We start from the raw sequence: 63,876 nt of genomic DNA on the forward strand, positions 1-63,876 counted from the left end.
TTTCGTGAGGTTTTAGAGAGAACTCACAGGCAGAGCACTGAGCTCTGGGTCTGGGACACGATCGGATCCTTTTATCTGAACTGAAAGAGTCGAAGGTGGGGCCAGGGACTGGTCCAGCAGCTGGGCCAGCAGACCAGGCTGGGACGTAGGACGTGCACATGAAACTCAGGTGGCCTCCGCCCTTATCTGGTGGCTGCCAGGGGCCCGCCAAGGTGACAGCCGGCATGGTTTTGACTCTGTTAATTAACCACCAGGTGGTTGGGTGTGTGGGAGTGGCTCCTGTAGTTACTCACCTTGTCAGGGCGTTGGTGCGAGCTCCGTGTCCCTCCTGGGTGCGTGCGTGCACACATGCAAACACACACACACACACACACACACACACACACACACAGAGACTGCTGGGGGCGGTGCAGGAGAGCACTGTGCACTTTCAGGGGCACACAGAGCCCTAAAGCTTCCAGTGGAGCTGGTGAGACCCTGTCTGGAGTGGGGAGGCCTATGGCACCACCGTTGGACCCGCAGGGGATGGTTGGACCCGCAGGGGATGGTCTGATTCTCTTCTCCCCGCTGCGCAGCTGAGAGAGCCGCGCTGCACCCAGGCCTCCGGAGCCCAAATCGGTCCGGTCTGGCCTCTCCTTCTGCAGACACCGTTGGTGTGTAGAGCAGCCGGCTTGGTAATTCCACCTCCCGCCCCACCTTTCGGCTGGATAAACACCAACAGAGCAAGCATACATTATTCAGGGAATGTGAGCCCGTGGGTCCCACGCCCACAGCCAGCCGCAGGCACTCTCCAACGAGGCATGTGGCACACGGGGGTGCTGTATCTTGCTTCCAACAATATGAATCGCCCCTCCCCACTCACCCCCTGCCAGAGGGGGTTGCCCAAGTGACACAGCTGTGGGTTCCCCTCCAGGGACAACAGCAAAGGATTTGGGTGGCCGGAGTTCATTCCAGCCGAAAACTTACCTCCCCAACCTACCCTTCTAGTCCTTTCAAGCTGGTTTCACAAGGTTTTAAATAAGTCACCCAGGGGTGGGTGGGGCAGGATCTTCTGGGAATGACTCCCAGGGACAGGAGATGCCATTCGAGAACCAGCAAGGTGTGCTTCCAAGGTTCTTCGGGGCTACAATTACGCCTTGCGGTGCGCCCATCTCACGTGGGGTTTGGGTTTGACTGCTACCCTCTGACAGGTGGTTGGCTAGTGATTCTAAAACATGTGGAATCCTGAGATATGCCCTATTTCTCCTTCCTTCCTTGGTTATGACATTATGGCCCTGGAGCTAAGGCGGCAGGTATCCGAGATGGTTTACACACTGTCGGTATCTTGTACTGTGGACTTACCCTGCGATTCTGCTTTGGCACAGACGCCAAACACACAGATGCCAATTAGGAAACTAAAATCCAGTCATTACTCCGAGATTAAATATTTCAACACAGTGTCTCAAACTATAATTAAAGACAGCAAGCTTCATCACTGGGAGAAAAAAAAGCCTGAGAGGCGACAACTATTTTTGGAATTATTCTTATGCTTGATAAGATCTACACCACTTGACATCTTACCGACTTGCCTGCAGTCTACGCAAACTTATGAACCAGTCTAAATGAAAATGGCAGGAGACGACACGTTTGAGAAGTAGGGAGGACACGGGCAGAAGAGGGGAGGAGAGCAGGGCAGACAGATGGAGCACTCCTTCCCCAAAAAGGGTGAAGAAAGAAAGTGAGGGTAATTAAAATCTGGAGGGTGTGTTGAGTTGTAAGGGGTGGTTTACTTCAATTGTGACGCAGACTTACCTCTGTGTTCTGTTGTGTTCCCTAGCCTATCCCACAGTTGAAAGAGTATGAAGTCTGTATGCACATGGGACATTTGTGTCTCAGGCATACACTCATGAAATTCCTTGTTTGAGAAATATCAGGGTTTCTGGGTGCCTGGGTGGCTCAGTGGGTTGAGCCTCTGCCTTAGGCTCAGGGCATGATCTCAGGGTCCTGGGATAGAGCCCCGCATCAGGCTTTCTGCTCAGCAGGGAGCCTGCTTCCCTCTCTCTCTGCCTGCCTCTCTGTCTACTTGTGATCTCTGTCTGTCAAACAAACAAATAAAATCTTTTTAAAAAATTGAAAATCTTAAAAAAAAAAGAAATATGAAGGTTTCTGTCATTTTGTAAATGACAGGCCATATACAACAGAAGATATAGGTAATCCGGACAAAAAATAACTTGTCAAGGAAATTCAGCATAAAAATCCCACTTCGCATTACCTGAACATTTGGTCAATTAGCTTCTCATGGTTTCATCTTTCTCTCTCTGTCCTGCTGTTTTGGCATCAGTGAGCCCTTTCCTAATGGCATTTTAAAAAAACAAAATGAGTCAATACAGGTAAAGTGCTTAAAAGGACCCGTGCAAGTGTGTGCAATTATTATTATTGCTTCTGACTCCAGAAATGAACTTAGCTAAGAATATTTGGAAGGTACTCGAATATTTTACTGTATTTTTAATACTCCCATGGCAAGGTATTTCCAAAGCAGCGTCGTCGGAAGACACCACTCATTTCAGCAAATGCTTGATGGTGAGGGTAGGAAGCTGCACTCACACCCGGGAAGATGCCCCCCATGCCCCACGCTGAGTTCCGTTTTCTTTTTTAAAAATTATTTATTTGTTTGTTTGTTTGTTTATTATTAACATATAATGTATTATTAGCCCCAGGGGTACAGGTCTGTGAATCACCAGGTTTACACCTCACAGCACTCACCATAGCACATACCTTCTCCAGAGTTCCGTTTTCTGATCTGTGTCACAGCGTCCGAAACGGAAACGCATTTCATAGGTAATATTCTCTAACCCGCAGGTAATCAAGAACATCCCTCAAATACTTACAAACTTACCTATATCTAAAAGGAGTCAAAAAATATTTATTTACTTGTCAGAGACAGAGAGAGAAAGAGCAGGAGCAGGGGGAGCGGCAGGCAGAGGGAGAAGCAAGCTCCCTGCAGAGTAGGAAGACGGACTCCGGACTCCATCCCAGGACCCTGGGATGACCTGAGCTGAAGGTAGAGGCTTAACTGCCTGAGCCACCCAGCCGTCCCAGGAATCTTCTTTTTCATGGTGATTTTACAAAGAAAAATGTCTAAAGTTTCCTCCCTCTGAGTCAGCAGCCCTCTCAATTTTATTATGGTAGGAGGGCATCATAATATAGACAATAGCCAGCTACAGGAGAATTACACAGACTCTATTTCAACGATTGGAGAAATGTGGTTATCATCTGGGTATTAGGAGAAACCAAGGACTGCTGTAAACACGACACTGACATTATGGTCATGTAAGTATACAGGTACTTTTTAAAAGATTTATTTATTTATTTTAGAGAGAGAGAGAGAGAGTAGGGACGAGTAGAGGGAGAGAGAGAGAATCCCAAGCAGTCTCCATGCCTGGCATGGAATCCAACGCGGGGCTGGCTCCATCTCACACCCCTGAGACCATGACCTGAGCTGAAACCAAGAGTCAGATGTTTAACCAACTGAGTCACCCTGAGGCCCCAAGAACACATGTATGTGTTTTTTTTAAAGATTATTTATTTATTTATTTATTTATTTGACAGACAGAGATCACAAGCAGGCAGAGAGGCAGGCAGAGAGAGAGGGGGAAGTAGGCTCCCCGCTGAGCAGAGAGCCAGATGATGTGGGACCCTGGGATCATGACCTGAGCCAAAGGCAGAGGCTTTAACCCACTGAGCCACCCAGGTGCCCCCACATGTATGTTTTTAAGAGATGTATATTGAAATCTGTAGAAGTGAGTTGAGATCATTTCTAGGATTAAAAAGGTATTTCAGAGAAAAGGAGAGAAAGGGAGAGTACAGCAAATCTTGCTAGTTATTAAATCCGGGTTTTGGGTTTATCATTCTACTCTATTTTTATGTAAGTCTAAATTTTTACAAAATAAAAAGGGTTTTAAAAAGTCTAATTCAAGGAGAAAATGAAACAAGATGGGATCAGGAGGGAGACAAACTATAAGACACTCTTAATTTCACGGAACAAACTGAGGATTGCTGGGGGGTGGGGGTGTAGAGAAAGGGTGGTTGGGTTATGGACATTGGGGAGGGTATGGGCTATGGTGAGTGCTGTGAAATGTGTAAGCCTGATGATTCACAGACCTGCACCCCTGGGGCAAATAATACATTATATGTTAATAAAAATAATTTTTAAAAAGGTCTAATTCAGGGGCGCCTGGGTGGCTCTGTGGGTTGAAGCCTCTGCCTTCAGCTCAGGTCATGGTCCTGGGGTCCTGGGATCGAGCCCTGCATTGGGCTCTGTGCTCACGGGGAGCCTGCTTCCTCCTCTCTCTCTGCCTGCTTCTCTGCCTGCTTGTGATCTCTGTCAAATAAATAAATACAATATTAAAAAAAAAGTCTAATTCAAACACCTGTTTTCAACAGTTTCTCTCTCAGTTAGGCAGGGTGTGGATGAGATGGAGAGATTCTGCTCAGTTTGAGCCAACCTGTCTGACAAATTTTCTCTGAGGACTTCTCGAACTTGGGCTCACATCGGTCACTGGGGGCAGGGGTGGGTGTCCCAGTTTGGAGCATCTGATTGGACAGGTCTGTGGACGGGCCCAAGAAACGGCATTTGTAATAAGTTCCCAGGGGATGCTGACGCTCCGGTCTGGGGGCCACAATTTCTTGCTAAGGTGCTTCTTCTAACCCACTTGGGGCATGTTTTTTTGCAATCGATTTCATTTCCTTTCTTCCCTTGCTTGGTTTATCTTGCCACAGAACAGGCTCTTAGTGTCATCGATCTTTTCTATTGTCTTTTTAACCTCTATTTCATTAATTTCCACTTGGATCTTTATTATTTCCTTCCTCTACTAAGTATGCATTTCATGCATTTTCTTCATTATTTCGTGTCTAGCATGAGCTTTAACTGTTTACATGGGCCAGTTGCTAATCCTGCTTACTTTATTCCAGAATGGATGATATCACTTATCATATTAAAATTACTTATAAAAATACATTTTAGGGATGCCTGGTGGCTCAGTGGGTTAAGTGTCTGCCTTTGGCTCAGGTCATGATCTCAGGGTCCTGGCTTGCTTCCCCTTCTCTGCCTGCCTCTCTGCCTACTTGTGATCTCTCTCTCTCTCTCTCTCTGTCAAATAAATAAATAAAATCTTTAAAAAAGTTTTTAAATAAAAATAAATTATAATCATTTATAAAAATAAGTGACACAATTTATTCTGGAATAGCTGAGTCAAATCTTGAGTTTGTTACTAAGGCTCTGCACTGTTTGGTCGTGGCCTACCTTGCTTTCCAATCTTATCCTTCAACGTTCTCCCAGCTGCGGTGATATCAAGCTATCTCACCTCTCAACAAATCAGGCATGTTTCAACCTCAGGACCTTTGTTCATACTCTCATCCCCTGCTGGAATACATGTGTGCGCTTACATACACACATACTCACACACTGAGTATCTGAGGTCTGGTCCAAATCCTCCTCCTCCAGGAAGCTCTCCTGGACTACAAGACTCCATGGTGAAAACCTCTCATTCTGCACAAATCATATCCTGTCTTGAAATAATTTTATATTATTATTCACTATATACATGTATGCATCTTATCTCTTCAAGAGCGTGAACCCCCTGAGGGCAGGAGCTGTGTTTTTTTTTTTTTTAAAGATTTTATTTATTTATTTGACAGAGAGAGATCACAAGTAGGCAGAGAAGCAGGCAGAGAGAGAGAGAGAGAAGCAGGCTCTCTGCCGAGTAGAGAGCCCGATGCGGGACTCGATCCCAGGACCCTGAGATCATGACCTGAGCCGAAGGCAGCGGCTTAACCCACTGAGCCACCCAGGCGCCCCAGGAGCTGTGTTTTATACAGAATTTCTTTGTATGGCCTGCAGATTTTGGCCCAGAACGAGGTACTTAATAGGCAAGTCCATTTTCCCTCCCAACTGGGGGGAATTAATCACCTTTTTTCTGAAGTAAGTAGGGATGGAAACTGCAGTCTGCAGACATAGGTGAAGCATCAGTTGGAGGCTAACAGAATCATAATATCTGTTTACTTCTGAGCAGCACTGTGCGAATAATTAATGTTTATGCAGGCCTTTGAGATCTTCAGATCAAAGAGGATTTAGAAGAGTCCAGAATGACGATGAGGGCTCCTGTGACTCTTTCAAAGCCTCAGACCAAGTCTCTGGACACCCCTCAGGTTTTTTTTTGGACGGGGAGAGGGTCAAGGGCTCCCCTGCCTGCCCTGTGGCTGGTTGAAGGGGTCAGCTCCCAACAGCCCTGGGGACCTTCAGGGGAAAATGAACTTTAAAATAAGGCTGGAGGTCATTGCAAATCACGATCATGGACATTGGGCTTCCTGCGCAAAACTGAAACCGAGATGCTCCTTTTCATGCTCTAGCCGGGAGATGTTGGACCCTGGAACCAGCTGTCTCCTCATGACTCCTCAGGAGTCCCAGGCCCCAGGCTCTCAGGCGTCAGGGCGATGCCTGCCTTAATTTCTCCAGGGTCAAAGTCGCTGTGGTCTGAAAGTACAGGTTTTGGCCTGTGTTCTGCTCTTCAGGAAGCATCTCTCCCTCGGTCTCTCTATCCATCTCTCCCCGCTCCCCCCCCCCCCCCCCATCCTAGGATGGCCCGAGGGGTCTCTGGATAGTGGATGGAAAACCCATCCGTGGCCCAAGCTGGAGAAGGTGCCATCCCCTCCAAGTTCAGGCCTTCCCCAGCCTCTGTTCTCCATGCCACGATGTTTCCTTCTTTTTTTCCTCTCTATTTTGTTACTGCATCCTTGTTTGGGTTGGCTGGCTCTGTACCACTTTAGAAATAATTCATTAGCCATAAAGAATTGTCTTCTCAAACTCTGCAGTTATGGGGCAACTGGGTGGCTCAGGTAGTTCAACATCTGCCTTCGGCTCAGGTCATGATCCCGGGGTTCTAGATCGAGTCCCACCTGGGGCTCCTTGCTCAGCGGGGCGTCTCCTTCATCCTCCCCCCTGCCCTACCCCCACTCATGCTCACGCACGCGCATTCTCTCTCTTGCAAATAAATAAATAAAATCTTAAAAAAAAATCTGCAGTTATGACTCCCTATGTGGGATGACAAGGAGAGAACTCTGGTGTTTTTACAGGGCGCAGGCAAACGTGGGGACGGTTATAATTAAGCAGTAAATCACAACAAGATGCTGTTGGAGCATGCCTCAGATGTGTTGGGAAAATGTTGGACGTCCTCACCTGCCGGCAGGAAAGAGAGGGGAAAAAGCTCGACCAGACAGGGCTTCTACGTGCTAGGATCATAAAGCCTCTCTGGGCTTGTTTTTCCAGGAATGAAAAATCCAATGTACAAAAGGCCAGGGTTCTATTCTACACCAGATGCTAATTCCCTCTGTCTCAGCGAGATCAGGTCAAACTGTTTCCTGGTTGGCAAGGAGCGACTTCGGTTAGCCTGATGTATGAGATTAGAAGTCCTCGCAGAGGCCCGTGCGCCCCAAAGTCTGCAGCGACAGTGCTGGAAGTAAAAAGACTCCATTTCAGACCCTCCGCGAGAAGGTGTGGGTTCGGAACCCAAGGCTGGCGTCGCCTAACTGGGATCACAGGGCACACTGGCTCCTTGCTCTGGCCTGAAAGGCTCATTGTTGGTGTTCGTCCCTGCACGGGACACCGGCATGGGTGGCTCCTGATGCCTGACTCAGACTTTAGGAGAACAAACAGACATGTGCTGGAGGAGGGCCCCCGACTCCTGGTCTCTAAGTGCCCTTTGAGCCCAATTCAGGATATGTTTCTGGGTAAGCAGGTGTCTTCTGGGCAAGTGTGAGCCAGAGATGAATTAGTGATGCCTCCCACCCACATTACACTAGCAGGAGAATGCTTCCCGAGGACTCACAACTGGCTTCTCACCCCTGGGGTACAAGCCTTCCATGGATTGCAGACTGCGTGTCCTTGTTGCAGGACCCAATTCTGGGAGAGACCCGAACTCCAAAATTTTTTAAAAAGATTATTTATTTATTTATTTATTTATCTATCTGAGAGAAAGAGAGAGAGCATGAGCAGGGTCAGGGAAAGGGAGAAGCAGGAGCCCGACAGGGGACTTGAACCCAGGACCCAGAGATCATGACCTGAATGGAAGGCAGACACTTAACTGACTGAGCGACCAGGTGCCCCCAGACTCCAAATTTTTCTACTGCTGTCCTTTAGAAGGCTCTTAGGGAAGGGGATCAGATGGTTTGTCACAACCAGAGTGCCATGGCCTGGACCCCAGGGTCTGGACCGTGTGGGCCCCACCATCCTGGGAACGTGTCTGAAATGCAAATTCCCAGACCTCTCACCAGGTGGACAGAAAAAGAAACCCTGGGGATGGGAGCCCGGAAATCTGTTTTAACAACCCCTCCCGCTAAAGTCTAAACCACGGGTCTGTAGGAAAACACATCTTCAGAGAGGGAGGCAGGTGGGGAAGGGTGCTCTCTTGTCTGCCCAGAGTGGGCTTCATGTTCCTGTAAACACTCATTTTGTCCCTCCTTCCCAACTCAGTTTATTCACTTGGAAATTAGAAATTCTTTTCCCCTCCTTCTCTCCCCACCTGCCTCCCATCTCGTGCCAGAGCCCAGCTTCTACTCAGAGAAAGGTGCTCCCTTCAGGACCAGGCCTCTTTGTCCTGCAGGCTCCCTGGTCCGTTTGGAAGCAGTCTGGGTGCTTTAAGGTCATAGAAATGAAAGCTCGGCTGCTCCCGGGTGGGCTCAGGAGGCCTGCCGGGTAGTGCTGGGGATCTAGCTCAGGAAACTCAGAAGACAGTGGTAGGGCAGCCCACACACGGGCAGAGGGTTGAAGGCTGGGGCCTCGAAAAGCAAGGACAGTGGCGCCTTGTTGGTGAAGTGTCTGCCTTCAGCTGGGGTCATGATCTCAGGGTCCTGGGATCGAGCCCTGGTTCGGGCTCCCTGCTTAGCGGGGAGCCTGCTTCTCCCTCTCCCTCTGCCCCTGCTTGTGATCTCTCTCTCTCAAATAAATAAATAAAATCTTAAAAAAAATTTAAAAAAGCAAAGCAAAGACAAACATCCTCAGTCACCTTCCATGGGCTGTTTTCGGAAGAAATGGTAAGGCAGGGTGTGCCCGCAGGGCTCCAAGCTCTTTCCGAAAAAGGCATGGTATGAAGACTCTTCAGAGCAACTCATTACTACACGCGGGTATCGTTTTCATATACGTGGGTATCGTTTTCATATGTAACTTTTTGCCATATACAAAGTCAGCTGGGGATGCTGACAACAGTCTATGCAGATTAAATGAAAGAATGCGTCAAGAAACAGAAGTATGGTTTTTTTTTTTTATCACACGGGTCTGCTAGTGTTTACAATATCTTTGTCAGTTTCTGAGTAGCTTTTTATTTATTGTTATTATTTTTTTTTAAGTAAGCTGTATGCCCCACACGGGAGGCTTGAACTCTCAACCCTGAGATGAAGAGTCGCACATGTTCTACCAACCGAGCCGGCCATTTAGAACCCAACACACCTCCTCAAAGCCCATTTCTATAGTTTTTATTTTATTTTATTTTATCTTTCTAACCTCAGAATTGGACCACACATGTCCTCATGATTCACGCATGCCTTTTACTTAGTTATCTGTAATCACGTTACCCACAAACCCAGCCCCAGGAGACGCCCGCCTTCACCCACCCAAAGGGACCTTTCATCCTGAATCCTGGGTTCTCACTCACTTGCTTTTCCTTTCATAGTATTTTATTTCATCCTTATGTATTCCAAAAAAGTACATTTTTACTCTGGTCCTTTTTAACTTGATGAGAAGGGTCTGGTATGTAATCTTTGGGAATTCAATTTTTTACTTAATATATTGCCAAGAACGTGGCTGTAGTTCCGCTTGATGTAACTGCTGAATCATAGTCCATTGTGGGGATAAAACACAGCTTATCCATCTACTCTTCTCTTGAAGGGCATTTGGGCTGTTTGGGGGAGTTTTGCTACTGCGAACAGGAGACAGGATGCTGGTGAAAGAAGCTTCCGTGCAGATATACGCAGTGACAGTGATCAGCTGGGCAACACTGGCCGTGGGGCAGACCCACTGACGGAGGGACTAGAATGGAGTGTAAGCAGTGGCTGGACGTCTGAGTTGACATTTAAGACAGTGGGAAAGGAGAGACTATTTAATAAATGGAATGGGATGAAATAAATGGAGTTACTATCCCCCATGAAAAAGGACGAAATGGAATCCCTAGCTCCATCTATCATAAAACTCAACACCAAACAGATTAAGATCTTAGATATCAAAACAAAACATAAAAACTCTGACCGGAAGACAGCGGTAACTCCTGCAGACCTCGGAGTTGGAAAAATTTCTTAAGACTGTGAAAAGCATCCAACTAAAAAGAAAAACTGATACATTTGATTCTATTAAAAGTGAGAACATTTGTTTGCTCTTGATTTTCTGTAAGCGATCTCCTGGACGAAAGATGATCTGCTGCTTTTCACTCTACCCCCCCCTACGTTAAACATTTTATGATTTGAGATTCGATTTGAGTCTAAAGGAAGTTTCAGCTGACACTGCCCAATGAGATCGGGCCAAGAGGTAGGCAAGGCCAGCTTGGTTCTCCTAGAGGCAGCCAGGTGCCAGTGGAGGATTGGGGGAGGGAGGTGACATCACTAACTTGGTTTCAGGAAGGTCACTCTGGCTGCTGTGAAGTATGGGTTGGGGAGGGGAGGTTCAAGGAGTAGGGAGATCACCTGTAGGCCAGCAAAGGGATGGCTGACACAAGGTATTAGTCTTGGGTGTGGAACGGCTGGGAGACAGGTGTGAAGGATTTGGACATCCATCAGGTTTGGGGGATGACACAGCATGGGGAAGTGTCACATCTGTGAGGACACTCGGTTTTACAAATTGAGGTATGGGGAGATCAAGGTCGTCACTGGGCTGGGGAGCCCAGCAGGTGAAGCAAGGTTAGGGGGGAAGAGGGTGGACTCTGAGATGCACAGGGGACACCCCCCCCTGCCCCGGGGCAGAGCTGAGACAGAGGTGCCTGGTGAGGGAGGGGCAGACATGCACAGAGAAGACCTCTGAAGAACAGGGCCTGCAGGGAGGGGGTTGAGGGTGGCAGTGTCAGAGGGGCACAGGGTCAAGGACGATTTGAGGTTTAAGATATGTGAAACATGATTATGTAGCTAGGCTGCAAGAAGGAAGCCTATAGGATTGGACTATTGGAATAGCTGATGGAGGAATCCCATTTGTTTGTTTGTTTGTTTTGGTCTCACATCTTGTGAGTGTTGAAATTTCATAGAAAACATAATGGTATTTCCAGGAAGCCACTCTTACCCTAAAATAAGCTCCTAGACAGTGTCAAAATTCTAACACAGACCCTCCTGCGTCAGGGACAGCAACAATCTTTCAATGCGCACAGAAGGTAGGTATCCTATATTTCGACAGGCGCACAGAGGAATATGGCTGGGGACGATAATGTTTTTATCTACATCTGCATTCCACGAATGTCACAGGAGCATCCAGACCTTTCCACGGGGCTTTTCTATTTACACAGATCGGTGACGCAAACACACATTTTCCAGATTCATGCAGATAATAAGAGAATGTCACTATGGACTCCTGACACAGACCTTGACAGGCTGCACGTGGAACCCAGATATATCCCTGGAAAGGTGAAGAATCTGGGAAGAAGTACACTGATGATGGAGACATCAATTGTAAAGAGCTTCTGACCTGCCCAGCTCAGTGCTGGGCGGTGACCCTGAGGGTTTCTGGCAGGAAGAAGGCGCTGCCCTTACAAATGTTTCTCTTCCAGACTGATTTCCCTGGGAGGCCGCAAGGAGCGATCAGCAGCCTCCTATCCAACCTGCCTCCCCCGCTTCTCCCCCCTGTTCTTTTCCCTTTCCTGCCGGTGCCCTCATCCCATCTGAGCAGCAGCCTAATTGTAGGTAGGACCCGGTGGTAGGTCTCCCTGCTGTGGAATCAGACCCGAGTTGAAATCCTGGCGCTGACACCTCATTGCTGTTTGACTTAGGTCAAGCCGCTCGACCTCTCTGAGCCTGTTTCCATACTATTAAAATAGGCGGAAGAACTCAGACACAGGGTGGCTGTTGTTACGCCCCTGGTCTGTCCCCAGGGTTATCTCTCTAAGGGTTGGGTCTGATCGTGATAGTGTCTCTTCTCTGTTTGAGACCAGCTGTGGTCACAGGGATGGAGCGTAGTCAGTGGTACTGTCTCAGCGCTGCATGGTGACAGGTGGCGGCCACACTTGTGGTGAGTTCCCGCACACAGGTACAGAAACGTAGACGCGTCCACTCACGATTCAGACCCAGGAAACATGCAACGCTGTGTGTCCGCTGGTATTTCAGTAGAAACAAACAAAAGCAGAAAGAACCTGCTGTGGTCTTTCCTTCCTTAGAGCTCGAGGTCTGGATGCTCAGCCTGGTATCACAAGCCTCATCTACTTCTTCCGCAGCTTGCACCTGTCCCCGCGCTGTGCCTGCTCTGACAGTAACTCAGTAACTGCGGACTTCCTCCCAGTTCCAGAACCCGAGCTCAGCTCCGCGGGGCGGGGCTCGACGGCAGGGCGTGTGCGCATGCGCGTGTGCTCCCCCCGAGGCCCGCCCCCCGCCCCTGCCTCCCATCCCCAAGCGGGTTTCCCTGTGTCCGCTGCTCCTCTCCTACTAGAGGATGCCGTGCGTGTGTGCGCGCTTGCCATCGCAGCGTGCGTTGGGCTGGGATGCCTTCGAATGACTCTGATTTGCCGGGGTTTTAGAGCGTCTGGAGAGTCGGCCCTTCCTGTTCATCTCAGTTATCCCTCCGGCTCGTCCCTTGTCTCTCCTCTGTCTTCCCCTCTGTCTTCTCCTGCGCTTATCCTGCAAAAGGCAGGAAGAAGAAAGATTTAGCTCACCAGCCCTGATCCTAAACACTAGAAAAAACATACGTGGTCAAAAAATTTTGCTGGTACGGGGAGAACAAGGTGTGTTTTTATGTATTAAAATGAACTGAGCTCCAGAAATCCCCAGAGGAATCACCTTTATGATCAGTGTCTCTGTTTTTGTTTTTTCATCCCACTGGTAAATAGCCAACATATAAAGAACTCACACAACTCAATACAAAACCACAAATAATCCAGTTAAAAATGGGCAAAGGACCCGAACAGGTATTTTTCCCAAAGAACATTTCCCAAAATGCATGAAAAGGTACTCAACATCATTAGTCATCAGGGAAATGCAAATCCAAACCACAAGGAGATGTCACCTTGCACCTGTCAGAATGGCTAGGATCAAAAAGACAAGAAACAACAGGGGTTGGCGAGGCTCCGGAGAAAGGGGGAACCCTCGCGCATGGCTGGTGGGAATGCAAGCTGGTGCAGCCATTCCGGAAAACAGTATGGAGGGTCCTCAATAAATTAAACCTAGAACTACTTTATGATCCAGCAATCCCACTTCTGGGAAAATATCTGAAGGAAACAAAAACACTATGCTGAAAAGATGACTCCCCCCACCGTCCACATTCATAGATAGCTGCATTATTTGCACTATTCAAGGCATGAAGCAACCTGTGTTCACTGTGAGATGAACAGATAAAGACATTGTGGCATATGTGTATATATAATGAAATATTACTCAGCCTTAAAAAAGAAGGAAATCCTGTCATTTGTGCTTACAAGGATGGACCTTGAGGGTACTCCGCTAAGAGACAGGAGTCAGACTCCCTCAAGGGGGTTGGCCTCATCCAACGTTGCTCGATCTCACCCATATGTGGGATACAAAGAACAAAAAACAAGGAGTGCCTGGGTGGCTCAGGTGTTAAGCCTCTGCCTTCAGCTTGGGTCATGATCTCAGGGTCCTGGAATCGAGCCCTGCTTCAGGCTCCCTGCTCGGCAGGGAGCCTGCTTCTCCCTCTCCCTCTGCCCCTCCATCCAGCTCGTGCTTTCTCTCTCTCTCTCTCAAATAAATAAAATCTTCAAAACAAACAAACAAACAAAAAATCCCACAAAAACCAAGAGTCATAGAAAAAGGTATCAGACTTGTGGTTGCCAGAGAAAGGGCGTGGGGAGGTGGGGGATTTGGAGGAAGGGGATCCAACATTCAAACTCCCAGTTATAAGATGGTTAAGCACACAAGATGTGAGGTACACACGGTGACTGTAGCCAATGCTGCCGTAAGGCATGCAGGGAAGTTAGGAGCTAGGTCCCAAGAGTTCTCATCACAAGGGAAAAGGACGTTTCTTTCTTTCTTTCTTTTTATTGATACGGGATGATGGATGTTATGTAAACTTACTGGGGCAACCATCTCACAGTAGATGTAAGTCATCTCATGCTGTACACCTTAAACTTCTATAGTTCTGTATGTCAATTATAACATCAAAACTGGAGAAAAAAGGGAGAAATCCCATAGTTAACCATGTGTCCATCTGAGCCTTTTCTGAATACCAATCCCAGGGTGTGCTGACGGCTGTAACTTGAAAAAAATTCCATAGTCAGATAAGTTTGTGAAATATTGAATTAAACAAAGATAACAGCAAAGATTAGATTAAGCAAAGATAAATTTCTCTGGGCTTTGATGGTGTGAATGAACTTTGTGAAAAAAAAATTTTTTTTAAAGATTTATTTATTTATTTATTTATTTGACAGAGATCACAAGTAGGCAGAGATGCAGGCAGAGAGAGCGAGGAGGAAGCAGGCCCCCTGCCGAGCAGAGAGCCCAATGTGGGACTCCATCCCAGGACCCTGAGATCATGACCCGAGCTGAAGGCAGAGGCTTTAACCCACTGAGCCACCCAGGTGCCCCACGAAATTTTTTTTTTTTTTAAGATTTATCTATTTATTTGAGAAAGAGAGAGATAGAGAGAGCACACACATGCAGTAGGGAGGGGCAGAGAGAGAGAAACTCAAAGCAGACTGAGCTGAGGGCAGACCTGGGGCTGATCTGACGTCCCTGAGATCACACCCTGAGCTGAAACTAAGAGTCGGACAGTTAACCAACTGAGCCATGCAGGCACTCCTGAATGTTGTGAATCCTCATGGAGAGGCATGTGGTATGGGAGCGAATTCATTTGAAAAAGAAAGTCTTTTCAAATAGTGGTGACCTAGGATTGTGGCAACCTAGCGTTTCCTGAAACACGCTTTGGGAAACACTGGTCTAATTTAATATTAATACCATCTGGAGAGTGTATGTGATTTTCTTGCATCTTCAAATCGTAGCAGCTAATGTGCATTGCTCCCCTCCTGCCAACGTCCATGGTGATTACAGGATATTGTGCATGTCATGCCCTTTATGGTAGCCCAGACACAAGTCTTGTAGATTTCTAGGAAATATTCAAAGGAGAGCCCTCTGCTAATTTACAGAAAATGAAAGACTCCTTTTATCTCCTTATCTAGAGTGGTACAGATTGTCTTCCAAGGCTCTGGGTAATTGAATGAGAAGTTGTGCGTTGAAGTCACTGTCATATGATAGGAATAAGAGGAAATTGTTTATTCGTACACGAAAGTTTGTCTTACTCTCTATTTGGAATACAGTAAATCATAAAAGGTATTTGATGGGGGGCCTAAACAGCTAAGACTCTCAGGATCCGGTGCTTTGGGGAAACATCCTATTCTGGATAGCTGAGTTTTCACAATCCTTAGGGTTTAACCTGCGTATTCATGAGCATTCAAAATTCTACCCTTGTTGGTGACTTCTAGAATGTGTGTCATGTGGCCTTGGCATCTTAACTAGGACACGCTGAACAAAGCTGAGGCTTTCCTTCAGGATTCGAGACCCTTGGCATTTTCTCCCATGTTTTTCACTCTGCCGTGATCTAGGAATGTCTGTAAGGTCTACTGGGATATGCCACGTTTTTTGACCCAATATGCAGTATCTGCCCCAGCAGCAGTTCAGCTTTGTTTTTGTTCTTTTATTTTTTAGTTTTTTAATTTTTAATTTTTTTCTTTGTCTTTTCATATCACTCTGGCCACTCTTTCTTCTCATCATTGCCTCTGTCCAGCATCCTGCAGTGCGCCCCTCCCTTTTTGCAATCTGTTCTTATCTCCCGCTTCATGTAATGGACTCCATTTGCTTAAACTTAATTTTTGCTAACTTTCAGTAGGCTGTTAAGCAGACCATCATCACACTTCTAACAATCCTTTTAAAAAAAAAGTATATTTTTTATTTTAAAAAAAAAAAATATATATATATATAAATTTTTTTTAGGATGCCTGGGTGGCTCAGTGTGTTAAGCATCTGCCTTTGGCCCAGGTCATGATCTCAGGGTCCTGGGATCGAGCCCTGCTTCGGTGTCTCTACTCAGTGGGAAGCCTGCTTCCCCCTCTTTCTCTGCCTGCCTCTGTCTACTTGTGATCTCTCTCTCTCTCTGTCAAATTAATAAATAAAATTAAAAAAAAGAAAACCAAGTATGCTATCTTTAAAAAAAATAAATTTAGTTAACTTATTTAAACTAGAATCCTAATTCAGTTGCCTAATGATCACTGGCTTCATGAGTGATAAGGCTCCAACACCTCTGTTCCAAAACTTCTTCAAGAGTTTCACAAGCACAAACTTTGACCACACCTTACTATACAAAGGTGAATTCTAAAGACAATCATAGTGTAGCTCTTTAACCATTCACAAGATCTCACCTGAAGCAGTCCAATGAGTTTCCTGAGTTCACACAGTGAAACCTCCAGGGAGAAAGAAACATGACTTTTTTTTTTTTTTTTTTTTTGGACAGAGAGAGATAGATCACAAATAGACAGAGAGGCAGGCAAAGAGAGAGGGGGAAGCAGGCTCCCTGCTGAGCAGAAAACCTGATGCGGGGCTCGATCCCAGGACCCTGAGATCATGACCCGAGCTGAAGGCAGAGGCTTAACTCACTGAGCCATCCAGGTGCCCCAGAAACATGACTTTTAATCAGTACCTATTTGTTAAATATTTTCTCTTTAGTTGCCAAAGTAAAATTAGATAAAATAGTGAAGGTTAGTTCCTTATTAAACAGAACCCATTAGTGGATGTGATGGTTAATTTCACATGTCAACTTGACTGGGTCATGAAGTGCCTGGATATTTGGTCAAACATTATTTTGGGTGTTCCTGTGAGAGTATTTCTGAATGAGATTAACATTTGAGTCAGTAGATTAAGTAAAGCAGATTGCCCTCCCTCATGTGGGTGGGCCTCATCCAATCAGTTGAAGGTCTGATTAGAGCAGAAAACCTGACTTCCCAGGAAAGGAGGATTCCTTCTGCCTGACTGCGTTTGAATTGGGACATCAACTTTTTCCTGCCTTCAGACTGGAACTGCACTATTGGCTTTCCTTGGGCTCTAGCTTACTGACTCACTCTGTAGATCTTGGGACTCAGGCAGCCTCCATAATTGTTGGGGCAGAGGGTGAGCCGATGCATTATAACAAATCTGCTGCCAGGGTGGAGATCTCGGGGACCTGTGATCAGCCCTACATTGGGCTCTGCGCTCAGTGGAGAGTCTGCTTGTCCCTTTCCCTCCCGCTTTGTCCATCCCCCTGCTTGCTCCTTTGAGCACTCTATGTCTCTATCCAAAATAAATAAATAAAATCTTTAAAAAAGAAACAACCCTGCCTGCTTCTCTCTCTTGCTTTGCTCTATTGTGCTTGGCAGATAATGCATCTTTTACAAATGGAAGGTTTATAGCAACCCTGCATTAAGCAAGACTTTTGGTATCTTTCCAACATCATTTGCTCACTTCATGTCTCGTTGTCATATTTTAGTAATCCTCACAATATTTCAGACTTTGTCATTACTATCATTACTATTATTATTATTAAGTAGGTTTCACAGTTACATGGAGCCCAATGAGGAGCTTGAACTCATGACCCTGAAATCAAGACCTGAGCTGAGATTGAGAGTTGGATGCTTAATTGAGTGAACCACCCAGGCACCCCACTTTGTCATTATTATTTTTATTCTGATCTATGATCTTTGATGTGCCCCAAAACAATGCCCATAAAGGATAGCAACCTTAATTGGCAAATATTGTGTGTGTTCTGACTGCAGATGGGGAGGAAAGAGCAGGAGAGTTGGAATCAGGAGTGGAGCCTGAAGATGGGACCAGTGGTCTGCAATCCATGGTGAAACCTGAATGGAGGCACAAGAGTGGTTTCTTGAGATGGGACATACTCCTGGTGAAGATGCCATGAAGATTGCTGACATGACAGGGAAGGATGTAGAACATTCCAGAAACTGAGTTGATAAGGCAGCCACAGGGTTTGAGATGACTGACCCCAATTCTAGAAGAAGTTCTCCCATGGGTCCAATTCTATCAAGCACCCCATGCTAGAGAGAAATCTTTCAGAAAGATCCAGTGATGCTATAAATTTCATTGCTATTGTATTAAGAAACCGCCACGGCCACCCCGACCTTCAGCGCCCATCAGTCAGCAACCACCTACATGGAGGCGAGACCCAGATGACGGTTGGGGTGTTTTAGCAATCAAATATTTTTTCATTAAGGTGTGTGCATTTTTTTAGGTATGTTGCTATTGCACACCTAATAGTATAAACATAACCTTTGTATTCACTGGGCAACAAAAGAATTCATTTGAATTGCTTTCCTGAGATATTGGCTTTATTGTGGTGTTCTGGAACTAAGCCCACGATATCTCCAAGGTATACCTGTATCCCTCTCTCTCTGTCTACCCTATTGCCTCTGTTTCTCTAGAAAACCCTAATGCAGGGAACATACTCTAATGTCAAATGACTAAAAAAATGTTCCTACAGACCTCTGACTTTTCCAGGAGGAAAATCCCCTTTTGAATGGCTTTGCCATGCAGAATTCATCAAGAATTATGGATTTTTATTGACAAGAGGGAAATTGAATGTCAATGTTGAAAACATTCCCGTGCCGAAATACCACATTTAGGGAAGACGGGTGCTCTACTGGCTTTGCTTTATAATTCTGGCTCAGTGAATGGCATGACTGAAATTAACATTTTGTAATGGTGAACAATTATTTGCTGGAGACCTAAGAATGACATCCACACAAGGTAAACAATGAAACATACAAGGTAGCATGGGGGCAATCAGGAGGGACAGCGATTATTGAGGAAGTACTGCCCCGAGATAGGTCCTTTCTTCTTCTTGCTGACACAAAGAGGTGGGCTTCTGTACGCGGTGTGGGCTGTGGGTCCACCTGCTTCTCTCAGACCCGCACTTCCACCCTACTCTTCCCTTCCGCCCTCAAGATCCTTCTCAGTACCAGGGCTAAACACACTCTTCTTCCACCTCTCAACTCCACCTCGCCCTTGACGTTTCCTGTTTCCTTCTGTCCAATACAGGCAGGAGGGCGGAGCCCTGCCTTCTCTGGCAGCCACACTCCACCTCCCACACCATCCACCACCCAGTGTGGACTAGAAGCTGTTTTTCCATCGTAGGAGCTGACCTCATTGTTCCGGGGGCTGGAACCATCTCTAAGGCAGCACTTGCCAATTTAGTTTATAGCCTTTCCTCGTTGGGGGCATGGGAGAAGCCAGGCTGTACCATTGTCTTTTGTCATAAAGATGGCATTAATGACCTCCTGTCCTTGCCTCTGTGTGTGAGCTTGGCTGAAAGCACACATGTGTGACTTGCCTGTCGCACAAGGGTACAGTCTGCAAACTCACTAGTTTGGGAGCCTCGCTGTCATTTATAAAAACTGCCTGAGTGGACAGCCCTGCTTCCTGTTCTTGCAGACCAGCATGACATTTTGGCTCAACTGAGCCTCTGTCATGGGTTACCACACAAACATTGTCAGGAGCTGTCATTTCCTGGCAGTGAACATTTATTCCACATCACCTCAGGATGCTCTCCCAGTGTCGTCCTGGCATCGGAACCGGTCCTCAAAAAGCAAAGGTAGAGCTAAAGTCAATCTTTCAGAGAAGATGGGCAGGAACTAAGTGTGGCTTATTGGAAAGAATGGCAAAGATGGTCCCTAGGGCAAGGCTACACTATTTTGGTAAGAGAGGAACTGGCCTCCACCCAGTCACCACCTACTGGTCCCAACCCTAATGTGTCTTCCTGTCCCTCGCCTGCCTACCACTGTGAGGTGCGGAGGGTGGCAGAAGTCATCTCTACTTTTCCATAACCACTGACCAGTCTGGCCACACAGCAGTGTCTATCGGACACCACTGTAGATGCTCAGCCACCTAGCTAAACCAGCTGTATTTCTAGATTTTTCTCTACCGATGTGTTCTTGGCCGCAGCCCTGACATTACAGTCCTGTTTCCTGACTACTTACGTGAATTTTAAAACCACCAATCCAAGTTGAATTCCACATTCTTAGGATAGAAAGTTATACTGGTGCAAAATAAATTCTTCAGGCATACATTGGGAATCATTGACTTACCACCTGGGTAAATCAGCAAATACCCAGTTAATACTCATTTGACTTCTACTCGGTGTACATTACGGTGCTATATGCTCAGCGTGAAGGTTTAAGAGCAGCTTAGGTATTGCTCAGTAAGTATGTATCTCTGAAAAGGCAATAGTTAATAACAATTGCTATTTCATATTTTTAAAATGGCAATGCCTATTCAATGACCAGAATTTTTTCAATTTTAGGAATTTAAATCCAACAAAGAGTAGCGTGAACAATTTCATTCAGATGTGGGGTTTCAGAAGGATGAGATACTATGCTAGTAATAAATGACGTGGACTTTCCTTCCTGAAAACGACTAATTAATCTTCCATGTACAAATCACCGAAGCAAAAACGTGGTGTAAAGCTAAACTGCTCTTTTGTCTGGTTACTGATAGGAGAGGAAGACCCCAGACCTTTGAAATAGCCCCCCCCCCCTTTTAATCCCAAGAAAGAACAATTCATGAATAAACAAAGAGTCTTGGGGCTTGGATCTCTGAAGGTGGCTAGTTCAGGCACAGTGAGGACGGAGAGCGGGGAGGAGAGTGCAGAGCGGCCCGAGCTGCCCACGGTCCGGAATGCCCGTCCAGACTTGGTGAGGCACCCATGGACTCCATCCTGGGTCCCCGCGAGAGCCCCTCTGCAAAGCGCTGCGCTTCAGGCCCGCCGACTTCAACATCTGGGGTAGCTTTTCTGGCGCCACCGGAAGCCCAACCGAGGCCCTTTCTTCCCCATCTCCCTGCAGGGCGAGCGAGGCGAAGACAACAGTCGGAATCCCTAACGTCACAGGCTGTGGCTCTCTAATCGTGCTCCTGCCGCCACAGCGAAGTGACCTCGGGGCCTCCGTGGACTTCCCCGGCCCAGAGACCTTCCTGTGAGGGTGGGGGCTGCGGGCCGGCCCCCCGAAGGCCCTGCGCCCCAAGCATCCTACCCAGCGCGCCAGCAGGACGAAGGAAGAAGGCACGGCGCGCGGCCGGCAGAAACCGAGGAGGAGCGCGCCTGGCCACCAGGGAGCCCCCGCCGCCTCTCCCGGGCCCCTGGGGAGGGGAGGGGAGGGGAGGGGAAGGGAGGGGGGGGGGGGGGGGGGGGGAGGGGAAGGGAGGGGAGGGGGGCCTCCTTGGCCGAAGACACAGCCCCCACCGCTTCCGGGACTGCAACGCCTCCTCCCGCCCTGGCCCCCAGCGACCCAAAAATAGCCACAGCGCGCGGGTACTCAGTCCGAGCCCGCTGGGCGGCGCTTCGCCTCCGCCTTATCGCTGGCGGCCAGAACGCTGGCAGCCTGACCCCGCGCCAGCCTTTTATACGTAGTCCCCCGAGCCCCGCCCTAGCAACGTCTCCTAGCAACGCCTCGCCCTAGCCCTGGGCCGCCTTATCGGCCTCCTCCAGGCTCTTCCTGTTTCCCTCCCCCGCCCGCGCAGCGCTGCGCCTGGCCCAGCTCACGTGACTGGCCCAGGGGAGGGGCGGGGCGAGCGGAGGATGTGGGGGCGGGGTGCAGAACGCACCATGACGCCATCGATACGCGCGGGGCGAGCGGCGGCGCCCTGTCCCCAGGACCTGGAGGACCCGGAGCTAGCTGAAATGGCGGAGGCTTCGCCGATGGTGTGGGTTCGCGGCCCAAGCTTTGGGTGCGAGGCGGTGCGGTGTGCGTCGGCCCGGTGCTCCGTACGAGATTTGATCCGCCGGCACTGCCACGATCGGGTGAGCTTCGCGCTTCCTGGAAGGAAGGGAGACAGGAAGGCGGACAGAGGCAGGATTGGGTGGGGAGAGGGCGGGTCGGGGCGCGTCTCTTCCTTAGGGTTTTCAGTTTTTGAGACTGGGGGCTCCCCAGTTTTAAGGTGCTTCAGACTGCTACTGAGGACTTGCTTTGTTTTTGTTTTGGGGTGGCGGTGGTTTTGTGTCCCTATAGAAGAGGGAACAACCCCTCGGCTCACAGGCGCTCAGTCCCGCCATCAGTGTAGACGAACAGAAACCTTTGGCGTTTTTTCTTCGTGCTCAAATGAGGCAGTTGGTCCAGATGACTTTAGGGCGCATTTCTTTAGGTTTCCCTTGCATTCAGCCTGGTTCGGTGATAGGCATATTGTCCACGGCACAGCCCCGTCAGCTCCAGCGTAGAGGAGTATTTTCATATCCAGACCAAGGCCAGAGGATTGTTGGGCCGGGCGATGGGCTCATCTGGTCTCTGGTCGGGGCTGAGCACTCACACACGTGTCTTGTGGAGGGCGTGGGTTTGTGGGTTTGGGGTCTGTCGTTTAGATCTTTTCATTGATCCTCCGATGGTCACATTTGTCTGTGCATATTTTTGAAAAACTGTCAAGGACATACATGTGTGGTTTACGGAATTGTCAGGAAAGCGAGCTTCTCCCAGCTGTGAGACATTAAACCTGTTCGGTTATCTAAATAATTTGGTGGTCTCTCCAAGTCTAATTTTAATTTTGGCCCTTGATCTAGTAGTTTGTTTTTCTTTATAACCTCACTTCATCTGTGTTTCCCTAGGCTGTTTTTTTCTTGTTATTTATTTATTTATTATTTTTTAAAAAGGTTTTATTTATTTATTTATTTGACAGAGAGAGATCACAAGTAGACGGAGAGGCAGGCAGAGAGAGAGAGAGGGAAGCAGGCTCCCCGCCGAGCAGAGAGCCCGACGCGGAACTCGATCCCAGGACCCTGAGATCATGACCTGAGCCGAAGGCAGCGGCTCAACCCACTGAGCCACCCAGGCGCCCCTCTTGTTGTTATTTATAGGCTTCATACATGTTAACACTGCAGTCCAAACCAAATCTTAATTTGGACCGGTTCCATGAAAAAGCAACGTGTCTTTGCAAATACTGTGGTTTTTCATCCTCTCTGTTTGTCTTTCTACATACATTCCAGTCAAGTCTAAAAACTGTCAGAACTGTTTTTGATCCTGTAGGTGGGGAAATATCTTACAAAATAGATGGATTTTAATATGTCTGAAAATAATCCTTATCTCATGACAGTTGATCCAAAATGACTGGAAAAGTAGGATCTTAATTATGAGAGTATTAGAAAAAAATAATTTTAAATAGGAAGGAAGAAATATAAATGGATGATTCTGTCAGGTCCCCAAGAAGTAGGACCATAACATATGAACAGAAGCAAGAAACTTTTTAAAGGTCATTCGAAGAGATGCTGGGAGAAATTAAAATAGCTCAAGTTCACATCTGTGTTTTCTGAAACAAAATTATTCAGACACAGGATGAGGTCAGTGTTCGTGTCCACTGAAAAAGTAAAAATCTGTTCTCCTGTTCTTCAGGCTACGATAACAGACACAGATAAAAACAGCTGCAGAGTTAATAGGAAACAGTATTTTTCCCGAGGACATGGTACAGTTGTAAAATGTCATAATGACTCCCTTGGAAGTCTGCTGCTTTCTGATTCACTAAGAAACCTTGATCTCCAAAATTATAGACTACAAGACACTTTGCTGTTTGAAATTTTATCAGTGAGAATGAAGCATCCCACTCTTGCCTTGAGACTCTGAAGTTGCTTTGATATAGAGAAAGCACTCATGATTTCCAGCCCAGGTGCAGACCTTCAGATTAGGAGTTTCTGAACACAGCATTCTGTGTTTAACTCTGTGGTTTCCAAGGAAATGGGGGTCTGGATCCAATCTACTTCATAGTCTAGACCCGATGTTGCTCCCTTTATGCACAACTCTGCTTTGTTTTGAGCCTCTCAGAACACTTTCGTTTAAATTTCCTCTAAACTCACCCTTGCACCACATGCTATAATAATTGTTTTTTCCTCTTGTGTGCAGCCCCCTCCACCCCCAACCCCGTTGCAGTGAGTGAGTCAATACATTTGACCATTTGACTTTGGTGAATTACACATTTGTCTCTGGTTGCTTTAGGCTGATTGGCCTAAGATGCGCAATATTTTGTGCTTGAAGTACTTTGTAAAACACAGATGGTCAAAAGACCCTTAAATTGATTCTAAATTTCCTTTGTCCTTTTTTCCTACCAGTAATTTTTTTTTTTAAGATTTTATTTATTTGTTGGAGAGAGCGAGTGCACAAACAGGGGGAGCGGCAGGCAGAGCAGGCAGAGGGAGAAGCAGGCTCCCCACTGAGCAAGGAGCCCCATGTGGGACTTGATCCCAGGACCCTGGGATCAGGACCCAAGCCAAAGGCATCGGCTTAACCAACTGAGCTACCCAGGTGTCCCGACCTACTAGGGATTAATGATAATAATCTTAAGTAGAAGATGCAATTTTTTAAAAAGATTTTATTTATTTATTTGACAGACAGAGATTACAAGTAGGCAGAGAGGCAGGCAGAGAGAGAGGAGGAAGCAGGCTCCCTGCTGAGCAGAGAGCCCAATGTGGGGCTTGATCCCAGGACTCTGAGATCATGACCTGAGCCGAAGGCAGAGGCTTTAACCCACTGAGCCACCCAGGCGCCCCAGAAGATGCAATTTTGTTGATAAGTTGTCTTGTTTAACAAGCAGTTGTGTTTGGAAATGGAGTACGATGTATATAATCCTTCTGCCTTCACATTAATGTCTTTTAAAGTTATTTAGATATTTAGAAACACATACCCACTAGATCCAGAAAATATTAAGAGGAACTAAAGTGGCTTTTCATTCATAAACGTAAAGCAAATACAAGGTATATTGCACACCTCATTTAATCTGTACAACTGTTAAAAGTGGACCGCATTTTACAGACAAGAGTAGTCTTTCCTGTTGATCATATCACTGCATATAACCTGAGCTCCTTCGCTCTTCTGTCCTGCTAGCACTGGGTTGTGCTTCCCTGCTAGCCCAGAGTGGGCTTCCCCTGGGGTGGAGGAATGCTGAGAATACTGATTCCTGCAGCCCTCCGGCGTGGGGCAGAATCTGGGGGTGCCTCAGCAGCTTTGCTTATTTCCCCGTGTCACTCTATGTGTTTTCTGTACACCATGGCGTGAAAAGCTTGGGAAGCTGTGCCGAGTTCATCGCACTCACTCTCCTACGTGACTCTCCTCCAGTACTTCTCCCATCCAGAGGCCCATACTTTGTATTAAGTGAGAAAGTACAGCAGTCAAGAGGGACCCTCCTCATCCTCACACCATTGCCCCTACCTCGTTGCCGTACATTCTGCCTTCTCTTTTTCCATTACTGTGGATGAACAGTCATTATTTTACAGATGAGTTGCAGTTAGCTTCCACTTGGCCCAATACCCTGTCTCCTCTTATTTGGCATTGGTTCTCTCTCTGCTGCATTTCCCCGCGTCTTCCCTTTTTCCTGGATCATTCCTACTAGGGCACAAACTTGAGCCCACCTGCCTCTCAGCTGTCCCCTCCTTTTCCCTGTTGTTTTCTTTTGTTTGTTTGTTTTTTTTAAAGATTTCACTTATTTGACAGAGAGAGAGAGATCAATTAGGCAGAGAGGCAGGCAAAGATGGGGGGGGAGCACGCTCCCCGCTGAGCAGAAAGCCCGATGCGGGGCTCAATCCCAGCACCCGGAGATCATGACCCGAGCCGAAGGCAGAGGCCCAACCCATTGAGCCACCCAGGCGCCCCTCTCTGGTATTCTTTATAGAAAATATCCTTGAACAGAAAACTTCTCCTTTAGAACGCACTCCAGTCAGACTTTTGTTCCTGTCACTCCAGCAGACCAGCTCCTGTCGCGGGCCATACCCAGTGAGCTGTTTCCATCCTCCTCTCTCAGGGCCTGTCGGCATCCGTGGGCACACTCCAGCATTCCATCCGTGGCACACTGCTCAGCTGTCCGCATGTTCACCTCACTAGCCTCCCTTCCAGTTCCTCTTGCTGCTGCTGCCTCGTCGCCCTGATCTCTGCACTGTGCAGTGGCCGCGACTGGGTCTTCTGATCTTTGTCCTGTCCCTCATGCAGGACAGTTCTCAGGCCGGTGAATACTGTCGGCCTGCTGATGTCTTCCAAATGGAAATCTCCAGCCCAGACCTCCTCCCCAGACTGTTGACTTGTGTCCCCACTGGGTTCCTCAGCATCTCTATGTGGCTGTTAGTCCTTTCAAACCAGTATGTCCAAAATGAGACTGGTGCTCTCCCCCAGACGTGCTTTTCACTATTAGCAGATGGCAGCTCAGTTTCCTGTTAGTCAAGCCAAATGTTTGGATCCTCTCTCATTGCGCTGTGGCTCTCACTGCCCGCCTCCAGAGCCTTAGGGGGAACTCCCCGCCCCCCTGTTTCTCATCCCCTGCTGCCACTACCCGGGAGACAAATGGCCTTCATTGCTCACCTAGCTGTGTTGCTGATGTCTCTGCTTCTCCAGTCTTATTTCCAGTTTCACAGCTAGAGTGATCCTTTTGGACTATAACTCCACTTGGAGTCTGTCTGAAGCCCTGCAGTGGCTTTATTCAGAGCGAAACCCGACATTCTTAAAAGGGCTTTTATGGCCTTCCCCTTCCCCTTTGGCAGACGTCTTCCAGCCTCGCCGGCCGTGCTGCTGTTCCACATGTGCTCTGGGCTTATTCCTGCTGCCCGCCTTTGCCTCCGGAATGCTCTGCCCCCAGATTGCCACTGGCTTGTTCTCTTCCTTTCCTTCATTCTCTGCTAAAATGGTGCTTGACCAGAGAGGCTTTTCTCGACCATGTGTGTCAGGTAGGTGACCAGTGTGGCCGTCCGCACGCGCTGTCCCCTTCAGCCTCCTTATTGCTCGTGCGATTATGTAGCACCCTTTGTTCGTTCTCTGACTTCCCGCTGGAACGTAAGCTCTGTGAGGTAGGATTCACTACACTTTCCCAACACTTGAGAGTACCTGGCCGATGGGAGGGACTTGATTAATACTTGTTGAAGGAACAGACAGGTCCCACTGAAGCGGCCGTGGGATGTGGTCTGGAACGAACGTTCATTGTGTCCACCTCGGGAAGATACCTGTCATGCATTTTTCCTTTCTGTTGGTTTGTGGATCTCCTTTTATATTTTCTCTTCATCGCTTGCTCTGAGAAGTCTTGAAATCTACAGAGTGGGTTTGGGGGCACTTGGACTTCTGCTGTAACTTGGGGACATGCGCAGAGAAGACCAGCTGGCCCTCTACCTGTTCCCACTTCTGTAGGTGTAGGCAGACCATACTGGCATCTCCTTCCCTCTCCCTGCTTGTCCTTATCTACACTTTTCAGAATGTGTATTGTCACTTTTGAAGCCGTGCAACTTGATATTACCTGTCTTAAAAAAAAGTCAAGAGAAAAGGGGCCTTGCAGAGTTACTGGGTCTGAGCCCTGTGTAGTTTTCCACCTTGACTCCGATTTCCTATCAGAGAAGAGAGCGGTTCTTTCTTTCACCCAAAAGACAAGTTCTTGTACATACTGTGATGAGGTGTTAGGAAAACGTCATACCCCGAATACATCCTAGGAAGTGACTTTTTTCCTTTGGATTTTCAGTTCAACAAATACTAATGGAACACACGCTATGTGCTTATAACCTGAGTAATAAAAACGAAATGGGCTAGGCCCTTTCCTGCAGGAAACTTGCGTTGTCTCATTTTAAAACCCCAAACTTGTCTCTAGGGTGTCCCAGAGGACTGCTTCTTCGTGAAGTGCGACGGCTCCCTCGTGGACGCCAGTGACGAAGTGAGACATGGTGCTGTGTATAGTCTGGAACCCAGGCTCCGTGGTGGAAAAGGAGGTAGGACGCACCTTTCGGCTGCTTCCATGTGTCACAACTGCAGTCTCTAGCCCGGGGCAGGCCCCTGGTGTGTGCCAGTTTTGTTTTGCCTTATGAAATCCTTTATTCAGTTTCCTAGTTTTGAGTATTTTCTCTTTTATTATTTTTGAGGAATATATTGTCTGATTATTAATTTCTACCCTCACCAGCAGGATAGCTCTTAGGCAATTAGATTCCAAAACTTTGAGGGAGATTGGATAAAGAGAGACAATGATTACTCTGTCCAATTTGCTGAAGAAAGTGTTAAAACAGTTACGTCTCCTTCTGCTTTTTATGTATTTATTTATTTGACAGAGAGAGTTAGTAAGAGCAGGAACACAAGCAGGGGGAGTGGCAGAGGGAGAAGCAGACTCACTGCTGAGCAGGGAGCCCAATGCCGGGCTTGATCCCAGCACCCTGAGATTGTGACCTGAGCCGAAGGCAGATGCTTAACGACTGAGTCACCCAGGCGCCCACTCCTGCTTTTTATCAAGATTTTCTCTGGTCATTATAGTTCTGAGGGAGGACTAAAGTCAGCCTGTGGAATATAGCCGTTTACAGATGGGGTAGATTTGGGTCTTTGTATGAACACAGCTAAGAATAGAGAAGAGAAACTAAAAGGAAAAACGGAATATGGGCAGTTCTGGGTATTTTTCCCAATGCGCTGGCATGTCATCCCGAAGCTTCTCAAAATCCACAGTGATTTGGTTTGGTTTTCAGAGAGCGGGCTGGCATCTCCAATTAGAATCATCCTGCTGTTTGAAATCGTGTCAATAAGAATGAAGTTTATCGTATCAGCTGGGGACACCTTAAAATTTTCCTTTGAAACTCACTGCAAAATCTCACCATAAAAATTTTTAAGTTATTTTTTTTTTTAAAGATTTTATTTATTTATTTGACAGAGAGAGATCACAAGTAGACGGAGAGGCAGGCAGAGAGAGAGAGAGAGAGAGAGAGAGAGAGAGAGGGAAGCAGGCTTCCTGCTGAGCAGAGAGCCCGATGCGGGACTTGATCCCAGGACCCCGAGATCATGACCTGAGCCGAAGGCAGCGGCTTAACCCACTGAGCCACCCAGGCACCCCAAAATTTTTAAGTTATTAATCTGGGCATCTTGGGATCTGTGGCTCTGGGTAAAGCCCCTTTAAAATATCCCAGTGGGGGGTGCCTGTGGGACTCAGTCAGATAAGTGTCTGTCTTTGGCTCAGGTCATGATCCCAGGGTTCTGGGATCGAGCCCTGTGTTGGGCTCCCTGCCCAGTGCCAAGTCTGTTCTTCCCTCCCCCTCTGCCCTCCCACCCCCCATTCGTGCTAGCTCTCAAAAAAATAAAATCTTGAAAAAAAAAAAAAAATCCCAGTGCAGATACAGTATTTGAGAAATACAAGAGGGAGGGCAAAAGGCATGAGGTTGAATCAGGTTTATCAATATTTTTATCTTTGATGCCTGGGCAGAATATTGATGTTCTTTTCTTTAAAAAAAAAAAAAAAAAGAGAGAGAGAGAAAGAGAGCGTGCAGTTTTTGTTTTGTTTTTAAAGAATGTATTTATTTTAGAGAGAGTGCAAGCACAGGGAAGGGCAGAAGGAGAAAGAGATGAGTTGGATGCTTAACCAACTGAGCTACCCAGGTGCCCCAAAGAGATCATTTTTTTTTTTAAGATTTTATTTATTTATTTGACAGCGCAAGTAGACAGAGAGGCAGTCAGAGAGAGAGGAGGAAGCAGGCTCCCTACTGAGCAGAGAGCCCGATGCGGGGCTCGATCCCAGGACTCTGGGATCGTGACCTTAGCCGAAGGCAGAGGCTTTAACCCACTGAGCCACCCAGGCGCCCCCAAAGAGATCATTTTTTAATCTTTGGTTATAATAGCATTTTCACAGATTTGGCATTTATCCGTCCTGGAACTCTTTTTAACCTGCTTTTTCCAAACATATTTGCCCAGGGTTTGGGTCTATGCTCCGAGCGCTTGGCGCTCAGATTGAGAAGACGACCAATCGAGAAGCTTGCCGGGACCTCAGCGGGAGGAGGCTACGGGATGTCAACCATGAGAAAGCGTAAGCTGCCCGCGGCGCAATGCACGTTCCCGCCACTGGTGGTTGTCCATATGCCACGTGTATCCAGCTGTGGCATTGAAGCATGAGCACTCTCACTGGTCGTTCTCATCCTTAGCTCTTTCTGTTGTTTAGTGACTCCCGTTGGGTTGTAGGGTTCCCTCCCAGTGTGCTGGTGGTGAGCCCGGCCTGTCTTTCTGAGGGAGGATCACAGCAGGCCAGGGACCGTGCACATTTGGCTGGTGGGGGCTCTTCACGGATCAGCAGGCATGGGTGTGATCCGGCCGGTCGGCCCCATCTCTTTTGCCCATCCTAGCATGGCTGAGTGGGTGCGACAGCAGGCCGAGCGGGAGGCCGAGAAGGAGCAGAAGCGCCTGGAGCGGCTGCAGCGGAAGCTGGCAGAGCCCAGGCACTGCTTCGCCAGCCCTGCGTACCAGCAGCAGTGCCACGAGATGGCGGAGCGCCTGGAGGACTCTGTACTCAAAGGTGAGAGTGAGGGGAGTCTGCCTGTCCCTCTCCCTCTGCTCCACCCCCTGTGCACACGTGCGCGCTCTCTAGAATAAGTAGAGTCTTCAAAGTAAAAATAGTAATAAACAGTACGCCTTATACTCTAGAAACAAAAAGGGCATGCACACACAGTATGTGAGGTACTTGGCTCCTGAATTGTGGGGGCCACGGACCCCAGGTGAGAACACTTTTGCTCGGTGGGTACACCATGTCCTCAGCAAGTGTTTAGACTTCGATGTACTTGCTTCTAGTTTTAGGCCCATTTTTTTTTAATGGTTTTTTTAATGAGAATGAATAACTTATATTGCTTTTTAGCTCCTAAAGTATGATGCTAGGGCTCTTGCGCGTTTAGCTGAATAAGAAGGAGTCTTCTGAATCAGAAGGTTATGACATCATGCTGTACAAGCAGCAAGTGGCAGGGGATGGAGCATCCTGGCCCAGGGGGCCAGGGACGCCCCTGTCAGTCTCAGAGCTGCAGATTGGACGTTGCTGTTTTCCAAACCTGGTTCCAGAGCCAGAATGCTCAGTACCTTAAATCTGTATAAACGTGAGTCGTATCTCATTTGAGCCATGTTAGATTTTAGGATGTTAGCGAATTTTAAAACTCGAGCTTTAGGTTGCAATGCAGCTGCTTCTGTCGTCCGTGCTGTTTATCCTGTCTTCAGTTGTCCCCGCTTCTGAGAGCATAACTGAGTTGGGGCCGTTTCGGCTAGGTATGCAGGCTGCCTCCAGCAAGATGGTCTCGGCTGAGATCGGCGAGAGTCGGAAAAGACCCAAGCCGGCGAAGACAGACCGAGGAGCCGGTGCAGGGAAAAGGAAGTGCTTCTGGTAAGTGTGCTTTGTTTTCAGCCCAGTGTGGCCGGACAGCGTTTCCTCTTGCCTGTCTGCTGTAAACCGTCTTTAAAGTAAGGTTTGCTGGGTGCTTGGAGCTTTCCAGAGTGTCTCAGTTCCCAGGGGTCCACACAGTCACACCGCACATGCTCCTCGTGGTTTCTGCCTTGCGGGCTGGAAATGGGAGCTAAAGGACAGGTTTTCCTTAGTGAAAGATCACATAGGAATCACTTTATACTTGAATGACTATTTGATGCTGAAAGAGTTAACTTTCAGAAATTCTAGGTGGAAGCCCCAGCTGTACTTCACAGATTTTTCTGTTTTCTCTGTGGTTTTTCACAGTTGTTTCTGAGGTCTGCAGCCAGGTCTGCACTTGTATCTGACGAACACAAGGGCGCCTTGTCTTGTCCATCCCGCTGGTGGTGCTCCCACCCTTTCCACTCGGTACTCTCGGTGCAAGCTCAACTTCCTCTGGGCCAGGTTCTAGAAAGTGAGGTCCAGATGCATCTTGGTTCCTCGTTGGCCTTCGCTTTGGAGGCAGAAAGAGAATTATTAATTAAAGATCACGTAACTGTGTGAGTCCAGCATAGAATCTTGGGTGTTCTTTGTGAAATAGGAGTTAAGTGTTCTTGTGAGTGAAGGTAGTGGGATTGTGTGGGGAAGTGTTGGGGGGGTTGAATCAGGTTTTTTAAGGTGCAGTTTTTTTGTTGTTGTTTTTAAGATTTTATTTATTTATTTGACAGAGAGAGATCAGAACTAGGCAGAGCAGCAGGCAGAGAGAGAGCGGGGAGCAGGCTCCCCGCTGAGCAGAGAGTCTGATGGGGAGCTCCATCCCAGGACCCTGAGATCATGACCTGAGCTGAAAGCAGAGGCTTAACCACTGAGCCACCCAGGCGCCCCTGAGGTGCATTTTTATATGCACTAAAATTCATCCTTTTCATTGAATAGGTCTGTGGGTTTTGAGAAATACAGTCACTTAACCAAGATATAGAATGTTTTCATTTCCCCAAAGATTGCCCATGTGCCCCTTCGTGGTTAATTCCTGTTCCCCTACCCCGTCCCGGGCAAGTGCTGATGCTGGTGTGGTGTTTTTTCCGATGGTTCTGTCTTTTCCAGAATGTTCTGCAGCCCTCTGTGTCTGGAGTCTCTCCCTTAGCACAGTGCTTTTGAAATCCACGGCTGGTGTCACGTGTATCAGTGGTTTGTTCCCTTTTGTTGCCATGTATTGTTGAGTCTCTCCATTCTGTTGATAGTTTGGGTAGTTTCCGGTTTTGGGGGGATTATGAATAAAACATAGGCTTTTCTTTTAACTCTGTTATTTTATCTACATTTCTAACCATTCGAGATTTGTACAAGATAGGGAAAAAAGCTTTAGGCAAAATCAATTTTGTTTTAAAAAATTCACATCTGTAGGGACACCTGGGTGGCTTAGTTGGTGAAGCGTCTGCCTTTGGCTCAGGTCGTGACCTGAGATAGGGTCCTGTGATAGAGTTCTTCATTGGGCTCCCTGCTCAGCAGGGTGTCTGCTTCTCCCTCTGCCTCTCCCCCTGCTTGTGCACTCCCTCAAATAAATAAAATCTGGAAAGGAAAAAAAAAGATTCACAGCTTTAAAGAGGATTCCCTCTTGGATCTTTGGGATGGTTGGTTCCAGGCTCATTGAATTTTTTCTTCTTTGTTTATACCTCTGAAGATCTTTCTCTGAAACTTAGCTACTATCCATCTCAAGCGAGCAGATATTTTGATCCTGACAGACACTTGTTACCTGGACACACGGTAACTCTGTCTGGCAGAGAAGCCGAGAACGGTGTTAAATCTTTCCGCTGCTCCTGGCAGGTTGGGCATGGAGGGACTGGAGACGGCAGAAGAGTCCAGCTCGGAGACCTCGGATGATGACTGGGAGGAAGGTCCTAGTACTTCAGGCACAAGCTTGCACGCTGCTGACAACGGCCTCGATGGTGCAAAGCCAGCAGCCAGGTCTCCCCACCGCCATCCAGGGACAGGCATGGCCAGCGTGGCCTTTCGGTCCCCAGAGCCACTGCCAGCCCCACGGACAGGCTCAGGGCACGCTGTCTCCCCAGCTGTGTGTGCCAAATCGGGACAGACGTCTGTTGAGGGGTGTGAGGACAGGACAGTAGCCACAGAAACAGAGGAAAGCCAGGAGGAAGAGGGGGGCGCAGAGGGCAAAGAGCCCACAGAAGAAGAGGCCACAGAGGCTGGACTGACCCAGGAGCCGGAGCTGGAGCCGGAGGAGGCGGCTGATGGAGCCAGAGCCGCCGAGGCTACGGGAAGCGTGCCCACTGCCGAACTGGAGGGAGGCCCATCAGGAAGCACAGTAAGTCATTTGGGGGTCCATGTCCAGAGCCAGGGCAGCTTGATGGCCAGTTCCTCAGGAAGTCCTTACCATGAAAATGAGCTTTTCCCCATCAGCTGCTGAGTGGGAAGGTTTGTTTCCCAACCAGAAGTACGGATGAGGGTGAACCTCGCTGCAGGCCCCCCCCCCCCCCCCGGCAAAAAGTCTTTTTCTTTTAAACTCTGGAATGTGTATCTTTTTGCCACTAGGTGGCGTCCTTGGTTCCATATTTTATGAGTTTTAAGCACATTGATCACATTTTAATATCTGAATTGGGGTAGATGTCCCATATGAGCGCTGAACAGGTGTGATTTACCTGCGGAGCAGGGAGTCCGACATGGCACTTGATCCTAGGACCCCGGGATCGTCACCTGAGCCGAAGGCAGATGCTTAACCCGCTGAGCCCCCAGGTGCCCCTCATGATTGGGAGGAGTCTGTTTTGAATGTTTTCCTTTTTCCCCCTCAGCATACTGGTCAGCAAACTCTCGATTTGCTGGCCTTTGGCTGCGCGGCAGAGCTGGAGGTGCTGGGTTTGGACAGGCTCAAGTGTGAGCTCATGGCCCTGGGACTGAAATGCGGGGGTACCCTGCAGGAGCGCGCAGCTCGGCTCTTCTCTGTCAGGGGCCTGTCGAGGGACCAGATCGACCTGGCTTTGTTCGCCAAACCTTCGAAGGGGAAGAAGAAATGAATTTCATCGGAGCTGGTTTCCTGTTTCTTCATAGTCTGGCGTTTGTAACCTGCAGAATGTTGACTCCTGGCCATTATTCTTGTCGATATTAAAGCTGACTTTTTAATAACCCAGTTGTGATCATCCTCTTTTTTCATTATTGTATTTGTAGAATTAATGTGTGACATCATCTGGGCCTGCAGTGTTGTTTGTGGGATGATTTTTTATAAAGATTTAGTTTAATAAATACAGAACTATTCAGATTGTTTATTTCATCTTGTGTCATTCAGGTAAGTTATGCAGTTGACCCTTGAACATCACAGGTCAGGAAAGCACAGCTCTACTTATATATGAATTTTTTTTCAATCAGTACAGTACAGTATGTTCAATACATCTCTCATGATTTTTTCCTCATGATTTTAATAACATTTTCCATAGCTTCATTATAAGAATACAACATATAATCCATGCAACATACAGAACATGTGATATTCCTAGAAGTCCCTCCTTACTCTTAACATCTGTGGGAGCTGTGGTAGTAACTGCTTTTTCGTCCTAGGGCTGGTAGTTTTGCTTTTCCTTTCCCCAGTCAGTCTCCCAAGGGTTTGTCGGTTTTGTTGATCTGATTTTCAAAAACCAGCTTCTGGCTTTGTTAATTTTTCTCAACTTTTTCAGTTTTGTTGATTTCTGCTCTTTATCATTAGCTTCCTTCTACTTAGTGTGGATTCATTTTGCTCTTTTTTTTCTGTAGCTTAAGGTAGGCCATAGGTCATGATTTTAGACTTCTTTCTAGTAAAAGTGTTTGAAGTTACATGTTTTTCTTGAAGTACTACTTGAGCTGCATTTCAGAATTTTTAATATGTTGTATTCTCATTATCATTCAGTTGTAAATATTTCCTCATTTCCTTGTGAATTCTTTGACCCATGGGTTGATTATCTAGAAGCATATTGCCTAATTAGCCGGTGTCTGTTTTGCTCCCTAAATATTTCATAGTTACGGATTGGCATTTTAATTCCATCAAGATTAGAGAATATGATTTCAGTCTTTTTAGTTTTATCAAGACTTCTCATACAGGGGCGCCTGGCTGGCTCAGTGGGTTAAAACCTCTGCCTTCGGCTTAGGTCATGATCTCAGGGTCCTGAGATCGAGCCCCGCATCGAGTTCTGGGCTCAGCTGGGAGCCTGCCTCCCCCACCCCCCTCCTGTCTCTCTGCCTACTTGTGATCTCTGTCTGTCAAATAAATAAATAAAATCTATTAAAAAAAAAAAGTCTTTTTTTTTTTTTTGAAGATTTTATTTATTTATTTGATAGCACAAGTAGGCAGAGAAGCAGGCAGGGAGAGAGGAGGAAGCAGGCTCCCCGCCGAGCAGAGAGCCTGATGTGGGGCTCTATCCCAGGACCCTGAGACCATGACCTGAACCGAAGGCAGAGGCTTTAACCCACTGAGCCACCCAGGCATCCCAAAAAGACTCTTCATATGACCCAATATGTGTAATAGGTATATGGTCTGTCTTGGTGAAGGTTCCACATTTACTTGAAAAGAATACATACTCCAAAATGGGTGAATTTGTTCTTTAATACCAGTTAGGTTACGTAATTAATGCTGTCGTTCACATCATCTGTGTCTTCAGACTTTTTGTGTCTATGAGGTGTTGTGAGGTGTTAAAATCTTCTGTTATGATTGTGCAATTGTCTGTTTCCAATTCTGCTTCATATTCTGAGGGCCTGTTACTCGGTTATGTTACATCCTCCTAATGAACTGACCATTTTATTGTTAGGAAATTCCCCTCTTAATCTCTGCTAATACCTTTTGTGTCCAATTCTGTTGTATCTGATGTGAGCTTCTCTAGCCTTCTAATGCGTTCTGTGTGCCTGATACCCCACTTTCTGACTCTCTTGGTCTTTCTGCTTAAAGTGAGTGGGATTCCTATACACAGTGTATAACTTGGGTCTTAACACTTCTCTCTGTTCTGACTTCACCTTTTAATTCCCATTCATTCACATAAGCTGTGATTAGTCAGGTTTTAGGCTTATCATTGTATTGTTTATCTGTTTGGATTAGTTGTTTATTTTAGAACTACATTTTAATTGATTGGCTTTTTAGCTATCTTGTTCATAGTTTATCCGGTTTTTTAGTGGATGCTCTAGGAGTTACAACATCCATAAAATTCACATAAGATGTAGAAATCTTGCAACTGTATATGTCCATTTACCATCCCTGTCATTGATGGTCTTGTTTATATATATATATATATGTAAAACTATAGTCCTTACAAGCCCTATAACATTTTGCAATTTCTACTTTATCATATGTATTTAATTCTTTAAAAATAATATTTGTGAGAAAGAGAGGGAGCAGGTGCACAAACGGGGAGCAGCAGGCAGAGCAGAGGGAGAAGCAGACTCCCTGCTGAGCAGAGAGACTGATGCAGGACTTGATTCCAGGACTCTGGGATCATGACCTGAGCCGAAGGCAGACACTTCACTGACCAAACTGGCCAGGAATCCCAAATATATTTTCGAGAAATTAAGAGAAAGAGGGGTGCCTGGAAGGCTTCGTTAGCTGGGCATCTGACTCTTGGTTTCTGCTCAGGTCGTGATCTCAGGGTGGTGAGATTGAGCCCTGAGTCAGGCTCTGCACTCAGCAGAGAGTCTGCTTGGGATTCTCTCTCCCTCAGGCCCCCCCCCCCAAATAAATAAATCTTAAAGAGAAAGGAATAGGTGAAATTAATTTTGATTAATAAAATTTAACATTTATGCCCATATATTAAAAGTCTCAACATGTAATCAATACAAGACAATGAGATAGTTCACATTCTGGGGGTTTTTTGTTTTTTTGTTTTTTGTGCCAAGTCTTTGAAATCCCGTGTGTGTGTTAGACTCACAGGACTTCTCAGTCTGGACCAACCACCTCTTGTGCTGAATTGGACTTCGGGATGCTAGTGCGTGGGTTGGGAAGTCATCATGGGGAGCTCTCAATCCAAACCAGCACACACACAGCCTTGAAGGGACCTATCACGAAGACACTCGACCCCCAGAGCTCAGCCCTGATCTGTCCCTATACCCGAAATGTTCTTCACCTGCCTCCAGGGATGGCTCACTTCTCACCCTCATTTAAAACAGCAACTACCAGGCGCCTGGGTGTCTCAGTTGGTGAAGTGTCTGCCTTCGGCTCAGGTCATGATCCCGGGGTTCTGGGATCGAGTCCTGCATCAGGCTCCTTGCTCCAAGAGGAGCCGGCTTCTCCCTCTGCCTCTGCAGCATCCCCTGCTTGCGCTCTCTCTCTGTCAAATAAAATCTTAAAAAAATAAAACAGGAACTACCCCTTCTCCATACACATCTTTCTTTCCTGCCTATTGTTTTTCATAGTGCCAGTTTTCATGCTAGTTACTTTACTTATTAAATATACCTCTCCCCACCTCCCGTAGGGAATAATTTCCATCATGACAGATTTTTTTTTAAAGATTTTATTTATTTGACAGAGAGAGGGAACACAAGCAGGGGGAATGGGAGAGGGAGAAGCAGGCTCCCCACTGAGCAGGGAGCCCGATGCGGGGCTTGATCCCAGGACCCTGGGATCAGGACCTGAGCCAAAGGCAGATGCTTAACGACTGAGCCACCCAGGCTCCCATGGCAGAGATTTCTGTCTGGTTTGTTTACACCTCGAACGTAGAAGTTTCTCAGCAATTATGTATTGAGTGAGTGAGTGAATGTACTATTCTACTAATATGATGTATTTGGTAAGACGATAAATAGAATTCTGAACATACTCCACACTCATCAGTGGATCATAGGGCATATCCCGTGGGGTGTTTGACACCTTTGCTTGTAGACATGGGGCGCCTTTGAAGGTTGTGGAGGAAAATGACTGGCAGCGAATAGTTTACTAGCAACAAATCTGAGGGCAGCTGAAGTGCCGGCTGGAACGGCCGTCCTATAGACAGGGCTCTGTTTTTATATAAAATTCTAGAGAATTCAAAGCTATCTATAGTGACAGAAAAGAACAAAGATCGATGGTTGCCTAAAGGTGGCGTGGAAACTGGGTGGGCTGGGAAGATAAGATTATATAAAAGCAATCATTGAGAATGTAATATTTGGGGAAGGTGTCTGGCTCTTTTTACTTACCATTATTAGATTCATATATATTGTTGCATGTAATTTTTTTTATTCCGCTACATAGTATTTTGTTGTATTTTTACACTACAGAGTGTCTATCCATTCACGTGTTGGTGGATATTTGAATTGTTTCCAGTTTTGGCTATTAGAAATGATACTGCTTTGGGGAAAGAAAAAAAAAAGGAAGGGAAAAACAAGAGTTCTGTTTTCCATGACACTGCCGGCCGTGAGCAACGCCACAGATCTCGGTGAAGAAGGCAGGCTCCCCCTATTGCCAGCAGAGGGAGCTGGGCACTAACAAACACCGGTGGAAGATGGGGCAGGGGAGGGCGGGGAGTGGGGAGTGGGCCGAGAAGGGTTCCTAAGACCCACAGCCCTGCACACAGAGTAAGTGGCCGCAGCTGGCCTAGATCTGACTGGACTCTTAGATGCTTCGTGTTTCGTTCCCGCTTGCCCTCTGCCGATGGAAACACATCGCTCCCAGGCTTGCAGAGTGTCCCGTAAATCACTACCTCTCAACACAGCTCTTTGCTAGTCACTTGCTCTTGTGTGCCGCTGGAGGAATTCCAGCATCCGTGTATATGCAACAACTCCTTAATTTTTGTGTTCTAAAACATATCTTTTGGGGGGCATAGCTGTGTTTTGTGTAGTTCTGAAATAGGTATTTCTGCCTGACCCCCACGTGTCACTTCAGGGGGAAAGGTCCACCCTGATGCGATGTTCCAGCTCGTTACTCCTGCCCGGGTGGCCCCCAGGTCACCCCGTCCCCTTCGTGTGCTTAGTGCTTGCCGTTAGCCCAAGCAAATGCCGGGACCTTGATTTGAAAAGCAAATGTATTTGAATAAAATATCTTTGCTATCTCTTTGTGTATCAGAGTTCACATAAGATGCTATTTATACAAATAGAGCTTATCAATAAAAACAATGTTGAACGCGTCTAGGCATGATTCTTTATATCCTTATTTTGGAAACATGATTTTTGGGAAAATAGATAGCCCTAAACTGAGTCAAGTGGGAAGGCGAGGTAGAAGATGATGCGGAGATAGAAGAATGAAATAGTGTAACTTGTTAAGAGAGGCCGGGTGTAAGCATTGTAGAGAAAGCAAAATCATGATGTGAAAACAAAGATGATACCTCGGGCAGAATGACTGTGAGGCTGACAGGTTACTGTTTCCCCAGATTATCCCTGGGGATGTGAAATGGACTATTTCCCCCTCTTCCCAATCGCCGATACTTCCTAAATAATCTATGATCGGCCTCCTCGGGTAATAATGACCCATGTTAAGGTTCCTGGATAGGAATGTCTTACCGAGGTTTGGTTCCGTTTTCAACAGGTGCCTGTGAGCGCCTGCCCCGTGCTCTGCTCTACACAGCTGTAGGGGGTGACCTTCTCCCTGATAGGGCTCAAAGCTGGTAGCAAAAGCAGGTGTCCCCAGTGCGGCTAAAGTGGTTTCAGACACGGAAGGTCATGGGGGGGGCGGTGCGTGGGATGCAGGAGGAATGACTCAGTCCCTCTGGCAGGGTGAGGCAGGGTCACTGGGGAGGTGACCTGGGCCCTGGGTCTTTTTTTTATTTTAAAGATTTTATTTATTTATTTATTTATTTATTTATTTATTTGAGACAGAGAGAGAGCACAAATTGGGGGAGGAGCAGAGGCAGAGGAGGGAGCCCTATTCAGGGCTTGATCCCAGGACACCAGGATCATGACCTGAGCTGAAGGCAGATGCTTCAACGACTGAGCCCCCCAGGCGCCCTGGGGCCCTGGGTCTTTAAAGATACTCTTCTGCCCCTGACAAAACATGGCTCTGAAGTGAGGGGTTCTTAAGAAGTAGCCTGCATGCCAACCAGGACCCCCTGTCCTCTGGGAGTGCCCAGGGCTGCTGGGGGAGGCTTAGCTTCTACCCTCTGCTCCCAGTGGACACCCCCCCCCCCACGCTGGTCCTCCTAGATAAACAAACACCGTGCGAACCCCTTCTTGAATTTGCTGCTCACAAAACCCTTCAGAGTAGACACGGAGTCCACCCCCAAGTTAGAGACAGAGCCCTGAGGCTTCCAGATACAAAAGACCCTGCCCCAGGCACACCACTCAGAGAGGCCAGAGCTGGGGCTGAAACCAAGGACCTCAGGCTGGGAGCCTGTGCTCTTTTAGCACCTTCGGCCCTCCTTGCCTGCCGACCCTCCCCAAGCCCAGCCTGGGAAGCTGGCTTCTCCCTCTGCAGATTACTCCCAGAGCACCACTGGGAGGAGGCTGGGGCCAGCCCCCACCCCAGAGGAGAAGGTGCCAGAAAGGCCTCTCAGGATCTCTCCATCACCCTCTGCCTCTGTTGGGCCCCTCCCTGAGGCTGGAGAATTCTCCCCTTTCCTGTCAGATGGCTTAGTGTCTCCCTCTCTGCGCCCATGGGGAGCGGACATTCATGGCTTACTCAACCTCTGTGAACCCCATGTCCCTTACTTATAAAATAGGGACCCCAGTTCCTGCCTCCTAAGGTGGTCTCAGGGGTTCAACGAGGCACGTTGTCCACTCCCAGGGACTAGATTTATGACCCTGTGCTGTCAGACGAAAGCCTGGCAGCGGGAGCAGGTGGGGCTGGCCAGACCCCACTGGAATGAGAGCCACTGCATATGCGGGCTTGACGCTGGGCTGCGAGACGAATAGTGGCCTCACACGTGGGCTCGTAAGTCTTCTTGTTGAAAAAAATGACATACCGTTTTGAAGACAACAGTACTAAAGGCAATTCTGACGATTCAAACATCAAAGGGCACGCTGGCACCGTCTGTTTTTGGAACGCTTTCTGGTTCCTCTCCTGTATTCTGTCATTGTTACTGGTCAGTAGGTCAGAAACATATCGACCTTGCCCTCTGCATCCTCCTAACCCACCCTTGGCTGGGCCCTCAGTGACCTGGTGGGCAAACCCACCTGCCACCCACCCCACCGATGCTGCCTGCGCGGACAGGCCGCTGAGCACCTCGGACTCGGAAGAGCCCTCTGCCTCCTCTCTTGGGCCAGTTACTGCTGTCCATCCTCCACTCAGCAGATGGAATTATCTTTTAAAATTAATTTTCTTGGGGTACCTGGGTGGCTTGGTGGGGTAAGCGTCCGACTCTTGATCTCAGCTCAGGTCTCAATCTCAGGGTTGTGAGTTCAAGACTCCAGTTGGGCTCCATGCTGGACGTGAGCCTACTTAAAATTCTCTCCTTCCTTCTCCTCCCCCTCTTCTCTAAAAAAATAAATTTTAAAAATTAGTTTTCTCTTATTGTGGTAAAATATGTACAACGTAACATTGACTCTTTGACCATTTGAAAGTGTACAGTTCTTGGGTGTCAAGTATGTTCACGCGGTGGTTCAACCATCACCCCCGTCCTCCTCCAGAACTCTCTCACCCTCCCAAACTGAAACTCTGTCCCCATGAAATGAGGACCCCCTCTGTGCTGGCCGCTGACAGCACCCCTGACACCCCGGTTCTACTTTCTACCTCTGGATCTAAGGCCCCGAGGGACCTCCTGTCAGTGGAGTCCAACGGTGTTTGTCCTTCAGTGACTGGCTCACTTCCTAGAGTATGAAGTCCTCAAGGTTCCTCCATGGGGTCGCAGGGGGACAGCCTTTCTTTTTTAAGGCTGAAGAATATTCCATTGTGCGTGTATAGGACATTCTGTTAATGCATTAGAATTATCTTTTAAAATGCGAATCCGATCATGTCCCTTTTCTTGCTTAGCCCTCCCAGTGGCTTCCCAGGCCTCTGAGTCACAAACCTTCCCATGGCCCTGGACCCGCTCCGGCCCCTGGCCCTCACCCTCACCCCGGTCTGCAGCCCTGCAGGCCGCTTCCTGACCTCCAACACACACACACACACACACTCAGTGTCCTTCCTGGGCCCCACGGGGCGGCTCCCTGGCCTGGACCTGCCCTCCCCACCCCCTCATGCTATTCCTCCTCTCCCCAGACCTCAGACATGCCCCTTGGGGGAGGCCTTCCCAGTCACTCTCTCTTTCATGACCCTGTTTACTTCCTTCCCGTTATCTGGCTTCTCTGCCGCCTTGTTTATCGTCTGTCTCCTCCCCTGGAATGGCCCAGGCAAGGGCCCGGGCTGTGTCTGGGTCACGGCTGCGGGGCTCGCGGGGGATGCGCTGATAGGCGCCTGGCTGCAGTGGGAGCCGCAGGCGATCCGGGGGAACCGGCCTGCTGTGACCTGTCACCTGCCCTACAAGCTCATTTATAGCGAAGCCGGTACAGGCAGGCAGCGGGTGGCCTGGGGAGGGGCTGCCCTAGCTGGTCAGAGTCCCGGCTTGCTCTCCTCCCTCAGCCCGAAGGAGGTGACCCTGCAGTGGCCTCATCTCCCCTCTTTGTTCCGATTTTGTGCAGCTGTAGGAGACAGAGAAACTAAAAAACGCTAAAAACTCTGCTGCGCGAAGATAGAGCTTCAGAAAGAAACATATCGAATCTTTTCACCGCTCACCTCACGGCAGGAAACAAGAAACCAAGGGCAACATAATAACATTATTTGAAGAATCTCCCCCAGAGAAAGGGCCAAAGTTCCATCCACCTGCATCCAGAAGTTTGTTCTGGGGGAGAATAGATCCAATAAACACACAAAAAAAGGAATTTATTTTCAAATTACACATTTCTGTAGAAAAATGTAAAAATACGTAGTTAGGGAAAGATGAAAGGACCCGAAAGGGGGGCCCCTGGTTCACAGGCAGGGAAACAGTGAAACACCTCCCTGCTCTCCTTGGTGACTTACAATAAACATGTTACCGAGTGTGACAGATACCGAAAACAGTGACCACGTCATAAGGTACAACATGAAGTTTCTACACACAAGTGGGGGGACCGGTCCCCAGACCGAGCCTCAGAACAGGGCCAGCATTGATCTAAAGCCCCTTTCTGCGCGCCTCTGGGCAGCGCCTCCCACGGGGAAGCACGACCCGGGCTTCCACAATGGACCACGCGAGTTTGGACGTGAATTCAGCCTACCTTTCTGGGCAGTGGTCCCTTGCTCACATTTGTCGCTCGGCAGAATTCTGTCTGTCACGCGATGGATGACGGATGGGTGTTTGGGCGGTTCCCAGGATCGCGGCTGTGAACATTCTAGCACGTAGTTTTGACAGACACACGACACTTGCCTGCCGGCCGCATGACTGCACACATCCGAGGTTGTGTGTATGTGCAGCTTGAGGAGATGAAGGGAGAAATGCCGACTTGGGGTACTTTCTGTCCCTCCTAACAGACCTAGCGGGACTGCGCTCTGTGTCAACTTGCGTTCCCGGTCGCTTGGTGACGGTGAGCCTTGTTTCCTGTTTGTTGGCCGCTTGGACACCCTCTCTGCGGCTGCTCTGCGGCTGCTCTGCCACCTGTTCCGCTGTTGGGTTTCTGTTCTGTGTGACTCTTGCTAAGTCTGTCTATATTCTGACTATGAGTCCTCTGCCAAATACGTGAATTGTAACTTCTGCTGTCTGGCTTGAATTTTTACTCGTAACGGTGGCTTTTGGGCAAAAGTCTCAAATTTAATATAGGCTAATTTATCAAATTTCTTCCTTCACGGTTAACTCTTTTAGTTTTCTGTTTAATTAAAATATCTCTGATAGGTAAACATCCCTGAGTTTAATGTAGTTGAATTGAGCAATCTGGTTTGTTGTTGTTGTTGTTGTTGTTTAATTTTAAGCAGGGAGCCCAATGTGGGCCTCAATCCCAGGATGCTGGGATCATGACCTGAGCCGAAGGCAGCTGCCCAACGACCAAGCCACCCAGGCGCCCCATCAATCTAGTTTTTTTAGTGACCGTTCTATCATAGTTCTCATCTCCCTACTTCATTATGATTTTGTGCAGCTGTAGGAGACAGAGAAACTAAAAACTTTGAGCTAGTTTTAGGATAGTGTCTTACATGTCTAAGAAATCTTGCCCTATCCTATGTTTGGTGAGACATGGATACTTGTTCTCTCCTGAAAACTTTGATAGGTTTGCTTTATATGTTTAGGTCCATACTCCATCAGAAACTGATTTGTGTGTATGATGTGAGGTAGGGGGTCCAATTCCATTTTTTTGCATATGGATACTTAATTGAGTCAGCATTATTGTTGAAAAGCCTGTTCTTTCTCTATTGCAATGCTCTTCTACCTTTGTTGTAAATCGAGTGTTTGCACCCCCATGGGGTTTGTTTCTGACTCTCTTGTTCTATTGGTGTATTTATCTATCGCTACCAATATCACACTGTCTTACTTGCACTAAAGACTTTGAAGACAAGTTGCCACTGTAGTTATCAGTGGGAGTATTTCCTCTTGATATTTTCTCCAATTGATGTCTACAATTATCCCTTTCCCACACGACAGTCTGGAGGAAATGAAACAATACATATGAAAGATAATAAAAATCATAAGGAAGGACAGCTTAAAACAACACCGAGAAGTCATTTTATGGCTCTTGGCTCCCAAGAAAGTTAGCTTTGAAGATTCTGTGTTGAGGATTCTGGGAAACGTGTGCACTCATTTCATTGCTGGAGACTCAGAAAATGTGAACATGCTATTGGAATGCAATTAAGCCAACAGAGTAACGAAAATGCTAGTACCATCTTCAATTCCCACCGCCCTAAGAAAGTAGGTCAAAAGAGAAAAGAAGCACATGCACAGAGATGTTTATAATAGTGCTTGCAGTAGTAAAAACTGGAAACACCTTTGGTGTGGCCCCAACAGTAAATCACATAGCTATCAGAGCTCTTAGTATAGTAAATGTGCATGACAGGGACGAGTAATTCCACTGCACTGAAAGCATAATCTATTAAACTCGGGGTAGATTGTCTACTAAGATTTGGTGTGTACCTGGATACAAGTTGTCAGGGCATAAAAAGAAGAATGAATAAGTTCCTCATAGTGCAATTGCTGGGGACACCTGGGTAGCTCAGTCATTAAGTGTCTGCCTTTGGTGCAGTTCATGGTCCCGGGTCCTGGGATCGAGTCCTGCTTCAGGCTCCCTGCTCAGTAGGAAGACTGCTTCTCCCTCTCCCACTCCTCCTGCTTGTGTTCCCTGTCTCATTGTGTCTCTGTCAAATAAATAAATAAAATCTTTAAAAAAAAAAAGCCTTCAGGAATTTTGGGAAATACAGAAAGGTATAAAGATGACATTAGAATTCACCCAGGTTTCTTTGACCCAGGAATAATCACTGTTAACCCAGCAGTAAATTTCCTTTTTTCTTCTTCTAGGTAGATTGACTGGAATCATACATTATAAACAATTTTGTGCATTTCTTTTTAAACCAATGCTGCATAGTGTGAGCGCTCCTCATGCCATTTAAAATTCCTTAAAAAAAAAAAAAGATTTTATTTTAAAATAATCTCTGCACCCAACATGGGGGTCAAACTCACAACCCCAAGATCGAGAGTCACATACTCCACCAACTAAGCTGGCTGGACACCCCATTTAAAATTCCTTTAAACATGATTTTTAGTGACTAATAATTTGTTTTGTGTGTACACCATCCTTTGGTCTTTCCCTTGTTGAGCATTTGTACTTTCTCAATTTTTTTGTAATTATAGAAATGCTGTATAGAATCTTGGTAGACAACTTTTATCTGAATCTCAAAGTGTCTTCCTGGGACAGAATCACAAAAGTGTTCAAGGCTGGGAATATTTTTTAAGTCTTTTTAAGTTCTTTGTTCTTTTTTTTTTTTTTATTGGAGTCTAGTTGGCACACGATGTCACATTCATTCTAGGTGATTCGACGGCTCCACCTTACTCCCCGCCCACCACAGGTGGTTGTCAAGGCTATGAATATGAATATGAACATTAATATTTTTAAGGTCTTTGATCTGTATTACTGACTTGTCACAAGGGGTCTTCACTAACGAGGTGCCTGTGGGATGCTTCCTTCCCGCTGACCAGGGCTATGCTCCACGCATGGGTCCTGGCTGAGGGACCCAGGGTCCAACAGTCTCCAGGATCCTTTCTTTTCCTTTTTTTAAAGCACTTACACAGGGCTTTCCTGTTCTTTCTAAGTGCCTTTTAAAAAAATTTTTTTTTTAGATTTTATTTATTTATTTGACAGACAGAGATCACAAGCAGGCAGAGAAGCAGGCAGAGAGATAGGAGGAAGCAGGCTCCCTGCTGAGCAGAGAGCCCGATGCGGGGCTCGATCCCAGGACCCTGGGATAATGACCTGAGCCGAAGGCAGAGGCTTTAACCCCTGAGCCACCCAGGCGCCCCTTGAAAATTTTTTTAAATTAATTAATTAATTTGAGAGAGAGAGCAGTGAGAATAAGCAGAGGGAGGAAAAGGAGAAGTAGACTCTCCCCTGAGCAGGGAGCCCGGAACGGGGCTTGATCCCAGGACCCTGAGATCATGAGATCGTGACCTGAGCCAAAGGCTGACGCTTAACAGACTGAGCCCCACAGGCGCCCCTCCTATGCTCTTTATAAGTACTAACTGATTTAACAACCCTACAAAGAAGGCCCGGTCCTCCTTGCTCCATAGATGAGGAAGATGGCTCAGGGACAAGCCCAAGGCCACAGGATGCGTGGGCATGACTAGCGTGCGTCACTGCCTGGCAGCAGGCGCAGGGGCCTCAGGGTGGGGCGGGGGTATCTCTGCTCTGGGAAGAAGCCAGACCCTCTGGCCTGGGTCTCAGGCGTACAGTTCCTGACTCATCACTTTCTTTCTTATTTCTTTGGGTGTCCTGAGCTTTGAGCTGTTGCCAAGCCTGGTCACGTGAACTGGGGCCCGCAGGCAGCCTGGCCGGTGCCCTTTGGGATGGCAGGGAGGCCCCTGGCTTTGTAGTCAAGGGTGTGGCACCAACGGCCTCCATGTCTCGAGGGGCTTAGAGCCTGGAGTCAGTGTGGCAGGGCCTACGCCCAGCCCAGAGGCTCAAGGGGATGGCAGTCAGCACAGAGGGTCCCCCACCCCAAGAGAAGGAAGATCTGACATGGGTTGCTCTCAGGAAACTCATAAGAATCCGCATTACCAGAGGCATCGGCTGGGCCAGCCCCAGTCATTGCCTGGGTCCGGGGTGAGCTCCCTCAGGGCGGGGCCTGTCTTTGTGTCCCCAGCCCTGTCCCCTTTGCATCTGCTGATTGATGGGTGCTCAGGGACTCTGGATGGGGTTCACTGGCCACCCAGGAGGGGCCCGCTGTTGGGATTAGGAGCTTGCTTACCCATGAGATGAAGGTGCAGCCTGGTCAGGCAGGGGCCCTGGGTTCAAATCCCAGTGGGGTCCCTCACGGTCAGGCTGCATGATCTTGGATTGGATTTAGTCTCTGCACTGTGCCTCAGTTTCCCTTCTGAATGCCTACACTGTGTTGAGGGTGGAAAGAGAGATGTGTCAGCAAGGAGGCCTGAATAGACAGACACCACAGGTGCTAAGCCTTGGGGTGTGGGCAGGGAGCCACAGGGCCCCTGTCTGCACCCCATCTTGCTCCTTCTGAAGACAGGGGACACCATTTGGGGTTCCTGGATTGACTGACCTCCCCTCCTCATGAAGGGGCTCTCCCCTTTGACAGTGCTTCGGCCGCCACCCCAAGGCCAGAAGCTGGCGTGCAAAGGCCGCTGGGGGTCTGCCTGGAGAAGTCTCAGAGCCAAACCCGTCCCTGGAGAAATTTTGGCAGACCCCACCCGCCCCGTGCTGTCTCCCCTGGGGTGGCTTCGGGCCCTGGCTCCCCAGCCCAGACATCTCCAGCGTCCCTGCCCCTGGGCATACCTGGTGACACAGTAAGACCCCATGGGCAGCTCCAGGGGCAAGACCCAGAGGTCTGAGTGTTCTATGTTCATTTGCAAAAGTGGCAGAACTAAATTACCCCGTGCTTACTAAAAACTGGAGAGGAGGATGGAAGGCAGAGTGAGGGAATGGAGTCAAGTCCTCTCGGGTCATGGCGGGGCATCAATGATCTTGTCTAAGTCAAAGGAAGGAGACCCCCACCCGCAGTGTGCGTCCGAAGTGGGGTTCATCTGGGGAAGGACCCAGCAGGGAGATGGGCGCTTGTGGCTGCAGACTCCTCTTCCCTGTGGGGTTCTGTACCCCAGACACATCCTTGAAAACACATGGAGCAGATGTCACATGTGCACACATGCGCACACACACAACCCTCTTTAGGAAACATGCCAGCTCCCACCAGGAGCCTCTCAGAGGACCCAGACCAAGAGGCGGCGGCCAGATGCTCCGAGGAAAGCCGAGCGCCAGCGCCGCATGGCATAGGAAGCCAGAAGTGTCTGCAGGAGGTGTGGGGGCTGCGTGGTGGCGGCCAGAGGGTCACACCCCCTAATGAACGCGAACGCGCAGGAAGCCCCAGCGGGCTGGCCAGGAGCTTCGCACCCCAGGGGACAGCAAAAGCTTGTTTCCTTTCCCAGATAGCTGCTGAGCTCTTGATAAACTTGATAAACCGCTGGGGAAAGGGGCTGCCCCAGCGGGACAGGGCTAATCCTCGGATCCCCTAGTGACCGCCTGCTCATTATTATGTATTGTGTTTACTCAGCCCACCTTTCTAGTCGCCCTTCAGAAGGTGCAAATCCTTCCTGCCCCCTTATCAGCCCCGCTCTGGAGATTAGAGCCCCAACACCACCATCTCCCAGGGCTCCTCCCTGGACTGGGGGGTGGGGCTGGATCCATGCTGAGGGACTAAGGACCTACGGCCTGGAAACTGGAAACGGTGATGGGTCCGCGTGGAGAAGACTTCCCATCTAAAACAAAGTGACCCCACAGAAAGGCCAAGGCAATGACCTGGGGGCAGGAGAACTAGGGTAGAGAGGGAGGTCAGGTGTGGGCGGGTGAGAACAGGAGAACATGCCCCCCATCCCGGTGTGATTACACACCTGGGCTTGTGCAGGTTGAGGTCCTGGAAATGTACTCACAAGACAGCTGGGGGCAGGGGCTGCATAGGACACACTTGTCCCTGTCTGTCTGTCCACCAAGAGCATGTTTTTCAACCTCGAAGGTGTGTATGTTCCTAGTTACGAGTAACCTATTCTGGACTAAGATCTTGAGTCTTTAATTTCCCCCCTTTGTTTTTTGTTTTTTGTTTTTTTCCTTAGCAAAAAAGAACTCATCCAACCATGCATTCTCGCTTCCCTTCCTCCCCTCCCCCACACCCAGCGTATCCTGTTGGAGCACTGGCTGTTTGTGAGTCCCAACAAGAGAGTGTCTATCCCTTGCTGGGCTTGCTACTCGGATGGGCACCTGTCTCCTCCATGCCAAGACTGGAGGGGCATCCTGCTGTTCCCACTAGGGATCAAGGGCATCCAGAGAACAGAGGGATGCACTGGGCGGGGAGAGTTGGGGGTGATGAGTTCATCAGGGGAGGATTTTCACGGAGGAAGGAAATTTATGCCAGACTTGCCAGATGAGAATGTTGCAAAGGTAAAGAAGAGCAAAGAGCAAGCCCACGTTGTGTGCGAGGCCAGGGTGTGGCTCACAGGGCGGCTGGTGGGGGGAGGGATGTGGGCTGGGGAAGCCAGGTGGGGCCTCGGGAGAGCCTCTGGGGTGGGAGGGTGAGGAGTGGGAGCCCATGTCTGTGACACAGAAGTGACATGTTAGGGGTCACCCAGGCAGAGGGTCAGGGTTCGTTCACACCAGACTCTGCTCCTTTTTTGGGGTTCCCGAAAGTGAAAAATATTCACCAAAAAAGACACCAAAGAGTGTTCTGCAGGAAAGGCTGGTGGGGGGGAAGAACCAGAAGTTTATTTTTATTTACTTTTTAGATTTATTCTTTGATGAGGGGAGGTGCAGAGAGAGAAAGAGAGAAGATGTCCAGCAGGCCCCGCGCTGAGCGTGGAGCCTGACGTGGGGCTCATGCCTTGAGCCCGAGATCATGACCTGAGCTGAAACAGAGAGCCAGCTGCTCAACAGACCGAGCCACGCAGGCGCTCTGAAGTAACAGGAATTTAGAGGGAAATATTGACCTACATGATGCTAACTTCAGATGTTAAATATGAAACCTCACTTGCATATCGTGATTATGTTTGGAGCTTTTAGAGAGAGAAAAAAAACCTTTCCGTTCATCTGTTCTTACTCTCAGATGCTCGGGGAGAGCCCAGAAAAGACCTCAGGAAAAAATTCTTTTTCTTTTTCTTTTTTATTTTTCTTCTGAATTTTCCTTTCTTTTTTCTTTTTCTTTCTTTCTTTCTTTTTTTTTCTGGGCCCTTTCTTTCCTCCCTGAGGCAATCAGGAAGCTGAGGAATCATCTGGAACATGCCAGATCATCATCACCTTCATGGCAAGACAGGCGTTTGTCCCTCACAGGCCTGCTCTTGCCGCCCCAGCCAGCCTTCCCCTGCTTGGGTCAGATTCTGGACTGTGTGCCCAGCGAGGCCCATGCGGGAGGCCCGGCATTAGATGGGTTCCTGGGTGGTTCCAGGCAGAAGCCATCGCATCCAGGGATAGTCCCACAGAACAAACCTGGCCTGGGAGAAGGCCGGAATCGTGGGAGAGCTGCATGGAGCCCCATGCCCATGCAGAGGGGGAGCCGACTCTCAAAGCCCAGCCAGCTTGCATGTCCAACACAGCCATGTTGTGCAGAGCGACAGAACCAGGCCATTGCACGATCCAAAGAATCCAGGAATCCTGCACCGAGAGGACCCAGTGAGCTGGAAGGCTGGACTCTCTCCGGGCCCCCTAGGTCAGAGGAGACTCTGGTTCAACTGTCCTGGGTCTTAACGCATACGCATGTGAGCTCAGTGTACAGCCGACCCTTGAACAACGTGGGGGTTGGGGTGCCATCGAAAATCTGCATAGGACTTTCAACTCCCCCCAAACCTCACTACTTGACCAGAAGAAGCCCCACCGATCACCTAACCAGTTGATTAACACATAGTTTGCATGTTCTACGTGTTGTATGTTGTATTCCTACAACGAAGTAAGCTAGGAAAAAGAAAATGGCATTAAGAACAGCATAAGGAAGGGGCGCCTGGGTGGCTCTGTCCGTGGAGCATCTGACTCTTGATTTCTGCTCAGGTCATGGTCTCTAGTTCATGGGATCGAGCCCCGTGTAGGGCTCTGAGCTCAGTGGTGAGTCAGCTTCTCCCTCTCTGCCTGCCCCCCCACTTGTGCTCTCTCTCTTTAAACAAATAAATCTTAAAAAAAAAAAAAAGATCATAAGGAAGAGAAAATACACAGCCAGAATCTTAATAAATAAATAAATCTTAAAAAAAAAAAGATTGTAAGGAAGGGAAATTACAGCCCAGGACTATATCTATTGGGAAAAAAAATCTGTGTGTAATTGGACCCGTGCAGTTCAGATCAGTGGGGTTCAAAGGTACTTGCCTTCTTGTACGGCATTCAGACCATTAGTGCTCCCGGCATGCCAACGTATCTCTGAGAGAGAAAAGTCTTTACCCGAAGCTACTAGAACACTATGTGTTAATTACCCTGGAATTCGAACCAAACCAAACCTCATTTTACCATGCCCTAGTTTAAAGAAAAAAATTCTTTGCAAAACTCTAAAATTCCCAGCAATACAGGTTGGTAAAGGGTATGGGTATCTTCCGCCTTACAAAGCCTGGGGGGAAGAGGGCAGATTTAGACAGCTTTAGAAGTAGGCTTCCCTCCTACGGGTCAGAAGAGGTGATTTTGCTGTTATCCCGCTTTTGTAGCCCACCCTGAGCCCACAGACTCAAGACCAGACCCCCGCCTCAACCACAGTCCCTGAGGGCCTGCCCTCCCTCCCACTAGCTAATGAGCCTCTGGTACAAAGCGTCTCAATCCACATTCGTGTTTTTCTTCTGGCCACTAGCTAATTGCCCAATTATTTTATTTCCCCAGCAAAACTTCAGCCGGCCTGGAATCCACATTCAGGACTAAAAGCCTGTGTCCAGGGAGTCAGGGGATTTGTCCTCTGTCTGTCTGCTTCTCCTCTGTGGTCCCCAGCTCGTCTGGGGTTGGGGGGGTGGGGGTTCACCCTGCCCACTTCAGAGGTCGGCCAGGACCATGCCCCGGAAAGAGCTTCGGGGTGTGGAAGGAATCCTGGCCTATAGGAATCAAAGGCCTGGCTTTCTGCTGGCAGCCGTTGGAAACTGGGAGCTGGGGCAAGGAGTCGCCTCTCTGAGCCTCAGTTTTCTTGGCTTTAGAAATGGGTGGGGTGGGGGTGGGGCAGGCTCTGCGGCCCTCAGCTTTCTGAGTCAACAGAGTAGCTGCGAGCAGGAGCAGGGGGCCTCTTGGCTGGGCAAACTCTCTGGGATGCCAAATGCTGCTAGGCTCTCCTGGGGGAGGTCCCCAGGATCTAGAAGCATTTTGGGGAGCCCCCTGAGCACCGGGTTCCAGAATCCCATTCCTCAGTCAGAAATGCTGGGTGTTGACTGGTAGTTCTAGTCCCCACTGAGACCAAAGCTGTAGACCCATCTCTGTGCTTGGAGACCCACCCCCAGGCCGAGGGACAGGCCTGGGGGAGGAAGAGAACCCAGCAGAGGACTGTCTTTCCCATTTACTTTCTTCTTGGAAAAATGAAGTTTCAGTATAACTGGTTGGCAATCCCAGGTGCAAAACGGGCTCAGGCCACTGAGGATTCCCAGGGGTTCTCAGCCCAGAGGTGTCTCCTAGGCGGGGGAAGAGCCTCGTGTCCCCATGCCCACTCGGCCTGGGAGCAGCAGCACTGGGGCCTGACCTCCCCCAGCCCTGGGACAGCCAGTCCCTGTTGCAACCAACATGGGGGGTCACATGGCCTCATTGTGAACTTCTAGGCCCAGGGGCTCCCGGGGCCTAGATGTTGGGGGCCCCGGGAGGGGTCCCTGGCCTGCGAGGGGCAGCCCGGGTGTTACTTCCTTGGCACCGTTGGCCCATGATAAGCCACCGGGCTTCCTCTCTGCAAGTGGCAAGGGTGGCGGACCGCTGCATATTTATGGAACAGCAGCTCAGGATGGCTGCCAGGGACTAAGGGCCACGGGTCCTGGGTTGCCTGCGAATGCGACACTTCTGCACCTTTTGGCTTGACTTAAGGCCCAAATGTTTGCAGCAAGGAAGTCCCTGCTAATCACTTGCAGAGAAAAGCCACACCTTGGTTCCCAGCAGAGGCTGTGCGGCCCAGACAGAGCAGGCGGCAGAGGCTGTGCCGCCCAGAGAGAGCAGGTGGCCCATGGGGCTTCGGGGTGCCGGGGGGTTCAGGCTGCAGGAGAGCTGCAGTGAGCTCTCCGATGGGTTCTCTGCGCTGCGCCTTCCCTGAGCGGTGTTCTGACTTTGCCTCTGAAAGGTGCTTGAGGACACCTGACTCCTCTCCTGTTACAAACACCTGCTCAGGGCCTGGGACATGGGGAGCACTCAAGGAATGATTGTTCTAGTAGTGGCCATTTTTAGAACAGCCACTGGTAATAAGGGGGGGGCAACCCTTATTGTGCACTTACTGTATACTGGGCTCTGGGATGCATGTTCTCCGTGTGCTAGTGCATTTGCTCTCCAGACTAGCCCTGCGAAGGAGACCCGATTATGACAGCACCTCCTTCAGCTGGGGAAACTGAGTCATGAGGGCCTTGAGGAACTTGCTAGAAGGTCCGACAGCCAGCAAGGTGCACAGGCCCCATATGTGCCCCCCCAGCCAGTCTAAACCCTGTGTTTCAGAGGCCCTGGAAGGCTCCCAAACCCAGGTGCTCAGTACCTAAGGCTTTGGACAAGACAGGACTCTGGGCAACTATGGCCTCACTTTCCAGGTCCTGGTCCCTTGACCCTGTCCCCCTGAGTGCCAGTGTGAGCCCATGGCCAGACTCAGGCTATGGAGTGCTCCCAGAGCGACTGGCACAGCTGACGGGCCTTGGCTGTGGGACTGCGAAGACACTTGCATAGTTGCCCTTCCTGGGACCCCCAGAGAGCCAGGCCTGACGGCAGTGGCTTCCTTAATCACAGACAGGACTCGGTCTTCGGAGTGCCTGTGGAGAGGAGCAGAAGGGGTCCCACAGGGATGGAGAGTAGGGGAAGATGGGTTGGGGGCTTCTGTGGGCACTTGTTGGATGGGGCCTGGCCCAGAGCGGGCAGGAATGGAGAGTCCTCTCCTTCCTTCCTGACCAACACACGGAGACCCAGACTGGCCTCCAGGAAAGAGATTTCAACAGATGCCTGATAGGATTCTCGTTGATACAGAATAGGCCCACTTTTTCATAGGCTGGGACCAGGGTAGCGCCAGGGAAATGTAAGATTCACTAAAGTCACTCCTGAGCTGCCCAGACAGCCATGGCCAGAGGCCCCAGGCTGGTGTGGCATCCAGACAGGCCTTCCTGCGCGGTCTCCATGGCCCCCTCCTCCAGGCTCCTGGACCTGTCTGGCTGCTCAGCAACCAGGGGGTCCGAGGGGTGTGGCCTCCCTCCCTCTGGGCTCAGCCCCAGGCTGCCTATAAAGCCAGTCCGACCCTGAGCCCAGCCAGCCCGGTCCCTCCTCAAGCCTCCTCCCGGGACAGGTCTGTCTGCTCCGCCGCCACTCCTCCTCCCCGAGCGCCGCCCCATGAGGTCGCTGTGGCTGTGCTGGGCGCTGTGGGCCCTGCCCCTACCGGGCCCCGGGGCCTCCCTGAGCGGGGAGCACATCCTCAGTACCCTGCTGCGGCAGCTGCAGCTCCGAGAGGCGCCCGTCCTGGACGCAGGCGACCTGGAGGAGCTGGTCACCCCCGCGCACGTAATGGCCCAGTACGTGGCCCTGTTGCAGCGCAGCCACGGGGTCCGCTCTCGAGGGAAGAGGTTCAGCCAGAGGTTCCGAGGTGAGGACCCCCTGCCGCCGCGCCCCGGTCCCAGCTGGGGGCGGGCGGGGCGAAGATGGGAGGAGCCTGTTCTGGGGACGCCGCGACAGGGACCCCTGGGTGCGAGGACGGCTGCGTCTCGGGGGAAGGGGGTCTCTGCCTGCCCCGAGCGCCCCCGCCGCTCAGGCCCAGGGGGAGCTGCCCCACTGCCAAGGCCGAGGCAAGAGAGGAAGGACCTGGGGTTCGGGGCTCCCCTCTGCTATTTGTCCTCCTGCCCTAGACGAGTCTCCCGACGTCTCTGAGCTTGTTGGCTTCCCTGGAAAAGGGGGGGGGGGGTTGTGTGTGTGTGAACCAGTTCTGATTCCCTCCCAGAGTGGGGGGCAGCTTGTGAGATGAGAGGAAAGGGCTGATTCCATCATTTTCAAGGTCAGCCTGTGGAGAGGTGAATGGCATGGCACCCTCTCAGCTCCGTGGGGCTGGGGCTCCTCTCCTCAGTGCCCAGGGCGGACCCACACCTGCTGCTTTCCAGCTGGGAGGGTGGGTGCCTGGAGGCCTGGAGACTCGGCAGAGGTGACTGCCCTCCCAGTTTTGCTGTGCACCCTTTGCCCAGCGAAGGTTGCATGTGACTCTCGAAGTCAGGGTTGTGAGTTTGAGCCCCACACTGGGCATAGAGATTTCTTAAAAATAAAATCTTAGGGGCACTCAGGTGGCTCAGTTGGTTGAATATGGACTCCTAATTTTGGCTGTTGTCATCATCTCCAGGTCCTGAGATAGAGCCCTCCTGGGCTCAACACTGGCGGGGAGCCTACTTGAGATCCGTTTTCTCCCTGTGCCCCTCCCCCTGCACCTCCCCTTGAGGGACCCACGTGCACTCTCTCTCTCAATAAAATAAAATATTTTTCAAAACAAACAAAACAGAAAACTGCATGCCTGTGCACCTGAGGCCAAACCCCAGCCCCCACATCGATCCTGCAGATTCCTGGGGACCTCCCTGTGGATCTCCCTGGGGACTTCCAGGGAAATGCTATTGGCTGGCCCCAAATCCTGATCCCCTCGCAGCCACCTGGTGCTGGAGAGGCCTCCTGACCCTGTTCCTGTCTCCAGAGGTGGCGGGCAGGTGGTTGGCGTCCGAGGCCTCCACGCACCTGCTGGTGTTCAGCATGGAGCGGCGGCTGCCCCCCAACAGCGAGCTGGTGCGGGCGGTGCTGCGCCTTTTCCAGGAGCCGGTGCCCAGGGCCGCGCTGCGCAGGCACGAGCGACTGTCCCCGCACAGCGCCCGCGCCCGCGTCACCGTCGAGTGGCTGCAGGTCCGCGAAGACAGCTCCAACCGCACCTCGCTCGTGGACTCCAGGTGGGTGTTGCTAACGGGGAGAGGAGGGGGTGTGGAGGTCGCAGCGCGGGCGGGGCGTGTAAGGGAGGGGAGGGGTGGGAGGGAAGGGAAGGGAAGTCCTAGCTCGGGGCAGAGGGGGCGGGAGTCCCAGGGCGGAGGGGCTCCAGCGCAGGGGATGCGAGGGGAGGCTCCCCGGGAGAAACCCCCAGCACCCAGCTCAGGCTCCCGTCTCCGTGCTGCCCTGTCGCAGGCTGGTGTCCCTCCACGAGAGCGGCTGGAAGGCCTTCGACGTGACAGAGGCGGTGACCTTCTGGCAGCAGCTGAGCCGGCCTCGCCAGCCTCTGCTCCTGCAGGTGACGGTGCACAGGGAGCACCTGGGCCCGCTGGCCTCGGGCGCCCACAAGCTGGTGCGCTTCGCCTCCCAGGGACCCGAGGGCGCGCGGCAGGGCGAGCCCCAGCTGGAGCTGCACACGCTGGACCTGGGGGCCTACGGGTAGGAGCCCGGGCCCCACGGGGGACCCCGATCACAGGGCACAGGGGGAACGCCAGCTCAGTCCAAGTGGGACATTTCAGGATGCCCATGGGAGTGAGTGCCCGCAGGAGATTGTCCTTCAGTCTCAGGACAAGTGGCACTTGTGATGTACTGTTTGGCTGTTGGTAGTGACCGTCCTTGCCACAAATAGCCTTTTGAACGTAAGGAGCAGCGAGGGATGGTAAAGCTCCCTCCCAGATGCCCCAACCCCGCCCCGCCCCCTACCCCGCCCCCCGCTGACCTCTGCCTCTCCTTACTCCCGCCCCCTTCGCAGAGCTCAGGGCGACTGTGACCCCGAGGCGCCCGTGACGGAGACCACCCGCTGCTGCCGCCAGGAGATGTACATTGACCTGCAGGGGATGAAGTGGGCTGAGAATTGGGTCCTGGAGCCCCCTGGCTTCCTGGCCTACGAGTGCGTGGGCGCCTGCCAGCAGCCCCCGCGGCCCCTGCCCTTCGAGTGGCCATTTCTGGGCCCGCGGCAGTGCATCGCCTCTGAGACGACCTCGCTGCCCATGATCGTGAGCGTCAAGGAAGGAGGCAGGACCAGGCTCCAGGTGGTCAGCCTGCCCAACATGAGGGTGCAGAAGTGCAGCTGCTCCTGGGACGGGGCGCCCGTGCCCCGGAAGCTGGAGCCTTAGGTGGGGGGCAGAGCCACCCAGGTGTCAGGCTGGACAGGTGCACAGAAACAGGTCTTGACATAGGTGTTAATTTCCTCCTTAGCAGGTGACCCCTGGCCCCACTCAGCACCCTGTTTTACCTTTCCTGCATGTTCTTCCATTTCTTGTCCTCTTCTGCACCATCACCCACCCTAAGCACTTACATGAGTCACTAATGCAGCTCTGACTGCTGAGTTCTAGGAGGAAATCCCAGCCTCCTTGTTATAGGATGCAGTCGGCTCAGACAGGCTGCCTGCTGGGAGTTTCTGTGGCAAATTCTCAGCTGACTATGGTACAACGTGCCCTATGATGTGAGCTGGGGAAACAGACTGATTTACTCTACTACATGATGGGAATTACAACAAAACTTTAAGAAATCCCCCAGTTTCCCTAGGTAGGGAGGAGGTCTAAAAAAGAACACCCTTTCCCCAAAACGCCGACCCATTCAGGATTCTTGTGAACAAACTCCCCTGAGAGATTGCCAGGAGGGAGGACCAAGGGCTTCCACCTGGGGCAGTGGGCAGGGAGTCAGGACACCTGGTTTCTGGATGGAACAGGGTCACAATTGTGACCTCAAGCCAATGGGGTCACCCTTTCCTCTTAAAAGGGAGAAGGTGGGAATCAGCTCTGAGTCATTGCCCTGGGGGTCAGAGAGCCCTAACCTCTCCCCCGCCCCCCCCCCCCCGCCCTTCCAGTACATAGTTGCATTATTTCCCCCATGGTTTTAGAATTTTCCCCACCAGAACCCATGTGTATTTACTTTTTTTAAAAAAATGTAGCCAAAAGAGTTGAGTGTAGATAATCCTCCAAAATAAAGTGACGGTTTGCTTTGTGTTTCTGCATTTAGTTTCTGGTACCCTTTACTTGAGAGAGAAGGGAGCAATGATGGGGACAAGATCTCATAATGACGTGAAGAGAGGGGGTGACCGAGACCCCCAAACACTGCAATAACTAGGTTTAGATTAAGCTTTCATTTATAACATTTAGATTCTCCAACCCCCCTCACTCCAAAACCAGTATTGTAAACAATCACTCACACATGCCATCTCTTTGGAAAAAATTCCTCCCCGCCAGGCAGTGGTTATGGGGACAGGACCCGGGGTGACAATGGTGTGGCAAGCAAGCTAAGCCTTACTGAGCCCTCACTGTAAGCCAGGGTGCTGTGCCAGGCAATTTTATAGAGCTTATGTCACTTAACTCTTACAATGAATTCCTTGAGGTAGGTATTATGATTCCCATTTTCCAGATGAAGAAATCGAGGCAGGGACAATGCAAAGCTGTTGAATCCCTACGCCAAGGCATGGGTTCTAACACTCCTTCCCACTGCAGGGCCGCCCCCCTCCCCATAAACGTGCTCTGCTGAGGACATGGGCGTTAGTGACCAGGTCACCTGGAAGCTGCCACAGCTGGCAGCATCCTTACATAACCTTTCCAGGCACCTGGGTTTCCCTATGTTTGGCTGTTGAAGTTCTTGGGCTCTGTTTGTACCTACAAAGCTAATTAATAACAATGGACTAGTGGAGGGGAAAATGGAGCCCATCTCTGGACAGGTGGGATCTGAGAACGTGGCAAGTGTACGGTTGGAGGCAGTGGAGAGGACTTGGCACAGACAGAAAGGCCTAGATCACCCCCATAAGACATCTGAATGAAGCCCTTCCAGGTGGGATGCTGTGAATACCAGGGTAGACCACTGTTTTCTTTATAAGAAGGGTATCCATACCTTCTAAAGGGTTCCACCAGCTACTCAGTGACCTATCTGTGGCTCTAAAAGGTCTGGGGGCTCCTAGCCAGTCCATTCAATCAGGGGCAAGAGTGGGCCTGCTCCCAGCATCTCCTGTGATCTAAAAAATCCAGGAGATTGGCCTCATTTCAGAATGGAAGGATGAGTTCCTCCGCACAGGGAGACTGTGTGGTAGGCAGGGTGTTCTCCCCAACACACCCATGCCTCCCTATCCTCGGAGCCTGTGACAGTCATTTTATATTTCAAAGGGGATTTTGCAGTTGTGATTAAGGTTACCGACCTCAAGACAAGGAGATGATCCTGGAATGACCAGGTACATCTAGTCTCATCACAGGATTCTTTCAAAGCAGAAAACGTTCTCTGCTGGAGGCACAGAGATGAGGTTTTAGGGAAGGTTAATGTGAAGATGTCAGTGCTGGCTGACCCGTGAGCTGGACCCAGGTGAGGGAAGCTCTTCAGTCCCTCCCCTGTCCTTGGAATGTGGATTCTGGTTGCCCTTGCCCAGAAGCTGCCCCCAGGACAGCCTTGAGACAGGGATGTGGGGCTGGGACCATCAGGGACGGAACCCTGTTAAGGCCGATCTGAGAACCATGAGGAGCAGGTGGGCAGAGATCCACCATCTAGCGGGCGCCCAAGACAAGCCTCCTATATAGTTCCCTGTGCTTGTTCAACCCATCTGGAGCTACCTCTTTCCTCCCTCCCTCCCTGTCCACCGTGTCTGGGCACCGGCTTCAGATCACACCGGGGAGCTCCCAGGAGGAGGAGAATCAACAAGAAGCAGCGAAGGAGGCCAGAAAGAGTTGAACCACGAAAAGGGAGGGACCTGCCATTGCTGCTTTGCAGATGGAGGGGACTGTGAGCGCGGGAATGTGAGGGCCTTCCAGAAGCTGAGAACGACACAAGGAAAGGGGACCTCAGGCTACAGCCACACAGAGCCAAATTCTGCCAGCAGCCTGACTGCGTCATGGTGCCGATTCTCCCCCAGAGCCTCTAGGGTGGGACCTGGATCGGCTGCCGTCTTGATGTGGCCTGTGGGACCCAGAGCAGAGAAACCAGCCGGACCCACCCAGACTTCTCACCTGCGGCATGTGATGCAAAATTCGCAGTGCCTTTCTATGGCAACAGCAGAAATGAAGCTGGTCTGTCAAACCTGCTAGAAGCAAGGTGTAATTACAATGTTTTCACATACAACATGAACACCGTACTTCTTTTAAAAATCAGGTTTAGGGGGGCTCCTGGGTGGCTCAGTGGGTTAAAGCCTCTGCCTTCGGCCCAGGTCATGATTCCAGGGTCCTGGGATGGAGCCCTACATCGGGATCTCTGCTCAGCAGGGAGCCTGCTTCCTCCCTTCTCTCTCTCTGTCTGCCTCTCTGCCTACTTGTGATCTGTCAAATAAATAAATAAAATCTTTTAAAAAAAAAATCAGGCTTAGGGGCGCCTGGGTGGCTCAATGGTTGTCTGCCTTGAGCTCAGGTCGTGACCCCAGATTCCTGGGATCAAGCCCCACATCCAGCTCCCTGCTCAGCAGGAAGCCTGCTTCTCCCTCTCCCACTCTCCTTGCTTTTGTTCCCTCTCGCACTGTCTCTCTCTCTGTCAAATAAATTAAAAAAATAAAATAAATAAAAAATAAAAATTATTAAAAAAAATTTTTTTAAATCAGGTTTAAGGGCATCTGGGGAGCTCAGTTGGTTAAGTAAGTGTCTGCCTTTGGCCTTCAGCTCAGTTCATGATCTCAGGCTCTCTGCTCTCTGCTCAGTGGGGAGCCTGCTTCCCCCTCTCTCTCTGACTGCCTCTCTGCCTACTTGTGATCTCTCTCTATATATATCAAATAAATAAATAAAATCTTAAAAAAAAAAAATCAGGTGTAAGACGTGCCTGCTTATAGGACAAGGGAGTGTAGTTACGTTCCAAAGAGTCACATTGGATCTCTTTAGGTACTGGGATTAAAAGCAATATTCATTTTTTCATTTAATCAAATTAAAAAATGTTTCTACAATTAACATGGGTTACTAGTGTAATTAAAAAAAAAAAAGAAAAAGAAAAATGCATGCAAAATGTGCCTCCCTGGAGAGGTCCCTAAGTCAGGATGGACTGGAGTCAAGAGGACTTGGTGTAGGATTCCCTGGAAGCTGGAAGCGGTTCAGGATCCTCCCTCATGCCCTGGATCACCAGCATTGTTACAACCCTTGAGCCAGCGAATTAGACCAGAAAGGAGGTCTGGCCTTGGGTGGGGAGGGAGGGGTGGAGGTTACCCGGAAAAGGGGAGGCAGAAAAGACAGCATTATCCACTTTGGGAAAGCAGGAGGGGGAGGAACAGGACAGTAGGGAGGGAGTTGGGGGTAGGGCAGCAGCAGCTGACAGAGCTGGAGGAGGAGGGAGAAGGAGAGAGGGGAAGGTGGGCAGTCCAGGAAGCTTGGTGAGCTTCCCCTCTTTCCTTCCGGTCTTCTCTTTGCCTGTTCATATGGAGTAAAATGGATAGAGTGGGCGCCCAAGGACACAGGTGCTGGACATGGACAGCATGTGTCATGCCAGGTTGGGGCCCTTCTGGGGAGGGGCAGGAAGCAAGGGGGCCCTGCAGCCTCCCAAACAGACTATAGGGAGCCCAGCATCCCTCATAGGGGCCTATGGGGAGCCCAGCATCCCTCAGAGGGGCCGACAGCATTCAGAAGTTCCCACCCTCCCCGCTGCCTGCCGAAGATTCTTCTACCAGAAAGGAGGGCCAAATGGAAGCAAGTAAAGACCAGAGAAGAGAGGAAGGATGCAGGCAGTGCTGGGGCCCCAGTCCCAGGCCCTACCTGATGCAGGTGCCCCTTCCAGATGGCATGTTCCCCAGTACCTTCCCAAGGGCTGTATGGAAGGTCCCCTTTCCTTCAGCTAGTTTGAACTGTTGAGATGCTGGTGCCATCACGGCCACCACAGGGAGCCTTTATACATGTGGTATCAAGAACATAATCAGAGTGTTAGATAAACATTTTCCAACAGTAGTGAATGATTTTTTTATTCGTTTACTTTTTTGAAGATTTTATTTATTTATTCATTAGACACACACAGAGAGAGAGGCATAGGCAGAGGGAGAAGCAGGCTTCTGGCTGAGCAGGGAGCCAGGCACAAGGCTCGATTTCAGGACCCTGGGGTCAAGACCTGAGCGGAAGGCAGATACTTAATCTGCCTAGGCATCCCTGAATAACTTGAAAAACTGATGTGTTTGTGAGGATAGGGACTTTTGTTTTGTTCATGGCTGGACCCCCAGAACCTGGGTCAGTAAACATCTATGGAATGAATCAATAAACCTAATTTTGATCTTTGGAAGAATGGTTAATGTGGGGCAGCCTTAGAATGGAATACTAAGTCACAGAAATCTTGTTTTAAACAACTTTTCAGTGGCATTGGGAAATGCTTATTATATATCTCATGTAGAAGTTTCAAAACTGTATGTATATCATTTATTTCCAAGGTTGGAAAAGTACATATGCACAGACAATAATAATGTAAGGATATCCACTGAAAATGTTTCCAAGAAACTATCCCTAGCAAGTTTGATTATGAGACTATTTTGACCTTGACTTTTTTGGTATTTCCCGCATTTTCCTCAATATGCATGAACTCCTTTTCTAATCAGAAAAAGTTATCAATATATTTTTTTGCTTAATAGTGAACATTAAGGGTCGGGGGATGGAGTCATAGGCCGCCTGGTCTTGGCTGGGTCCTACCTGCAGCTGGGGCACGGAGCGGCACAAGCACTGGGTTCCGCCGGTCCCAGAAGGACCAGGGTCAGCCACTCACCACTCACCAAATCAAAGGCAGAGAAAGGAGTGGAGATGAAACGGGAAAGGGGTTTATTTCAGTGAAGCCAAGAACGGGAAGACAGCCGACTGGCGTCTCATAGACGGTCTCCCAAGTGCTGAAGACATGCAGGTTTGTCATGAGGCCAGTGCAAAGGGACCGAGGTCAGTGGGAGTGCGGGTGGGCAGCAAAGGGCAGGTCCACCATGGTCCTGGGGTCAGTCACGGGCGGCCTTCCCAGGGCAAGCTCAGGGCGGTCCGTACTGCCGGCGGGGGTGTCCTCGCCGGGTTCTTGGCCCCCCGCCGTCTGCGAGAACGTGATTGGAAGGCACCTACAGGTGCGAACGGGGGCGGCTGACCGCTCCTTCACGCGGAAGGGGCGGATGCTCCCGAGCGCAGGAAAGGGGCCTACCCCCAACCTAGTTAGGACCGATTCTTAGGGGCAGTGCAGGTTCGGGTGGACAGCCGGGGCTGCTTCCGAGCCCCCCACCCCGCAGACCGGGAGGGGGCGGGCAGCCGGGGCTCCAGCCGCTCCGAGACTGTCCGAGCCCCCGGCCCCATTCAACCCCGTAGTCCGCGACCTGAGGAGGCCTCCCGTCCGGCAGGCCAGACACAACACCAGCGGTCTTCGGCCTGGATCCCCGCCCTGGGCCCCACCGGCTTGGGGAGGCCGAACCTGGTCCCCGGCAGGCCCGCGGGGCGGAGACCCGGGTTGCCTCGCACCCGCAAGTGGTTCCCACCGCCAATCCCGTGTGCGCGGGGCGGACACACGGCCGGAGCCCCC

General features: G+C 49.6%; 2 protein-coding genes across 3 annotated transcripts; both read left to right on the plus strand.

Moving 5' to 3' along the window:
* Nucleotides 1–21,806: 21,806 nt before the first annotated feature.
* LOC111150914 (SDE2 telomere maintenance homolog) lies at nucleotides 21,807–34,449 on the plus strand. Its single transcript, XM_022508601.1, has 7 exons — nucleotides 21,807–21,997; nucleotides 27,787–27,904; nucleotides 29,856–29,967; nucleotides 30,281–30,450; nucleotides 31,185–31,299; nucleotides 33,136–33,634; nucleotides 34,119–34,449. Exons 1-7 carry the CDS (start codon nucleotides 21,878–21,880, stop codon nucleotides 34,338–34,340), a joined length of 1,356 nt encoding a protein of 451 aa, XP_022364309.1. The 5' UTR covers nucleotides 21,807–21,877; the 3' UTR covers nucleotides 34,341–34,449.
* A 20,373-nt stretch (nucleotides 34,450–54,822) lies between these two features.
* LOC111150880 (left-right determination factor 1-like) lies at nucleotides 54,823–57,551 on the plus strand. Of its 2 annotated transcripts, XM_022508550.1 has the most exons (5): nucleotides 54,823–55,072; nucleotides 56,156–56,198; nucleotides 56,301–56,402; nucleotides 56,632–56,874; nucleotides 57,188–57,551. In XM_022508550.1, the coding sequence occupies exons 1-5, from the start codon at nucleotides 54,823–54,825 to the stop codon at nucleotides 57,549–57,551; spliced, it is 1,002 nt and encodes a 333-aa protein (XP_022364258.1). The 2 variants fall into 2 exon arrangements, with proteins under 2 accessions (XP_022364258.1, XP_022364256.1); XM_022508548.1 differs by having other exon boundaries at nucleotides 56,156–56,402.
* Nucleotides 57,552–63,876: the final 6,325 nt, after the last annotated feature.

This window comes from Enhydra lutris, unplaced genomic scaffold (genome assembly GCF_002288905.1).
Source record: "Enhydra lutris kenyoni isolate GAN:26980312 unplaced genomic scaffold, ASM228890v2 scaffoldscaffold24, whole genome shotgun sequence".
NCBI classification, from domain to species: Eukaryota; Metazoa; Chordata; class Mammalia; order Carnivora; family Mustelidae; genus Enhydra; species Enhydra lutris.

Bases quoted from the DNA above. Each gene is read 5' to 3' on its own strand.
- LOC111150914 (XM_022508601.1), top strand. From the start codon at position 21,878: ATGGCGGAGGCTTCGCCGATGGTGTGGGTTCGCGGCCCAAGCTTTGGG. The intron at 30,451-31,184 runs GTGAGAGTGAGG...CGTTTCGGCTAG, and splicing joins GGAGGACTCTGTACTCAAAG to GTATGCAGGCTGCCTCCAGC. The intron at 33,635-34,118 runs GTAAGTCATTTG...TTTCCCCCTCAG, and splicing joins GAGGCCCATCAGGAAGCACA to CATACTGGTCAGCAAACTCT.
- LOC111150880 (XM_022508548.1), top strand. From the start codon at position 54,823: ATGAGGTCGCTGTGGCTGTGCTGGGCGCTGTGGGCCCTGCCCCTACCG. The intron at 56,403-56,631 runs GTGGGTGTTGCT...GCCCTGTCGCAG, and splicing joins ACCTCGCTCGTGGACTCCAG to GCTGGTGTCCCTCCACGAGA. The intron at 56,875-57,187 runs GTAGGAGCCCGG...CCCCCTTCGCAG, and splicing joins CTGGACCTGGGGGCCTACGG to AGCTCAGGGCGACTGTGACC.